Source organism: Colius striatus, chromosome 17, assembly GCF_028858725.1.
Source record: "Colius striatus isolate bColStr4 chromosome 17, bColStr4.1.hap1, whole genome shotgun sequence".
Taxonomy (NCBI): domain Eukaryota; kingdom Metazoa; phylum Chordata; class Aves; order Coliiformes; family Coliidae; genus Colius; species Colius striatus.
This window is the reverse complement of record NC_084775.1, coordinates 16,967,434-17,039,155: the sequence shown is the minus strand read 5'-3', so window position 1 is coordinate 17,039,155 and position 71,722 is coordinate 16,967,434. Positions and strand designations below refer to the sequence as shown.

The following is a 71,722-nucleotide window of genomic DNA, read 5'->3' as shown; positions in this document are numbered from 1 at the left end:
AACCCTAACCCTAACCCTAACCCTAACCCTAACCCTAACCCTAACCCTAACCCTAACCCTAACCCTAACCCTAACCCTAACCCTAACCCTAACCCTAACCCTAACCCTAACCCTAACCCTAACCCTAACCCTAACCCTAACCCTAACCCTAACCCTAACCCTAACCCTAACCCTAACCCTAACCCTAACCCTAACCCTAACCCTAACCCTAACCCTAACCCTAACCCTAACCCTAACCCTAACCCTAACCCTAACCCTAACCCTAACCCTAACCCTAACCCTAACCCTAACCCTAACCCTAACCCTAACCCTAACCCTAACCCTAACCCTAACCCTAACCCTAACCCTAACCCTAACCCTAACCCTAACCCTAACCCTAACCCTAACCCTAACCCTAACCCTAACCCTAACCCTAACCCTAACCCTAACCCTAACCCTAACCCTAACCCTAACCCTAACCCTAACCCTAACCCTAACCCTAACCCTAACCCTAACCCTAACCCTAACCCTAACCCTAACCCTAACCCTAACCCTAACCCTAACCCTAACCCTAACCCTAACCCTAACCCTAACCCTAACCCTAACCCTAACCCTAACCCTAACCCTAACCCTAACCCTAACCCTAACCCTAACCCTAACCCTAACCCTAACCCTAACCCTAACCCTAACCCTAACCCTAACCCTAACCCTAACCCTAACCCTAACCCTAACCCTAACCCTAACCCTAACCCTAACCCTAACCCTAACCCTAACCCTAACCCTAATGACCCTAACCCTAACCCTAACCCTAACCCTAACCCTAACCCTAACCCTAACCCTAACCCTAACCCTAACCCTAACCCTAACCCTAACCCTAACCCTAACCCTAACCCTAACCCTAACCCTAACCCTAACCCTAACCCTAACCCTAACCCTAACCCTAACCCTAATGACCCTAACCCTAATGACCCTAACCCTAACCCTAACCCTAATGACCCTAACCCCTAACCCCAACCCCTAACCCTAACCCTAACCCCAACCCCTAACAGGGTCAAGGGGTCAAAAGGTCAAAGGTCGGGGTCAAGGGTCAAAAGGTCAAAGGTCGGGGTCAAGGGTCAAAAGGTCAAAGGTCGAGGTCAGGGGTCGAAAGGTCAAAGGTCGAGGTCCGGGGTCAAAAGGTCAAGGGTCGAGGTCAGGGGTCAGAAGGTCAAAGGTCGGGGTCAAGGGTCAAAAGGTCAAAGGTCGGGGTCAAGGGTCAAAAGGTCAAAGGTCGAGGTCAGGGGTCAAAGGTCGAGGTCAAGGGTCAAAAGGTCAAAGGTCGAGGTCAGGGGTCAAAAGGTCAAAGGTCGGGGTCAAGGGTCGAAAGGTCAAAGGTCGAGGTCCGGGGTCAAACGGTCAAAGGTCGAGGTCAGGGGTCAAACGGTCAAAGGTCGAGGTCAGGGGTCAGAAGGTCAAAGGTCGGGGTCAAGGGTCAAAAGGTCAAAGGTCGGGGTCAAGGGTCAAAAGGTCAAAGGTCGAGGTCAGGGGTCAAAGGTCGAGGTCAAGGGTCAAAAGGTCAAAGGTCGAGGTCAGGGGTCAAAAGGTCAAAGGTCGGGGTCAAGGGTCAAGAGGTCAAATGTCGGGGTCAAAGGTCAAAGGTCGGGGTCAGGGGTCAAAGGTCGAGGTCAAGGGTCAAAAGGTCAAAGGTCGAGGTCAAGGGTCAAAAGGTCAAAGGTCGAGGTCAGGGGTCAAAAGGTCAAAGGTCGGGGTCAAGGGTCAAGAGGTTAAAGGTCGAGGTCAGGGGTCAAAGGTCGGGGTCAGGGGTCAAAAGGGCAAAGGTCGAGGTCAGGGGTCAAAGGTCGGGGTCAAGGGTCAAAAGGTCAAAGGTCGAGGTCAAGGGTCAAAAGGTCAAAGGTCGAGGTCAGGGGTCAGAAGGTCAAAGGTCGAGGTCGGGGGTCAGAAGGTCAAAGGTCGGGGTCAAGGGTCAAAAGGTCAAAGGTCGAGGTGAGGGGTCAAAGGTCGAGGTTAAGGGTGAAAAGGTCAAAGGTCGAGGTCAGGGGTCAAAAGGTCAAAGGTCGGGGTCAAGGGTCAAAAGGTCAAAGGTCGGGGTCAGGGGTCAAAAGGTCAAAGGTTGGTGTCAAGGGTCAAGAGGTCAAAGGTCGAGGTCAGGGGTCAAAGGTCAAAGGTCGGGGTCAAGGGTCGAGGTCGGGGGTCAAAAGGTCAAAGGTCGGGTCAGGGGTGAAACGGTCAAGTGGTCAGAGGTTGAGGGGTTGGAGGCTAAGATGTCAAAGGTTGGGATCAAAGGTCATGTGGGTTTAAGGTCATGAGGTTGAAAGTTGGGGGTCAAAGTGTTGGGAGTGTGGTTGATGAGGGAGGTGGGGTTTGGGGTGTGGCATGGTTCCAGGGAGGGTGGGTGGGTGTGGTTTGGTCTGCGGGGGTGTGGTTGGAGGAGGTGTGGTGTTTGGGTGAGGGGCTGTGGCTAGGTCAGGGGGTGTGGCTGGTGCTGGGGGTGGAGTTTGGGGTTGTGTTGCAGATGGGAAGGGGGTGTGGTAGAATGAGGAGGGGGGTGGGGTTGCAGGTGTGGCCTGGTTGTGGGAGGGGGGGTGTGGTGTGTTAGTGGGTGGGGTTGGGAGGGTGGGTATGGTTAGGGGTTAGTAGTTAATTATTTATGTGGGTGGGTTAGTAATTGGGATCAGGTGTGGGGGTATATAGTATAGAAAAAGAAGAAAAATAATAAGTCTGGTGCAGCAGAAAATGGCCCAAAAAAATTCTCTGGGAGTAATTTTTTTTTTTTAATTTTTTTTATTTTTTTTTACTCCCAGAGAGGGGCCATTTTCTGCTGTTTTTAAATTAAGTGTAATTTTTAAATTTAAAAGCTCTGTTGAAATCAACAGAACAAAGTGAGAAACAGAAAAAAAAGAGAAGGGAAAGAAAAAAAAGGAAGGGAAAGAAAAAAAAGGAAGGGAAAGAAAAAAAAGGAAGGGAAAGAAAAAAAAGGAAGGGAAAGAAAAAAAAGGAAGGGAAAGAGAAAAAAGGAAGGGAAAGAGAAAAAAGGAAGGGAAAGAGAAAAAAGGAAGGGAAAGAAAAAAAAGGAAGGGAAAGAAAAAAGGAAGGGAAAGAGAAAAAAGGAAGGGAAAGAGAAAAAAGGAAGGGAAAGAGAAAAAAGGAAGGGAAAGAGAAAAAAGGAAGGGAAAGAGAAAAAAGGAAGGGAAAGAGAAAAAAGGAAGGGAAAGAGAAAAAAGGAAGGGAAAGAGAAAAAAGGAAGGGAAAGAGAAAAAAGGAAGGGAAAGAGAAAAAAGGAAGGGAAAGAGAAAAAAGGAAGGGAAAGAGAAAAAAGGAAGGGAAAGAGAAAAAAGGAAGGGAAAGAGAAAAAAGGAAGGGAAAGAGAAAAAAGGAAGGGAAAGAGAAAAAAGGAAGGGAAAGAGAAAAAAGGAAGGGAAAGAGAAAAAAGGAAGGGAAAGAGAAAAAAGGAAGGGAAAGAGAAAAAAGGAAGGGAAAGAGAAAAAAGGAAGGGAAAGAGAAAAAAGGAAGGGAAAGAGAAAAAAGGAAGGGAAAGAGAAAAAAGGAAGGGAAAGAGAAAAAAGGAAGGGAAAGAGAAAAAAGGAAGGGAAAGAGAAAAAAAGGAAGGGAAAGAGAAAAAAAGGAAGGGAAAGAGAAAAAAAGGAAGAGAAACAAAGAGAAACAGAAAACAGATTGAGACAGAAAGAGAGAGAAAAGAGACTAAGTCAGATAAACTGAGGAAAGAGTAAGAGACTGGGATGGAAAAAAAAGAGAAAAGAGATTAAGTGACACAGAAATATAGAAAATATACTAAGATAGAGAGGGAGAGAAAAGAGACTACAGTCAGACAGGGAGAGAGAGAAAGAGAAAAGACTAAGACAAACAGAAAAGGAAATAAGAGACCAGGACAGACAGAGTGACAGAAAGACAGAGACAAACACAAAACCACATTGGACGATACACAGACACAATAGGTCTCTCAGACACCACAAAAACACAGATGGCACATTGCAAAGGGGAACATTTCAAATAAGAGACTCAGACACCAATAAAAGACTCAGACGCCAATAAACATGGCACACGACAGAGCAAAACCACCTTTATTCCCGCTGCCCCGAGCCATCTTTATTGAAGCTTTTATTATAGCCAGTTCCTTTTACCAAGACCAATACAAAGGCTGCAAATGCAATACAGGGGGCACAAATCTCGTTACAGGGAGCGCAAATCCAGAACTGCATCTACATTTTTAAAAGGTTACAGACAGTTTTCATGTATCTATCAACAGTCCATTGTAAAACTGCCTCCCTAGCAATTGGCAACACGTGCCGTCTTTATATTACCCTTGATGCTTCTTTCCTTCTTCAAAGACCATATCACCTGCAAATCCATCTCTGGGATGAAGATGCCCCATCGCCCCTGGACTCTGGAAGCTCTCCATTTCCATACTTCTGCAGGGAAACAAAAGTGGAGCGATATTACTACCTCAGAAGTGACAACATTCACAGCAAAAGCTTTTGGTTCCTAAAAATTGTGCCGACTCCCTTCAATATCTGCTCCTGCTCAATTCTACGTCTTGCTACCAACGCCCACAGCCATTTCCTCCAGATGGCCTCCCGAGTCGGCTTCCCTCTAAAAATACACCTGCCAGGAAAATGCTCCTCGGGAACGGCGTTCCCGGAGGAGTGGAGAATCCATGGCCCTGCCTGACGAAAACCCCGGCCCCTGGTCGCTCCGAGCCCAAACTTTGGCAATGATCGTCGCCTCGCAGAGCGACCGGGACCGAGGAAAAAAAACCCCAGCCGGAGGGAAAAAAAAAAAACCCCCCGGCTGGGGATTTTTTATTCTATTAAAAATGTAGAAATTGAAAAACCTGAAAGAGAAACAATTTCAAATTGCAATTCAAACCCCATAACCCCCTCCCCTCCACCCCACCGAACCCTGCCTCCACTCCACCATCCTCCTGCCCACCCGCAACGATGGCACCTCAAAGCTACGTCGCTCCCCAGAAACACCCTTTGCGAGGGCCTCGAAGGGGGCCCTGCCTGCCAAAGCTTGGCTGCAAACATCACCTCAAGTGAGCCACAACTAAGACAACTACATACAGGGTAAGAGAAAACAAACCCCAACCAACAGCAGCCTCATTACTATAGGTTTCATCGTACACACCCTAAAGGCAAAAACAAGGCACAGTTCTGCCACACCAACACCTAAACATTCTACCAACTAGACCCTTCTCCCACAGCCTTGATGATAGACAGCTCCATCTGAGGCCAAAGTGTCACGCTTCAAAGTAATAACCAAGTGACACGCTGCTTCACATCAACCCCCGGAACCCTTGGCTTTCCTTCGATTCTGAGAAACTTGACACGAGCGATCTCCCCGGGAATCCCAACCGGCCCCTGACACTGACCTCGCTCTCTGCTTTACCCTACACGCTCGGGCAGAGTGGCTCCACCCCACACCCGTGGGCAAACACCGACACCACGTGAAAGAACACATAGACAACATAAAGACAACAGGGAATTCGGCTCAGAGACGCCCTGGCCACAGATGATGTTGACTGGAAAGACCTACAGGATGCTACATTGAAGGGAGAAGGCTCTATAGTGGTCTGCCTGAAGAGGGCAGATGTAACAGACCGGGCCTGCGCCAGAGGAACGCCCCAGACCTGAGATCGTGAGGACATGAGGAAGAAGTCTGGGTCTGTGCAAAGGGATGGCTGAAGAGCAGAGCCGCCGATGCGGCCAGAAGTGGTACCGCAGAACAATACGGTCAGGAATCTTCCAAGGTGCGAGATGGATCTACGCTTAAGGATGGCTACGCAAGAAGAGCTTGATTCACACTGCATCACTGCATACAGTGTTCAAGACAGTGAGGATGCTGCCTGAGATCCAGACCTTGCCGCCAAAGAGCAAAGAGCGATGAATGAGGAAGCCCGAGTAAGTGGACGTGGAGAACACAGACAACACAAGACAACACAGAGGCTGGAGTCACTCTGCCCGGTACATGCTACCAAAAAAGAACTAACTGCCTCCCTTTCCTTAACTGGTGGGGACTGGCTATGGAACATTACTCTCCTCTACACGACCTTTGAAACACTTCACTGTGACTTGCAACCTTGTTCCCTCCTCCCTGCCCCAACACAGCATTGTCCCTGTATTTAACTAGCAAGCACAATAGAAACTTGAAAACACAGCAAAAAAAAAGTCGCTACTGAAGCCCAAGACCATACTCACTCCACAAAGCCCCAGGCACGCCCCAAAGCCAAAAGCCCCAGGCATGCCCCAAAGCCAAAAGCCCCAGGCACGCCCCAAAGCCAAAAGCCCTGAAAGACCAGGCACTGCACAAAACCCCTGAAAGCCAAAACTCCAAAGGTCCAGGCACTACACAAAACCCCTCCCTGTAACTCCTACCTTGGTCCCCTCCTCCCAGCCCCAGCACAACATGATCCCCGTACTTAACTTGCAGAGAGCCACAGGTCCAATTCAAAAAATGCTATCGGGTGCTACTGCAATACCACACTCTGTCCACATGACAACAGCACTGACGGGCTCTGCTTGCCCCTTGTGTTGTTATTTGGAGAACAGCTTCTGTCTCTGGAAATAGAACAAAACAAGTCACCCAGATGCAAAACCAAGTCACTGAGCAAAACCCCCAAAAGCTCACCTGCTATACAAAGCCCCAACACCTCACTCGGCAGCCAAAGCCCCAACTCCCACGTATCAAAAGCGAACTGACATACACTCAGTGCTCCTCCACCTGCCCTTGACTCTACATCCCCACGCAGAGCACCTCTACGATAAACACACACATATAAACACCAACACCACACAGAACACAGACAACACAACACAGAAGTGAGGAGACTCGGTCACACGATGCCGGGACTGGAGATGCCCTAAAGACCTACGGGGCTGTGACAAAGAAGCGAGGCTCCATGGCAGCCACGCAAAGAGGCTAAGGGAACAGCCCAGGATCAGGACTGGGATGATGGATGTGCAAGAATCCTGACCGTGAGTCCCAGAGAATGTAGCAATGAAGGGAATGAGAACAAATCTCAGAACAGGGATGCCTACTGAGAAGAGCTGCTGATGCAGCCTGGAACGCTGCACTGTGGAAAACGACTGACAAAGAATTTCAAGATCTAAAGATGATCCACAGTTTAAGCTTCTTATGAAAGAAAAGTGGCACTGATGGGCACCGGAATGAGGAGGTTTGTTCTTTGAGATCTCAAGGAAAGTGGCCGAGTCATGTGCCGTGTGCCTCAAGTGCAAAAAAAGACTTTGGGACTCGAGGAAATCCTGAGATGTGAAGGACAGACAACACAACAACCCACACAGACACTGGAGCCACTCTGCCTGCCACACATTGCCCTTGTCCTGAGAAGTAACTTCCTTTCCTTGCCTAATGGGGACTCGCTACGGAACATTCCTCTACACAACCTTTGTAATTCCTCCCTGTGACTCCCGACCTTATCCCCTCCTCCCAGCCCCAACACAGAATTATCCTTAACTGCCAAAGCCCAAAGGCAAACTGACTGAGCCAAAGCCCAAAGTCACACTTACAAAATAGAACCCCAAAAGTCCAGTCCCTACACAAAAACCTTAAGTCAAAACCACACTCGCATAACAAACCCACTAAGTCAAAAACCACACTCGCTCAACAAAATACCACAGCCAAAACCCAAAAGGTCCATTCACCAAAGAGAACCCCAAAGCCAAAAGCCGACTCCCTCAACAAAACACCAAAGGAAAAACCACATTATTGTAACAAAACCCCTAAGCCAAAACCCAAAAAGTCCACTCAACTAAACACAATCCCAAAGCCCAAGGTCAAAACCACACTCACTACACAAAATCCCGGAAAGTCAAAACCACTGACAGCCCAGGCACTACACAAAACCCCTGACAGCCCAGGCACTACACAAAACCCCTGACAGCCAAAACCACTGACAGCCCAGACACTACACAAAACCCCTGACAGCCAAAACTCCAAAACCCATGAGCTACACAAAACCTCTGAAAGCCACAACTCCAAAGCCCAGTCACTACACAAAACCCCTGAAAGCCAAAACCCAAAAGCCCAGGCACTACACAAAACCCCTCCCTGTAACTCCTAACTTTATCCCCTCCCCCCGGCCCCAGTATGGCATTATCCCGGTACTTATCTTGTGCAGAGCCACAGGTCTGATTCCAAAAGCTGTGTCGGGTGCTGCTGCGATGCGCTGCTCCTGAGCTGCAGTACTGCACTGTGTCCACATGACGGCAGCACCGAGGCGCTTTGCTTGCCCCTCGTGTTGTTATTCTGAACACAGCTTCTGTCTCGGGAAATAGAACAGAACAAGTCACCCAGATGCAAAGCCCAGCCACACCCCAAAAAGGCCACACCCCAAAAAGGCCACTCACTCCACAAAACCCAAAAACCAAAAACCCCACTCGGTAAACAAAACCCCAAAGCCCATGTGCCAAAAGTAAAGTGACATACACTCAGTGCTCCTCCATCTGCTCTTGACTCTACACCCCCGGGCAGAGGGGCTCTAAGGTAAACACACACACAAACACCGACACCACATAGAACACAGACGACATGACACAGAAGTGAGAAGACTCGGCGACACGATGCCTGGACAGAGAATACCCTCAAGCACAGAGACCTACGGGGCTGTGACAAAGAAGCGAGGCTCCACGCCAGCCACGCAAAGAGGCTGAGGGAACAGCCCGGGATGAGAAGTAACTGTGAAGACTGGGATGATGGATGCGCAAGAAGCCTGATTGTGAGTCCTAGAGAATGCAGTGATGGAGAGAGTGAGACCAAATCTCAGAACAGGGATGCCTACTGAGAAGAGCTGCTGATGCAGCCTGGAACATCGTACTGGAGAAAACAACTGACGGAGAACTTCAAGATGTGAAGCCGATCCACAGTTTAAGTTCCTTATGCAAGAAAAGCGGCACCTGACCGGCACTGAATCATGAGGTTTGTTCTTCGAGACCTCAGGGAAGGTGCTCAAGTCACGTGCTGTGGTCCTCAAGTGCAAAGAAGACTTTGAGATTCGAAGAAATCCTGAGATGGAAAGGACAGACAACACGACAACCCACACAGAAGCTGGAACCGCCCTGCCCGGCACATCCTGACTGCCTCTTAAAACCTAACCCTAACTATTTCCTTGCCTAAAGGAGGGGGTTCCCAAACAACCTCTCTCCACTGCTACCCTAAAAACCCCATCCTGCAATTCTCAACATCACCTCCCCCTCCTTGCCCCTCCCCGACCCTTTCGCTCAACTTAACTTGCGTGATGCTCTGAAGTCCATCTCTGTGGAAATTACGTCGCTCCCTGAGGCCTTTCTTCGGGTGCCACGTTCTTCCTGGGGGTAGGCAACCTGATCAAAAGAAATCCCACGAATGGGGCAAATGGTGAGCATTGCATCAGGCTACACCGATCTCCGCTCTGACAACCACTCCCTCCAAAGGCAGAGGTGTTCCGCTCACCCTGCTCCTTCCGGAGTCCGACACGGCTGTCGTCATCCCTTAGGCGCCAGAGATTCAAAGACAGAAAATAACTGTGGCGCTTCTTCGAATGCACCGGCCCTCACACCCTCATCGCTACCGGCCCGGCTCACTGCTAATGCTCCAAAGGCTGCCCTCATGGCCCCTGAAAAACAAGAAAAACAATTCACTGCCTTGCAGCAAGACAGCTTTAAACACCATCGGGGATCACACTTGCCTCACCTTTTCAGCCTCCTCCTCAGTGTGTGGCTTCACCCTTCCAGGCATCTTATGGCACCTGCGAAAAGATACAAACAAGAAACTAAAACACATGATGAGATACTGAACAAACCCACAGGGATCCCCATCTCTGGCTCCTTTACCTTGGCCTCTAGCCCTCCACTGGGGTCATTCCATCCTGCTGCGTCAGGCTGAGGGTCCTCCAGTGAGACACAAACGAGGAAATCTGGTAACTTCATCACCGATGGCCCCTAAAAACAGCTGCTTTAGCCCCCGATCTCTGCTGACCTGGCCGAGTCCTCTCCGATGCCCGTGTCCTGCCTCCCTCGTGCCTTCGAACCCTCAAAACAGAATGCAAAACACAGTATCATGCAGCGGTACATCTGCCCATCACACTCTTGTCTCTCACCTCACATCATCGCTAACCTTCTCTTGGCGATCCGGTCCGTCCTCAGGTCGCTATCTGGGATGCGGCTTGTGTCCCCTGCGTCTGCGAAGACAGATAGAAAACAAATCACCCAAGAGCCCAACCACAGACAAACAGTTCCAAAGCTCGACACTCTACAAAGCTGTTCAAAATTCAACTCCAGGCTGGCATTACAGCAAATCCCTAACGCTGGGCCTCACATCCCCCGGGCAGAGCGGCTCCGAGCCCGACGCCCACGTGCTGAGACCGACACTGCAGGGAACATGGACACTGACATACAAATAGGAGACGAGTCCCAGTGACAGAACGGCAAAATTGAAATGTCATTGAGCAAAAAGGCTCGTGGGGCTAAGATGCTGAAGCCAGGGGACCCTGGAGCAGCCCCACACACGGGCAAAGGTAATGGCCTGGGATGAGAAGTTCCTGTCCAGACAGATGATGGATGCATGAGAAGCCTGGCTTCAAGGCTGAGAAAGCCACAGATGAAGGGAACTAGACTCTGTCTGAAAAAGGATGACTCGAGAACGCAGCGGCTGATGTCATGGAACGGGACCGATAGAAAACTTCAAGATGTGAAACCGATCCATGGTTTCTGATGCCAGAAAAGCAGTGGCCGATCGCCACAGGAATGGTGAGAATGACGATGAGAGACGCCCGAGTCACGTGCCATGCTCCTTGAACACAAGGAGGATTTCAGGACCTGAAGAAGCTCTGAGACACAGAAAACAGACTACAGGACAACACACACAGAGGCTGCAGCCGCCCTGCCCGGCCTATGTTAGCTGTCTCCTAAAAGCTCACCCTAGCCCTTCCCTTTCCCAAAGCAGATGGTTCCCAAAGAGCCTCTCTCCTCTGCTCCCCTAGAACCCCCACCTTACGATGCCCGACATGGTCTGCCCCTCGTCTCCCCCTCCCCGATCCCGTCCCTCAACTTAACTCTCGTATAGTCTAAAGCCCATCTCCGCTAAAACCAGGGTCTGCCTGCGGGCGCCACGCTCCTCTTGGGCATCTGCAAAGATATAAAAAGAAACCCCACAAATCGGGCAAGTGGCTAGCATTGGAAGTGACAGATGTCAACCTCCGCTCTGACAGTCATCCCCGATAGCCCAGAGGTTTGCTTACCTGTTTGTTCCACAGTCCAATGCTGCTGCTGTCATACCTTAGGCGTCTGAGACTCAAAGAAAATAACTCTGGCGCTTCTTCAAAAGCACCGGCCCCGACACCCTCCTTGCAACCGGCCTGGCTCATCTCAAAAGCTCTGGAGGCTGTCCTCACGGCCCCTGAAAAACAAGGAAAATGCTTCACTGCTTTACAGCAGGAGAGTTTTAAACACCAACGGGGATCACATCTGCCTCACCTTTTCAGCCTCCTCCTCAGTGTGTGGCTTCACCTCTCCGAGGCATCTTATAGCATCTGCAAGAAACACAAATAAGAAACTAAAACACATAACGAGATACTGAACCAACCCACAGGGATCCCCATCTCTGCCTCCTTTACCTTGGCCTCTAGCCCTCCACGTGGATCATTCCATCCTGCTGCGTCAGGCTCGGGGACCTCCTGCGAGATACAAATGAGGAAATCTTGTAACTTCATCACCAATGGCCCCTGAAAACAGCTGCTTTAGACCCCTGGTCTCTGCTCACCTGGCCGAGTCCTCTCCGGTGCCAATTACCTGGCTGCCTCGTGCCTTCGAACCTTCAAAACAGAACACAAACAGAGCATTATGTAGCAGTACATCTGCCCATCCCCATTTTCTTGCTCTCCCCACGCCATCGCCCACTTTCTCTCGGCGATCCGCTCGATCCCCAGGTCACTCTCTGGAGTACAGCTTTTTTCTCTGCGTCTGCGAAAACAGATAGAAAACAAATCACCTAAGAGCCCAACCACAGACAAGCAGTTCCAAAGCTCGACACTCTACAAAGCTGTTCAGAACTCAACTCCAGGCTGGCATTACAGCAAATCCCTAACGCTGGGCCTCACACCCCCCGGGCAGAGCGGCTCCGAGCCCGACGCCCAGGTGCTGAGACCGACACTGCAGGGAATGTGGATGCTGACACAGAAATAGGAGACGAGTCCCGGTGACAGAACACCGAAATGGAAATGCCATTGAGCAAAAAGGCCGGTGGGACTGCGACAGTAAAGTGAGGAGGCTCTAGGGCAGCCGCACGCAGAGGCAAAAGCAACGGCCGGGGATGACAAGTTCCTGTCCAGACAGACGATGAATGCACAAGAAGTGTGGCTTCGAGACTGAAGAACGAGAAGATGAAGGGAACTAGACTGAAAAAGGATGATTCGGAAGCGCAGTGGCTGATGCTGTGGAACGGGACCAAAAGAAAACTTCAAGAGACAAAAATCAACCCGAAGTTTAAGCTTCTAATGCAAGAAAAGCAGCTCCATATCGGCACCAGAATGCTGAGAATCATCCTTTGAGACAGTAGCGATGATATCTGAGCCTTGAGCACAAAAAGGATTAGGGGACTCGAGAAAGTCCCAAGACACAGAAGACAAAATCTGGTATATGACACACAGAGGCTGGACCCACCTGGCCCGGTGTACACTGGCTGCCTGCTAAAAGTTGACCCTCTCCCCTTCCTTGCCCATAGGAGATGGCTCCCAAATGGCCACTCCCCTCTGCTCCCTTTAAACCCCAAACCTGCAATCCCCGACCCCATCTCCCCCTCCCTATACTTTGCTTTCACAGGGCCAAAGAGTCGATTCTGACCACGTCAGCTGACGTGTTCCTGCAGTCACCGGCTCCCTCTTTGACATCTAAAAAAAGACACAAACCGCAGACAGAACCCATTGGCCGCATCTCTGGCGCCGGTCCCTCCTACCGCACATCCTCTGGCAATGGCTGTGGCAGTCCATTCACCTCCTTCCACACCCAGACCCTGTGACCTCCCTTCCCTTGCTGCACTTGGGCCCCCACACTTGAAAAGCTTTTTTCCTCCTCTGATCTCTCAGGAAAAAAAAACCACTCCTGCCTGACACCCCTGTCCTTGGAAGTCACGGCCCGGAACTCTGTTATTCTGACTGGAGTCTGTGGGTGCTTCTCATCTTCCATCTTCCCCTGAACTCTGAGTCTTGCTCAGAAGGCACTAAGTAAATGAATTTCTGACATCGATTCATCTCTGAGGAGTCTTCTGCAAGCTGCTGAAGAAGTTCTGAGTGTGACAGAGGGTTCTGGGCAATGTGAAAAAGACAAGAGCTGTTCTCCTGTATACTGACAGCTGCTCTACGTTCCCTGCTGGCTGCTTTCACAGAATCATGAGAAAGAAAGGTCGGAGAGACCTCAAAAAATCACGTAGTCCGGCTCCCTGACAGAGCGGGAACTCCTACAGTAGGTCACAAAAACGCAGACACGTGCATAGAAGATACATACCATAAACCTGTTGAGATTATTTTACCTTCCGTCCCGCTAAAGAGATTGATATCAGCAACTTCCACATCTTAAAACAAAAGGGTTGAAAAGGATAAAGTATTGCATTCAGTCACGTCAGAATCTTTGAGAAAATGGGACACGCCTGAAAAAAAAGAGAAAGCATTTTGTTAAATTCTCTCAATACCTCCAAATGGGAAATGCAAAATTACTGACCTGAAAAACATCCATTGAATTGTACATTCTAATAAACGCTTGACTTCGAGCAGTCCTGAAGGTTGGCTCTCAGTCAGTCATCTTTGCTCATTTTAAGAGCAAAATGCATCTGCTCTGAATAGCTTAACCTCACTTTGGATTCTGAGAAACTAGCAGATAATTTACTCTATAGCAGCCCAAGAGCCCAATGAGCTCTCTTGCCAGGGCCTGTGGCTCTTATACACCAGGTCCCTCCCACTGCTCTCAGTGCTGACACCTGGGAAAGGGGAGGGGAGACTGCAGGGAGTCATAAAAGCTTCCAGGTGAAGAAGGCCTAGGTTTCTAGTGTGTAGAATGCTGGATAGAAGAAGCTGTTCTGCCTGAAAATTATGATAGTATTTTTATAGCACCAATATGCCTCCACTGTCGGCGCTGTGACCGGGTAAGGACTGAAACTTAGCTGTCTAGGAGTAGCTGTCAAGGTAGAAAAGAAACAGCTGTTATACTAAACTGTAGGGAAGTAGGTTGTTTTGGTTTATTACAATTAAAAATTAACATAGAAAACTGAAGTGCTAGAGGCCACAAAAGAGGAAGGAAGCCTTACTGCACACCAGATTGCCATGATGTTCTTTCTGGGCTCTGTAGAGCCTGGTAGGATCTCTCTGCCTTTCATGGTGCCTTGTGGCTTTTTCTGAGAATACTGTGCTGCAAGCCTGATTTGGGCCACAAAGCCCCATCAGTTCCCCCAAACCTCAGTGAGGATGTTGAAAATTGAATGGAGACTGTGAGACACCAATTTGCACCACAGAAACTACAATAGGGGCAAGAAACAAATGAAATGGAGACATAAAAATCTCCACTGGAGATAGCACCGAGCTGTTACAAACATTTAAAAACAGATAGTAAAAAAAAGGGTTAGCATAAAAATTGCAAAACAACAAGACAGAGAAGTTCATGGGAAAACATAAAATAAAAGAACAGCAGCCAAATGAACAATGATATTCTAACAGAATTCTAAACTGCCCAGCCAAAGCAGCAATAGACTCTGCCCTGCAGCATGGACCTGTTCGGGCAGTGGGAGGGGCTGAGGGGGAGCTGGGGTTGGGATTTGTTTCCTTTTTCTTTTCTTTTTTTTTTTTTTTTTTTTTTAAATTTTTTGCTCCTTTTTTCCTACTTTGGTAGGAACTGTCCTTGTAGCGCGTGTTCTGGGGGGCTGACGAGCACTAGTGGTCCTTGGAGGACTTCCGGCGCATGGAGTGCACCTGCTGGAAAACTGATAGTCGCTTCCGGGGTCTGGAGGACTTCCGCAACGTAAACCGTCACTTCCGGAGGACGGAGGGTCGCTTCCGGGCTCTGGGGGGGGGTCTTTCGGCCCGTAGAGTGTGACTTCCGGAGGACTGACAGTCGCTTACACGCTCCGGAGGACTTCCGGACCATACAATGGTGGTTCGGAGGACTGAGCTATCTCTCTAAATTGTACTCAAATTCGCTCCTTTTAACCCTAAATTTACGCTCTGTCTGCTAGTGCGTATACAATTAAACCAAATGCCATTGCTAATAGAGCTGTAACCCTAATAATTTACGAAATATAGCTGAAAAGATCCCCGCCGCTGGTGTTACAGGCGCCGCTGCGCATGCGCAGCAGCAGTGCTGTCACGGGCGTCACTGCGCATGCGCGTGTCTAGGGTCGCAGGACCGCAGTTTGTCCACATGGCGGCGGTACCGAGCACCAGCTATTACCGGGCGCGGCCGTTCCGGCTCTTCGCCACGGGATGGCGCTACCGGCTATCGGCCATCGACAGGGGCTGCGGTACCGGCTTTTCGCCACGGAGCGAAGGCACCGGGTAAATTGTCAGGGTCGACGCTGCAGCGCGCGGCTGCGGAGCTGCACTAACGGGCCGTAAGGCGGGCACTCTGTCAAAGCCCTGGAGGTGGTGGGGCGGTGCATCTTCAGTTACATTACCCACAATAATTGTTAGAAGGCAAGGCAATTTTGGTAGAAAATAAGTCCCCCTGTGTTCCAGCTTGTCATTGGGTGTCAGAGGGGCCGGGGGCCGCTGGGCTTAGACTCTGAGTGATATCCACATCAATCTTGACAATCGATACTGCAGGACAACTATAATCCAGTGAACAGAACACGAGTAGTCAAAAGCCAAATTACAACTAACGTTAACATACCAAAGACAGTTCTGTATACTGCAGAACTCACCGGCTGATACTAGAGCTGCCAGAATGTTCTGAACTTAGCAGCCAGCTTATTGTAAAAGGGATTCAAATTCCTGTTGTATGGAACCAAGTATATTCCCAAATGCCAATACCAAATAAAGACTCGGTAACAACAGAGCTGTTATGAAGCAGGTATTCTTTAATGTGGCGCCGGATGCTCGGAGGATCCTTCCGCCAAATGTGCGTGCGGAAAGACTGAAGTATGCTTCTTTTATATGTCAAAACGTGAACGTTCGACACTTTTCAAGGGGTTATTTGCTATAAACGTGCCTATTTAAACATCTTTACAGTTCATCACTTCACAGGAATTGCGTCTATTTCACATTTTTGCAGTCGCTGCGGTGGTCACTTGCTTCCTCTAGGGGGTCTTTCTGATGGTCTTCCTCAGTTATCTGCTGGATGAACTCCTGGATTCTGCTCGCTTCGGCACAGGCACTCCTTTTGTTATCATCGCTCGGTTATCTTTCTCTTCCCCTTGCTGGTGGCTGTCTCTGCAAAAATGCCTCGTGGTCCATCACTATTTACAACTTCTTAGATTAGGGAAGAAAGAGTTAGTTTGGAGAAGTATCTGAGGCTCAGTAGATGCATTTGTTTTTCACCTTGATTCTTCTACAGACTGACCATATGGTTGCCATGAAAGTCAGTAGTTTTAAACATTTGTTCACTTGGTAACGCTCATTTAGCAGCTTCAATATAAATAATGAAAAAAATTAGGAGTGGCAAATGGAACAAAAGCAGGCACAGAAGGAACAAATAAAATCAGTGGATATTAGGCAAATAAAGGGAAAAGGTTACGAAATGGGATCAGAAACTAAAATGGATCTAGAAAGAAAAAAAAACAAGGAAAGGCAAGGGAAAAGGAAAACAAATAGAGCAAAGACAGCAAATGGATACAAGGCAACAGACAAATTTAAAGGCAAAGATGACTAAGGAAATAATAAAACCATTGAAAATTAGAATCGGTGAACTACAATGGATACACAGAACAGAAATCTAAGCAGCCCGGGTTCCGTTCTTTGGGAACAGAAGGCCGGGGCTTCAGCCCCGCAGCACTTCACCCTCTCGCCCAGACCCAACCGCAGCCGCTCACCCCGAGCCTGGCAGCTGGAAACGTGGCCCGAGGCACAAAGGAGATGGTGAATGGTTGTGCCTTTACGTCCGGCAGAAATGCCAGCGGTGAGTCTGCTCTGAGGCCCCGTGCCCTTTATATATAAAATAAATTGAGAGATTTGTCTATTCCAACACTTCGCACCCTTGTCTATAGTTTAAGTAATTCTTTTCAACTCCCCCTGCATAACATGCTTTAGTTTCCGTGCTTTTAGTCTGTACCACCTGTGTTGCAGTGGAGCTATGTCCCAAAGAGGATAGAATGACAGAACAGAATTAGGCCCTGCGAGAATCCCTTCTCAAAAATGTCTCTGGTCACAAAGCAAATTGTTTACTGTAAGCTCCTGAAAAGTTGGTTGGGGGGTCGAGTGCTGAATTACTTTATTTTCCCCACAACAATCAACAATAGAAAGTGGGAGAAGCAAAGAAAAGAATGAGAGGGAGACAAAGAGGGAAAAGGTACGATAGTCACCACCATGTCCTGTCCCGGTGCCACCCGCAGCTCTGGCCCCTCATTGTCCCTGTGCCCACACCGTGTCCCCCCACCATCCCTGTGCCAACACCATGTCCCACACCATCCCTGTGCCCACGCTGTGTCCCTCACCATCCCTGTGCCCACACCATGTCCCCACACCGTCCCTGTGCCCACACCATGTCCCACACTATCCCTGTGCCCACACCGTGTCCCCTCATTGTCCCTGTGCCGACACCGTGCCCTCACCATCCCTGTGCCCACACTATGTCCCCCCTACTATCCCTGTGCCCACACCATGTGCCCTCACCATCCCTTTGCCCATACCGTGTCCCACACCATCCCTGTGCCCACACCGTGTCCCCTCACCATCCCTGTGACCACACCATGTCCCCTCATTGTCCCTGGGCCCACACTGTGCCCTCACCATCCCTGTGACCACACCATGTCCCCTCATTGTCCCTGGGCCCACACCGTGCCCTCACCATCCCTGTGCCCACACTGTGTCCCCCTACTATCCCTGTGCCCACACCATGTCCCCTCATTGTCCCTGTGCCCACACCATGTCCCACACCATCCCTGTGCCCACACTGTGTCCCCTCACCATCCCTGTGCCCACACTGCGTCCCCTCACCATCCCTGTGCCCACCCCCGTGTCCCCTCACCATCCCCTTCTCCCCTCACCACCCCCTTGACCCCTAACCAGCCCCTTCTCACCTCACCCCCCCCGTGTCCCCTCACCCCCCCCCGTGTCCGCTCATCCCCCCGGGTCTGCTCACCAGCCCCATGTCCCCTCAGCAACCTCTTCTCCCCTCACCATCCCCGTGTCCCCTCACCGTCCCCGTGTCCCCTCACCAGCCGCATGTCCCGTCACCACCCCCGTGTCCCCTCACCGTCCCCGTGTCCCCTCACCGTTCTGTGTCCCCTCACCGTCCCCGTGTCCCCTCACCATCCCCGTGTCCCCTAACCACCCCCTTGTCCCCTCACCACCCCCGTGTCCCCTCACCACCCCCTTCTCCCCTCACCACCCCCGTGTCCCCTCACCACCCCCGTGTCCCCTCACCCCCCTCTTGTCCCCTCACCTCCCCCATGTCCCCTCACACCCCCCGTGTACCCTCACCATCCCTGTGCCCACACTGTGCCCCTCACCATCCCTGTGCCCACACCGTGCCCCACACAATCCCTGTGCCCACACCGTTTCCCCTCATTGTCCCTGTGCCCACACCGTGCCCTCACCGTCACTGTGCCCATAGCGAGTCCCACACCATCATTATGCCCACACCATGTTCCCTCACCATCCCTGTGCCCAAACTGTGTCCCCACACCGTCCCTGTTCCGACACCATGTCCCCTCACCATCCCTGTGCCCACACTATGTCCCCTCATTGTCCCTGTGCCCACACCGTGCCCCCACAATCGCTGTGCCCACACCATGTCCCCTCACCATCCCTGTGCCCACACCATGTCCCACACCATCCCTGTGCCCACACTGTGTTCCCTCACCATCCCTGTGCCCAAACTGTGTCCCCACACCGTCCCTTTGCTGACACCATATCTCCTCACCATCCCTGTGCCCACACCATGTGCCCTCATTGTCCCTGTGCCCACACCATGTTCCTTCACTATCCCTGTGCCCACACCATGTCTCACACCATCCCTGTGCCCACACCGTGTCCCCTAATTGTCCCTGTGCCGACACCAAGACCCCACCATCGCTGTGCCCACACTGTGTCCCACACCATCCCTGTGCCTACACCATGTCCCCTCATTGTCCCTGTGCCCACACCATGTCCCACACCATCCTTGTGCCCACACAGTGTACCCTCACAATCCCTCTGCCCACACTGTGTCCCCCCACAATTCCTGTGCCCACACTGTGTGCCCTCACCATCCCTGTGCCCACACCATTTCCCACACCATCCCTGTGCCCACTCCGTGTCCCCTCACCACCCGCTGTGTCCCCTCACCAGTCCCATGTCCCCTCGCCATCCCCATCTCCCCTCACCATCCCTGTGCCCACACTGTACCCGTCACCATCCCCTTGTCCCCTCACCACTCCCGTGGCCCCTCACCTGCTCCATGTCCCCTCACCACCCCCTTTTCCCCTAAACCTCCCCTTCTCCCCTCACCATCCCCAACTACCCTCACCCCCCCAATGTCCTCTCACCATCCCCTTCTCCCCTCACCATCCCCATGTCCCCTCACCCCACACTTGTCCCCTCACCATCCCCGTGTCCCCTCACCTGCCCAATGTCCCCTCACCATGCCCTTGTCCCCTCACCCTCCCCTTCTCCACTCACCATCCCCCTTATCCCCTCACCATCCCCATGTCCCCTCACGATCCCTGTGCCCACACTGTGCCCCTCACCATCCCCTTGTCCCCTCTCCACCCCCGTGTCCCCTCACCACCCCCATGTCCCCTCACCACGCCCCGTGTCCCATCACCAGCCCCTTCTCCCCTCACCATCCTCATGTCCCCTCACCATCCCCTTCTCCCCTCACCACCCCCTTCTCCCCTTACCATCCCCTTCTCCCCTTACCAGCCCCTTCTACCCTCACCACACCCGTGTCCCCTCACCTACCCAATGTCCCCTCACCACCCCCTTGTCCCCTCACCCCCCCTACTCCCCCCACCCACCCTTCTCCCCTCACCCCCCCCCAGTGTCCCCTCACCACCCCCTTGTCCCCTCACCATCCCCATGTCCCCTCACCATCCCTGTGCCCACACCGTGCCCCTCACCATCCCCTTGTACCCTCACCCTCCCCTTCTCCCCTTGCCATCCCCTTGTCCCCTCACCATCCCCTTCTCCCCTCACCATCCCCTTCTCCCTTCACCATCCCCTTCTCACCTCACCTTCCCCTTCTCCCCTCACCATCCCCATGTCCCCTCACCATTCCCTTCTCCCCTCACCATCCCTCTGTCCCCTCACCATCCCCGTCTCCCCTCACCATCCCCTTGTCCCCTCACCCCACCCGTGTCCCCTCACCAGCCCCGTGACCCGTCACCAGCCCAATGTCCCCTCACCAACCCCTTGTACCCTGACCCCTCCGTGTCCCCTCACCATCCCCTTCTCCCCTCACCATCCCCGTGTCCCCTCACCACCCCCGTGTCCCCTCATAATCCCTTTCTTCCCTCAGCACGCCCTTGTCCCCTCACCATCCCCTTGTCCCCTCACCACCCCCGTTTCCCCTCACCAGCCCCATGTCCCCTCAACCCCCACTTGTCCCCTCACCATCCCCGTGTCCCCTCACCAGCCCCTTCTCCCCTCACTATCCTCTTCTCCCCTCACCACCCCCGTGTCCCCTCACAATCCCCGTGTCCCCTCAACATGCCCTTATCCCCTCACCACCCCCATGTCCTCTCACCTTCCCCTTCTCCCATCACCACCCCCGTGTCCCCTCACCAGCCGCATGTCCCCTCACCCCCCCCGTGTACCATCACCATCCCTGTGCTCACACTGTGCCCCTCACCACCCCCTTCTCCCGTCACCATCCCCGTGTCCCCCCCCATCGTGTCCGCAGCCCCCCGTCACCCTCCATCATGCCATGCCAATGCCCTCAGACAATCCTGAAGCTGCTGGTGACGGGCTCGGCGCCCTCTCGCACGCGGGTGCTGATGCCCATCCTGCAGTACCCGCTGTACTCGGCCACCATCACCGAGCTGGGGGCCGTGCAGCTCGGCTACTACCTGGACGACGAACGGTGCTGGGCACTGGCGCTGAGTGAGCTGCGGCGGGCGCTGGCCGAGGGCCGCCGGCACTGCTGCCCACGGGTGCTGTGCATAATCAACCCTGGCAACCTTACCGGTACCCTGCGGCACCAAGAGCTGGGACGGCACCCCAGGGGTGGGACGGGACCCCAGGGGTGGGACGGGACCCCAGGGGTGGGATTGCATGGGACTGCATAGGACCCCAGGGTTGGGATGGGATGGGACCCCAGGGGTGGGGTGGGATGGGATGAGATGGGACTCCAGGGGTGGGATGAGTCCCCAGCGGTGGGATGGGATGGGACCCCAGGGTTGGGATTGGATGGGACTGGATAGGACCCCAGGGTTGGGATGGGATGATACCCCAGGAGTGGGATGGGATGGGACTCCAGGGGTAGGATGAGTCCCCAGGGGTGGGATGGGATGGGACCCCAGGAGTGGGATGAGTCCCCAGGGGTTGGATGGGATGGGACTCCAGGGGTGGGATGGGACCCCAGGGATGGGATGGGATGGGATGGGATGGTACTGGATGGGACACCAGGGTTGGGATGGGATGGGACCCCAGGGGTGGGACCTCAGGGGTGGGATGGAATAGGACTGGGATGGGACTCCAGGGGTGCGATGAGACTGGGACAGAACCCCAGGGGTGGGATGCGACCCCAGGGGTGGGACCCCAGAGGTGGGATGGGACCCTGAGGTTGGGATGGGACCCCAGGGATGGGAATTCAGGGCTGGGATGGGACCCCAGGGTTGGGATGGGAATGGATGGGACGGGTTGGGACCCCAGGGGTGGAATGGGATGGGACCCCAGGGTTGAGATGGGACGGGATGGGAACCCAGGGTTGGGATGGGATGGGTCCCCAGGGGTGGGATGGGATTGGATGGGTTGGGATGGGACCCCAGGGGTGGGATGAGTCCCCAGGGGTGGGATGGGATGGGACCCCAGGGTTGGGATGGGACCCTCAGGTTGGGATGGGACCCCAGGGATGGGACTTCAGGGGTGGGATGGGATGGGACCCCAGGGGTGGGATGGGATGGGACCCCAGGGGTGGGATCGGATGGGATACGACTGGATGGGACCCCAGGGGTGGGATGGGATGGGACCCCAAGGGTAGGATGAGTGTTCAGGGGTGGGATGGGACCCAAGGAGTGGGATGGGACTCCAGGGGTGGGATGGAATGGGATCCCAGGGGTGGGATGGGACCCCAGGGGTGGGATGGGACTGGATGGGACCCCAAGGGTGGGATGGGACCGCAGGGGTGGGATGGGACCTTAGGGCTGGGATGGGACTGGATGGGACACCAGGGTTGGATAGGTCCCCAGGGGTGGGATGGGATGGGACCCCAGGGGTGGGATGGGACGGGACCCCAGGGGTGAGATGGGACGGGTCCCCAGGGGTGGGATGAGTCCTCAGGGGGTGATGGGATGGGACCCCAGGGGTGGGATGGGACCCCAGGGGTGGGATGGGATGCGACTGGATGGGACCCCAGGGTTGGGATGGGATGGGACCCCAGGGGTGGGATGGGTCCCCAGGCGTGGGATGAGTCCCCAGGGGTGGGATGGAATGGGACCCCAGGAGTGGGATGGGACCCCAGGGGTGGGATGGGATGGGACTGGATTGGACCCCAGGGTTGGGATGGGTCCCCAGGGGTGGGATGGGATGGGATGGGACCCCAGGGGTGGGATGGGACCCCAGGGGTGGGATGGGATGGGATGGAACTGGATGGGACCCTAGGGTTGGGATGGGATGGGACCTTAGGGGTGGGACCTAAGGGGTGGGATGGGATAGGACTGGGATGGGACTCCAGGGGTGGGATGAGACTGGGATGGGACCCCAGGGGTGGGATGCGACCCCAGGGGTGGGACCCCAAGGGTGGGATGGGACCTTGAGGTTGGAATGGGACCCCAGGGATGGGACTTCAGGGGTGGGATGGGACTGGATGGGACCTCAGGGTTGGGATGGGACCCCAGGGGTGGGATGGGATGGGAAGAGATGGGACTCCAGGGGTGGGATGAGTCCCCAGGGGTGGGATGGGATGGGACCCCAGGAGTGGGATGAGTCCCCAGGGGTTGGATGGGATGGGACACCAGGGGTGGGATGGGACCCCAGGGATGGGATGGGATGGGATGGTACTGGATGGGACCCCAGGGTTGGGATGGGATGGGACCCCAGGGGTGGGACCTCAGGGGTGGGATGGGATAGGACTGGGATGGGACTCCAGGGGTGCGATGAGACTGGGACAGGACCCCAGGGGTGGGATGCGACCCCAGGGGTGGGACCCCAGAGGTGGGATGGGACCCTGAGGTTGGGATGGGACCCCAGGGATGGGAATTCAGGGCTGGGATGGGACCCCAGGGTTGGGATGGGAATGGATGGGACGGGTTGGGACCCCAGGGGTGGAATGGGAAGGGACCCCAGGGTTGGGATGGGACCCCAGGGTTGGGATGGGACGGGATGGGAACCCAGGGTTGGGATGGGATGGGTCCCCAGTGGTGGGATGGGATTGGATGGGTTGGGATGGGACCCCAGGGGTGGGATGAGTTCCCAGGGGTGGGATGGGATGGGATGGGACCCCAGGGTTGGGATGGTACCCTGAGGTTGGGATGGGACCCCAGGGATGGGACTTCAGGGGTGGGATGGGATGGGACCCCAGGAGTGGGATGGGATGGGATGGGACTGGATGGGACCCCAGGGGTGGGATGGGATGGGACCCCAGGGGTGGGATGGGATGGGACCCCGGGGGTGGGATGAGTGTTCAGGGGTGGGATGGGACCCCAGGAGTGGGATGGGACTCCAGGGGTGGGATGGAATGGGATCCCAGGGGTGGGATGGGACCCCAGGGGTGGGATGGGACTGGATGGGACCCCAGGGGTGGGACGGTACCCCAGGGGTGGGATGGGATGGGACCCCAGGGGTGGGATGGGACGCGACTGGATGGGACCCCAGGGTTAGGATGGGATGGGATGGGACCCCAGGGGTGGGATGGGTCCCCAGGGGTGGGATGGGTCCCCAGGGGTGGGATGGAATCGGACCCCAGGGGTGGGATGGGATGGGACCCCAGGGGTGGGATGGGATGGGAACCTAGGGGTGGGATGGGACGACAGGGGTGGGATGGGATGGGATGGGACCCCAGGGGTGGGATGGGTACCCAGGGGTGGGATGGGATGGGACCCCAGGGGTGGGATGGGATGGGATGAGATGGGACTCCAGGGGTGGGATGAGTCCCCAGGGGTGGGATGGAATGGGACCCCAGGAGTGGGATGGGACTGGATGGGTCCCCAGGGGTGGGATGAGTCCCCAGGAGTGGGATGGGATGGGATGGGACCCCAGGGGTGGGATGGAATGGGATGGGATGGGACTGGATGGGACCCTAGGGTTGGGATGGGATGGGACCTTAGGGGTGGGACCTCAAGGGTGGGATGGGATAGGACTGGGATGGGACTCCAGGGGTGGGACGAGAGTGGGATGGGACCCCAGGGGTGGGATGTGACCCCAGGGGTGGGACGGGACCCTGAGTTTGGAATGGGACCCCAGGGATGGGACTTCAGGGGTGGGATGGGATCCCAGGGTTGGGATGGGACTGGATGGGACCCCAGGGTTGGGATGGGATGGGACCCTAGGGGTGGGATGAGTCCCCAGGGGTGGGATGGGATGGGACTGGATGGGACCCCAGGGTTGGGATGGGTCCCCAGGGGTGGTATGGGACCCCCGGGGTGGGATGGGACTGGATGGGACCCCAGGATTGGGATGGGATGGGACCCAGGGGTGGGACGGGATGTAATGGGATGGGATCCCAGGGGTGATATGGGATGGGACCCCAGGGGTGGGATGGGATGGAATGTGATGGGATAGGACTGGGATGGGACTCCAGGGGTGGGATCAGACTAGGATGGGACCCCAAGGGTGGGATGCGACCACAGGGGTGGGATGGGATGGGACCTCAATGGTGGGATGGGATGGGACCCCAGGGGTGAGATGGGACGGGTCCCCAGGGGTGGGATGGGACCCCAGGGGTGGGATGGGATGCGACTGGATGGGACCCCAGGGTTGGGATGGGATGGGACCCCAGGGGTGGGATGGGTCCCCAGGCGTGGGATGGGACCCCAGGGGTGGGATGGAATGGGACCCCAGGGGTGGGATGGGATGGGAACCTAGGGGTGCGATGAGTCCCCAGGGGTGGGATGGGACCGCAGGGGTGGGATGCGACCTCAGAGGTGGGATGGGACCCCAGGGTTGGGATGGGATGGGACCCCAGGGGTGGGATGGGACCCCAGGGGTGGGATGGGATGGGATTGGATGGGACCCCAGGGTTGGGATGGGACCCCAGGGGTGGGATGGGATGGGATGGGAACCCAGGGGTGTGGTGGGATGGGATGGGACCCCAGGGGTGGGATGGGATGGGATGGGAACCCAGGGGTGTGGTGGGATGGGATGGGACCCCAGGGGTGGGATGAGTCTTCAGGGGTGGGATGGGATGGGACCCCAGGCGTGGCATGGGACCTCAGGGGTGGTATGGGACCCCAGGGTTGGGATTGGATGCGACCCCAGGTTTGGGGTGGGATGGGACCCCAGGGTTGGGATGGGATGGAATGGGACCCCAGGGGTGGGATGAGTCCCCAGGGGTGGGATGGGACTGGATGCGACCCCAGGGCTGGGATGGGTCCCTAGGGGTGGGATGGGACCCCAGGGTGGGATGGAATGGGATGGGATGGGACTGGATGGGACCCTAGGGTTGGGATGGGATAGGACCCCAGGGGTGGGACCTCAGGGGTGGGATGGGATAGGACTGGGATGGGACTGCAGGGGTGGGATGAGACTGGGATGGGACCCTCATTGTTCCTGTGCCCACATTGTCTCCCCTTATTTTCCCTGTGCCCACACTGTGCCCCTCACCATCCCTGTTCCCACACTGTGTCTCACACCATCCCTGTGCCGACAGCGTGTCCCCTCATTGTCACTGTGCCCACACCGTGTCCCACACCATCCTTGTACCGACATCATGTCCCACACCATCGCTGTGCCCACACCTTGTCCCACACCATCCTTATGCCCACACCATGTCCCACACCATCCTTGTGACCACACCATGTCCGACACAATCCCTGTGCCCACACCATGTCCCCTCATTGTCCCTGTGCCCACACTGTGCCCTCACCATGTCCCCTCACCATCCCTGTACCCACACCATGTCCCACACCATCCCTATGACCACACTGTGCCCCTCCCAATCCCTGTGCCCACAGTGTCCCCCCACCATCCCTGAGCCCCGACACCATGTCCCCTCACCATCCCTGTACCCACACCGTGTCCCCTCATTGTCCCTGTGCCCACACCGTGTCCCCCCACCTTACCTATGCCCACACTGTGTCCCCTCACTATCAATGTGCCCACACCATGACCCATAACATCCCTGTGCCGACACCATGTCCCTCACCATCCCTGTGCCCACACTGTGCCCCCACACCGTCCCTGTGCCCACACAATGTCCCCTCATTGTCCATGTACAGTGTCCCACACCATCCCTGTGCCCACACCGTGCTCCACACCATCCCTGTGCCCATACCATGTCCCCTCACCATCCCCGTGTCCCCTCACCAACCCCATGTCCCCGCACCTGCCCCGCGCCCCGTCACCACCCCCTTGTCCCCTCACCACCCCCTTGTCCCCTCACCACCCCCTTGTCCCCTCAACCTTCCCTTCTCCCCTCACCATCCCCATCTCCCCTCACCACCCACTGTGTCCCCTCACCAGTCCCATGTCCCCTCGCCATCCCCATCTGCCCTCACCATCCCCATCTCCCCTCGCCATCTCCCCTCACCATCCCTGTGCCCAAACTGTACCCGTCACCATCCCCTTGTCCCCTCACCATCCCCGTGTCCATTCACCATACCGTTCTCCCCTCACCACTCCCTTGTCCCCTCACTATCCCAGTGTCCCCTCACCACTCCCGTGGCCCCTCACCTGCCCCATGTCCCCTCACCACCCCCTTTTCCCCTCAACCTCCCCGTCTCCCCTCACCATCCCCTTGTCCCCTCACCCCACCCGTGTCCCCTCACCTGCCCAATGTCCCCTCACCAGCCCCTTCTCCCCTCACTATCCCCTTCTCCCCTCACCAGCCCCATGTCCCCTCAACCCCCACTTGTCCCCTCACCATCCCCGTGTCCCCTCACCAGCCCCTTCTCCCCTCACTATCCTCTTCTCCCCTCACCACCCCCGTGTCCCCTCACAATCCCCGTGTCCCCTCAACATGCCCTTATCCCCTCACCACCCCCATGTCCTCTCACCTTCCCCTTCTCCCATCACCACCCCCGTGTCCCCTCACCAGCCGCATGTCCCCTCACCCCCCCCGTGTACCATCACCATCCCTGTGCTCACACTGTGCCCCTCACCACCCCCTTCTCCCGTCACCATCCCCGTGTCCCCTCACCATCCCCGTGTCCCCCCCCATCGTGTCCGCAGCCCCCCGTCACCCTCCATCATGCCATGCCAATGCCCTCAGACAATCCTGAAGCTGCTGGTGACGGGCTCGGCGCCCTCTCGCACGCGGGTGCTGATGCCCATCCTGCAGTACCCGCTGTACTCGGCCACCATCGCCGAGCTGGGGGCCGTGCAGCTCGGCTACTACCTGGACGACGAACGGTGCTGGGCACTGGCGCTGAGTGAGCTGCGGCGGGCGCTGGCCGAGGGCCGCCGGCACTGCTGCCCACGGGTGCTGTGCATAATCAACCCTGGCAACCTTACCGGTACCCTGCGGCACCAAGAGCTGGGACGGCACCCCAGGGGTGGGACGGGACCCCAGGGGTGGGACGGGACCCCAGGGGTGGGATTGCATGGGACTGCATAGGACCCCAGGGTTGGGATGGGATGGGACCCCAGGGGTGGGGTGGGATGGGATGAGATGGGACTCCAGGGGTGGGATGAGTCCCCAGCGGTGGGATGGGATGGGACCCCAGGGTTGGGATTGGATGGGACTGGATAGGACCCCAGGGTTGGGATGGGATGATACCCCAGGAGTGGGATGGGATGGGATGAGATGGGACTCCAGGGGTAGGATGAGTCCCCAGGGGTGGGATGGGATGGGACCCCAGGAGTGGGATGAGTCCCCAGGGGTTGGATGGGATGGGACTCCAGGGGTGGGATGGGACCCCAGGGATGGGATGGGATGGGATGGGATGGTACTGGATGGGACACCAGGGTTGGGATGGGATGGGACCCCAGGGGTGGGACCTCAGGGGTGGGATGGAATAGGACTGGGATGGGACTCCAGGGGTGCGATGAGACTGGGACAGAACCCCAGGGGTGGGATGCGACCCCAGGGGTGGGACCCCAGAGGTGGGATGGGACCCTGAGGTTGGGATGGGACCCCAGGGATGGGAATTCAGGGCTGGGATGGGACCCCAGGGTTGGGATGGGAATGGATGGGACGGGTTGGGACCCCAGGGGTGGAATGGGATGGGACCCCAGGGTTGAGATGGGACGGGATGGGAACCCAGGGTTGGGATGGGATGGGTCCCCAGGGGTGGGATGGGATTGGATGGGTTGGGATGGGACCCCAGGGGTGGGATGAGTCCCCAGGGGTGGGATGGGATGGGACCCCAGGGTTGGGATGGGACCCTCAGGTTGGGATGGGACCCCAGGGATGGGACTTCAGGGGTGGGATGGGATGGGACCCCAGGGGTGGGATGGGATGGGACCCCAGACGTGGGATCGGATGGGATACGACTGGATGGGACCCCAGGGGTGGGATGGGATGGGACCCCAAGGGTAGGATGAGTGTTCAGGGGTGGGATGGGACCCAAGGAGTGGGATGGGACTCCAGGGGTGGGATGGAATGGGATCCCAGGGGTGGGATGGGACCCCAGGGGTGGGATGGGACTGGATGGGACCCCAAGGGTGGGATGGGACCGCAGGGGTGGGATGGGACCTTAGGGCTGGGATGGGACTGGATGGGACACCAGGGTTGGATAGGTCCCCAGGGGTGGGATGGGATGGGACCCCAGGGGTGGGATGGGACGGGACCCCAGGGGTGAGATGGGACGGGTCCCCAGGGGTGGGATGAGTCCTCAGGGGGTGATGGGATGGGACCCCAGGGGTGGGATGGGACCCCAGGGGTGGGATGGGATGCGACTGGATGGGACCCCAGGGTTGGGATGGGATGGGACCCCAGGGGTGGGATGGGTCCCCAGGCGTGGGATGAGTCCCCAGGGGTGGGATGGAATGGGACCCCAGGAGTGGGATGGGACCCCAGGGGTGGGATGGGATGGGACTGGATTGGACCCCAGGGTTGGGATGGGTCCCCAGGGGTGGGATGGGATGGGATGGGACCCCAGGGGTGGGATGGGACCCCAGGGGTGGGATGGGATGGGATGGAACTGGATGGGACCCTAGGGTTGGGATGGGATGGGACCTTAGGGGTGGGACCTAAGGGGTGGGATGGGATAGGACTGGGATGGGACTCCAGGGGTGGGATGAGACTGGGATGGGACCCCAGGGGTGGGATGCGACCCCAGGGGTGGGACCCCAAGGGTGGGATGGGACCTTGAGGTTGGAATGGGACCCCAGGGATGGGACTTCAGGGGTGGGATGGGACTGGATGGGACCTCAGGGTTGGGATGGGACCCCAGGGGTGGGATGGGATGGGAAGAGATGGGACTCCAGGGGTGGGATGAGTCCCCAGGGGTGGGATGGGATGGGACCCCAGGAGTGGGATGAGTCCCCAGGGGTTGGATGGGATGGGACACCAGGGGTGGGATGGGACCCCAGGGATGGGATGGGATGGGATGGTACTGGATGGGACCCCAGGGTTGGGATGGGATGGGACCCCAGGGGTGGGACCTCAGGGGTGGGATGGGATAGGACTGGGATGGGACTCCAGGGGTGCGATGAGACTGGGACAGGACCCCAGGGGTGGGATGCGACCCCAGGGGTGGGACCCCAGAGGTGGGATGGGACCCTGAGGTTGGGATGGGACCCCAGGGATGGGAATTCAGGGCTGGGATGGGACCCCAGGGTTGGGATGGGAATGGATGGGACGGGTTGGGACCCCAGGGGTGGAATGGGAAGGGACCCCAGGGTTGGGATGGGACCCCAGGGTTGGGATGGGACGGGATGGGAACCCAGGGTTGGGATGGGATGGGTCCCCAGTGGTGGGATGGGATTGGATGGGTTGGGATGGGACCCCAGGGGTGGGATGAGTTCCCAGGGGTGGGATGGGATGGGATGGGACCCCAGGGTTGGGATGGTACCCTGAGGTTGGGATGGGACCCCAGGGATGGGACTTCAGGGGTGGGATGGGATGGGACCCCAGGAGTGGGATGGGATGGGATGGGACTGGATGGGACCCCAGGGGTGGGATGGGATGGGACCCCAGGGGTGGGATGGGATGGGACCCCGGGGGTGGGATGAGTGTTCAGGGGTGGGATGGGACCCCAGGAGTGGGATGGGACTCCAGGGGTGGGATGGAATGGGATCCCAGGGGTGGGATGGGACCCCAGGGGTGGGATGGGACTGGATGGGACCCCAGGGGTGGGACGGTACCCCAGGGGTGGGATGGGATGGGACCCCAGGGGTGGGATGGGACGCGACTGGATGGGACCCCAGGGTTAGGATGGGATGGGATGGGACCCCAGGGGTGGGATGGGTCCCCAGGGGTGGGATGGGTCCCCAGGGGTGGGATGGAATCGGACCCCAGGGGTGGGATGGGATGGGACCCCAGGGGTGGGATGGGATGGGAACCTAGGGGTGGGATGGGACGACAGGGGTGGGATGGGATGGGATGGGACCCCAGGGGTGGGATGGGTACCCAGGGGTGGGATGGGATGGGACCCCAGGGGTGGGATGGGATGGGATGAGATGGGACTCCAGGGGTGGGATGAGTCCCCAGGGGTGGGATGGAATGGGACCCCAGGAGTGGGATGGGACTGGATGGGTCCCCAGGGGTGGGATGAGTCCCCAGGAGTGGGATGGGATGGGATGGGACCCCAGGGGTGGGATGGAATGGGATGGGATGGGACTGGATGGGACCCTAGGGTTGGGATGGGATGGGACCTTAGGGGTGGGACCTCAAGGGTGGGATGGGATAGGACTGGGATGGGACTCCAGGGGTGGGACGAGAGTGGGATGGGACCCCAGGGGTGGGATGTGACCCCAGGGGTGGGACGGGACCCTGAGTTTGGAATGGGACCCCAGGGATGGGACTTCAGGGGTGGGATGGGATCCCAGGGTTGGGATGGGACTGGATGGGACCCCAGGGTTGGGATGGGATGGGACCCTAGGGGTGGGATGAGTCCCCAGGGGTGGGATGGGATGGGACTGGATGGGACCCCAGGGTTGGGATGGGTCCCCAGGGGTGGTATGGGACCCCCGGGGTGGGATGGGACTGGATGGGACCCCAGGATTGGGATGGGATGGGACCCAGGGGTGGGACGGGATGTAATGGGATGGGATCCCAGGGGTGATATGGGATGGGACCCCAGGGGTGGGATGGGACGGAATGTGATGGGATAGGACTGGGATGGGACTCCAGGGGTGGGATCAGACTAGGATGGGACCCCAAGGGTGGGATGCGACCACAGGGGTGGGATGGGATGGGACCTCAATGGTGGGATGGGATGGGACCCCAGGGGTGAGATGGGACGGGTCCCCAGGGGTGGGATGGGACCCCAGGGGTGGGATGGGATGCGACTGGATGGGACCCCAGGGTTGGGATGGGATGGGACCCCAGGGGTGGGATGGGTCCCCAGGCGTGGGATGGGACCCCAGGGGTGGGATGGAATGGGACCCCAGGGGTGGGATGGGATGGGAACCTAGGGGTGCGACGAGTCCCCAGGGGTGGGATGGGACCGCAGGGGTGGGATGCGACCTCAGAGGTGGGATGGGACCCCAGGGTTGGGATGGGATGGGACCCCAGGGGTGGGATGGGACCCCAGGGGTGGGATGGGATGGGATTGGATGGGACCCCAGGGTTGGGATGGGACCCCAGGGGTGGGATGGGATGGGATGGGAACCCAGGGGTGTGGTGGGATGGGATGGGACCCCAGGGGTGGGATGAGTCTTCAGGGGTGGGATGGGATGGGACCCCAGGCGTGGCATGGGACCTCAGGGGTGGTATGGGACCCCAGGGTTGGGATTGGATGCGACCCCAGGTTTGGGGTGGGATGGGACCCCAGGGTTGGGATGGGATGGAATGGGACCCCAGGGGTGGGATGAGTCCCCAGGGGTGGGATGGGACTGGATGCGACCCCAGGGCTGGGATGGGTCCCTAGGGGTGGGATGGGACCCCAGGGTGGGATGGAATGGGATGGGATGGGACTGGATGGGACCCTAGGGTTGGGATGGGATAGGACCCCAGGGGTGGGACCTCAGGGGTGGGATGGGATAGGACTGGGATGGGACTGCAGGGGTGGGATGAGACTGGGATGGGACCCTCATTGTTCCTGTGCCCACATTGTCTCCCCTTATTTTCCCTGTGCCCACACTGTGCCCCTCACCATCCCTGTTCCCACACTGTGTCTCACACCATCCCTGTGCCGACAGCGTGTCCCCTCATTGTCACTGTGCCCACACCGTGTCCCACACCATCCTTGTACCGACATCATGTCCCACACCATCGCTGTGCCCACACCTTGTCCCACACCATCCTTATGCCCACACCATGTCCCACACCATCCTTGTGACCACACCATGTCCGACACAATCCCTGTGCCCACACCATGTCCCCTCATTGTCCCTGTGCCCACACTGTGCCCTCACCATGTCCCCTCACCATCCCTGTACCCACACCATGTCCCACACCATCCCTATGACCACACTGTGCCCCTCCCAATCCCTGTGCCCACAGTGTCCCCCCACCATCCCTGAGCCCCGACACCATGTCCCCTCACCATCCCTGTACCCACACCGTGTCCCCTCATTGTCCCTGTGCCCACACCGTGTCCCCCCACCTTACCTATGCCCACACTGTGTCCCCTCACTATCAATGTGCCCACACCATGACCCATAACATCCCTGTGCCGACACCATGTCCCTCACCATCCCTGTGCCCACACTGTGCCCCCACACCGTCCCTGTGCCCACACAATGTCCCCTCATTGTCCATGTACAGTGTCCCACACCATCCCTGTGCCCACACCGTGCTCCACACCATCCCTGTGCCCATACCATGTCCCCTCACCATCCCCGTGTCCCCTCACCAACCCCATGTCCCCGCACCTGCCCCGCGCCCCGTCACCACCCCCTTGTCCCCTCACCACCCCCTTGTCCCCTCACCACCCCCTTGTCCCCTCAACCTTCCCTTCTCCCCTCACCATCCCCATCTCCCCTCACCACCCACTGTGTCCCCTCACCAGTCCCATGTCCCCTCGCCATCCCCATCTGCCCTCACCATCCCCATCTCCCCTCGCCATCTCCCCTCACCATCCCTGTGCCCAAACTGTACCCGTCACCATCCCCTTGTCCCCTCACCATCCCCGTGTCCATTCACCATACCGTTCTCCCCTCACCACTCCCTTGTCCCCTCACTATCCCAGTGTCCCCTCACCACTCCCGTGGCCCCTCACCTGCCCCATGTCCCCTCACCACCCCCTTTTCCCCTCAACCTCCCCGTCTCCCCTCACCATCCCCTTGTCCCCTCACCCCACCCGTGTCCCCTCACCTGCCCAATGTCCCCTCACCAGCCCCTTCTCCCCTCACTATCCCCTTCTCCCCTCACCAGCCCCATGTCCCCTCAACCCCCACTTGTCCCCTCACCATCCCCGTGTCCCCTCACCAGCCCCTTCTCCCCTCACTATCCTCTTCTCCCCTCACCACCCCCGTGTCCCCTCACAATCCCCGTGTCCCCTCAACATGCCCTTATCCCCTCACCACCCCCATGTCCTCTCACCTTCCCCTTCTCCCATCACCACCCCCGTGTCCCCTCACCAGCCGCATGTCCCCTCACCCCCCCCGTGTACCATCACCATCCCTGTGCTCACACTGTGCCCCTCACCACCCCCTTCTCCCGTCACCATCCCCGTGTCCCCTCACCATCCCCGTGTCCCCCCCCATCGTGTCCGCAGCCCCCCGTCACCCTCCATCATGCCATGCCAATGCCCTCAGACAATCCTGAAGCTGCTGGTGACGGGCTCGGCGCCCTCTCGCACGCGGGTGCTGATGCCCATCCTGCAGTACCCGCTGTACTCGGCCACCATCGCCGAGCTGGGGGCCGTGCAGCTCGGCTACTACCTGGACGACGAACGGTGCTGGGCACTGGCGCTGAGTGAGCTGCGGCGGGCGCTGGCCGAGGGCCGCCGGCACTGCTGCCCACGGGTGCTGTGCATAATCAACCCTGGCAACCTTACCGGTACCCTGCGGCACCAAGAGCTGGGACGGCACCCCAGGGGTGGGACGGGACCCCAGGGGTGGGACGGGACCCCAGGGGTGGGATTGCATGGGACTGCATAGGACCCCAGGGTTGGGATGGGATGGGACCCCAGGGGTGGGGTGGGATGGGATGAGATGGGACTCCAGGGGTGGGATGAGTCCCCAGCGGTGGGATGGGATGGGACCCCAGGGTTGGGATTGGATGGGACTGGATAGGACCCCAGGGTTGGGATGGGATGATACCCCAGGAGTGGGATGGGATGGGATGAGATGGGACTCCAGGGGTAGGATGAGTCCCCAGGGGTGGGATGGGATGGGACCCCAGGAGTGGGATGAGTCCCCAGGGGTTGGATGGGATGGGACTCCAGGGGTGGGATGGGACCCCAGGGATGGGATGGGATGGGATGGGATGGTACTGGATGGGACACCAGGGTTGGGATGGGATGGGACCCCAGGGGTGGGACCTCAGGGGTGGGATGGAATAGGACTGGGATGGGACTCCAGGGGTGCGATGAGACTGGGACAGAACCCCAGGGGTGGGATGCGACCCCAGGGGTGGGACCCCAGAGGTGGGATGGGACCCTGAGGTTGGGATGGGACCCCAGGGATGGGAATTCAGGGCTGGGATGGGACCCCAGGGTTGGGATGGGACTGGATGGGACGGGTTGGGACCCCAGGGGTCGAATGGGATGGGACCCCAGGGTTGGGATGGGACGGGATGGGAACCCAGGGTTGGGATGGGATGGGTCCCCAGGGGTGGGATGGGATTGGATGGGTTGGGATGGGACCCCAGGGGTGGGATGAGTCCCCAGGGGTGGGATGGGATGGGACCCCAGGGTTGGGATTGGACCCTCAGGTTGGGATGGGACCCCAGGGATGGGACTTCAGGGGTGGGATGGGATGGGATGGGACTGGATGGGACCCCAGGGGTGGGATGGGATGGGACTCCAGGGGTAGGATGAGTGTTCAGGGGTGGGATGGGACCCAAGGAGTGGGATGGGACTCCAGGGGTGGGATGGAATGGGATCCCAGGGGTGGGATGGGACCCCAGGGGTAGGATGGGACTGGATGGGACCCCAAGGGTGGGATGGGACCCGAGGGGTGGGATGGGAACTTAGGGCTGGGATGGGACTGGATGGGACACCAGGGTTGGATAGGTCCCCAGGGGTGGGATGGGACGGGACCCCAGGGGTGGGATGGGACGGGTCCCCAGGGGTGGGATGAGTCCTCAGGGGGTGATGGGATGGGACCCCAGGGGTGGGATGGGACCCCAGGGCTGGGATGGGATGGGACCCCAGGAGTGGGACCTCAGGGGTGGGATGGGATAGGACTGGGATGGGACTCCAGGGGTGGGATGACACTGGGATGGGACCCCAGGGGTGGGACCCCAGGGTGGGATGGGACCCCAGGGGTGGGATGGGACTGGATGGGACCCCAGGGGAGGGATGGGATGGGATGGGATGGGATGGGAGCCCAGTGGTGGGATGGGACCCCAGGGGTGGGACGGGATGGGAGCCCAGGGGTGGGACCTCAGGACTGGGATGGGTCCCATCGAGTCCCATCCCACCCCTGGGGTCCCATCCCACCCCTGGGGTCGCATCCCATCCCACCCCTGGGGACTCACCCCACCCCTGGGGTCCCATCCCACCCCTGAGGTCCCATCCCACCCCATCCCACCCCTGGAGACTCATCCCACCCCTGGGGTCCCATCCCATCCCACCCCTGGGGTCCCATCCAGTCCCATCCCATCCCAAACCTGGGGTCCCATCCCACCCCTGGGGTCCCATCCAGTCCCATTCCGCCCCTGGGGTCCCATCCAGGGATGGGATGCGACCCCAGGGGTGGGACCCCAGGGGTGGGACCCCAGGGGTGGGATGGGACCCTGAGGTTTGGATGGGACCCCAAGGATGGGAGTTCAGGGGTGGGATGGGACCCCAGGATTGAGATGGGACTGGATGGGACCCCAGGGGTGGGATGGGATGGAACCCCAGGGGTGGGATGGGATGGAACCCCAGGGGTGGGATGGGATGGAATGGGATGGGACACCAGGGGTGGGATGGGATGGGACCCCACGTTTGGGATGGGATGGGACTGGTTGGGACCCAAGGGGTGGGATGGGATGGGATGGGACACCAGGGATGGGATGAGTCTCCAGGGGTGGGATGGGACCCCAGGGGTGGGATGGGTCCCCAGGGGTGGGATGAGTCGCCAGGGGTGGGATGGGATGCGACCCCAGGGGTGGGATGGGACCCCAGGGGTGGGATGGGACTCGATGGGACCCCAGGGTTGGGATGGGATAGGACCCCAGGGCTGGGACCTCAGGGGTCGTATGGGATAGGACTGGGATGGGACCCCAGGGATGGGACCCCAGGGATGGGACTTCAGGGGTGGGATGGGATGGGACCCCAGGGTTCGGGATGGGACTGGATGGGACCCCAGGGGTGGGACGGGTCCTCAGGGGTGTAATAGGATGGGACCCCAGGGGTGGGATGGGACCCAAGGGGTGGGATGGGACCCCAGGGGTGGGATGGCGTGGGATGGGATGGGACCCAAGGGGTGGGATGGGACCCCAGGGGTGGGATGGGATGGGGCCCCAGGGGTGGGATGGGACCCAAGGGGTGGGATGGGACCCCAGGGGTGGGATGGGATAGGGCCCCAGGGGTGGGATGGGACCCCAGAGTTGGGATAGGACCCCAGGGTTGGGATGGGATGGGAACCCAGGGGTGGGATGGGATGGGATGGGACCCCAGGGCTGGGATGGGACCCAGGGATGGGATGGGATGGGACCCCAGGGGTGGGATGGGGTGAGTCCGCAGGGGTGGGATGGGACCCAAGGGGTGGGATGAGATGGGACCCCAGGAGTGGGATGGGATGGGACCCCACAGGGTGGGATGGGATGGGACCCCAGGGCTGGGATGGGACTGGATGGGACCCCAGTGGTGGGACCTCAGGGGTGGGATGGGATAGGACTGGGATGGGACTCCAGGGGTGGGATGACACTGGGATGGGACCCCAGGGGAGGGACTCCAGGGGTGGGATGGGACCCCAGGGGTGGGACGGGATGGGAGCCCAGGGGTGGGACCTCAGGACTGGGATGGGTCCCATTGAGTCCCATCCCACCCCTGGGGTCCCATCCCACCCCTGGGGTCCCATCCCATCCCACCCCTGGGGACTCACCCCACCCCTGGGGTCCCATCCCACCCCTGGGGTCCCATCCCACCCCATCCCACCCCTGGAGACTCATCCCACCCCTGGGGTCCCATCCCACCCCAAACCTGGGGTCCCATCCCACCCCTGGGGTCCCATCCAGTCCCATTCCGCCCCTGGGGTCCCATCCAGGGATGGGATGCGACCCCAGGGGTGGGACCCCAGGGGTGGGACCCCAGGGGTGGGATGGGACCCTGAGGTTTGGATGGGACCCCAAGGATGGGAGTTCAGGGGTGGGATGGGACCCCAGGATTGGGATGGGACTGGATGGGACCCCAGGGGTGGGATGGGATGGAACCCCAGGGGTGGGATGGGATGGGACCCCAGGGGTGGGATGGGATGGGACCCCAGGGGTGGGATGGGATGGAATGGGATGGGACCCCAGGGGTGGGATGGGAGGGGACCCCACGTTTGGGATGGGATGGGACTGGTTGGGACCCAAGGGGTGGGATGGGATGGGACACCAGGGATGGGATGAGTCTCCAGGGGTGGGATGGGACCCCAGGGGTGGGATGGGTCCCCAGGGGTGGGATGGGATAGGACCCCAGGGGTGGGACCTCAGGGGTGGTATGGGATAGGACTGGGATGGGACTGGGATGGGACCCCAGGGATGGGACCCCAGGGATGGGACTTCAGGGGTGGGATGGGATGGGACCCCAGGGTTCGGGATGGGATTGGATGGGACCCCAGGGGTAGGACGGGATGGGACCCCAGGGGTGGGATGAGACTGGATGTGACCCCAGGGGTGAGATGGGACTGGATGGGACCCCAGGGGTTGGGTGGGATGGGACTGGATGGGACCCCAGGGGTGGGACGGGATAGAAGTGGGATGGGACTCCAGGGTTGGGATGAGACTGGGATGGGACCCCAGGGGTGGGATGGGACCCTGAGGTTTGGATGGGACACTGAGGTTTGGATGGGACCCCAGGGATGGAACTTCAGGGGTGGGATGGGATGGGACCCCAGGGGTGGGATGGGATGGGACCCCAGGGGTGGGATGGGATGGGATGGGTTGGGATGGGATGGGACCCTAGGGTTGGGATGGGTCCCAAGGGGTGGGATGGGATGGGACCCCAGGGGTGGGATGGGACTGGATGGAACCCCAGGGTAGGGATGGGACCCCAGGGCTGGGATGGGATGGGACCCCAGGGCTGGGACCTCAGGGGTGGGATGGGATTGGATTGGACCCCAGGGGTGGGATGAGTCCACAGGGGTGAGATAGGATGGGACCCCAGGGGTGGGATGGGATGGGACCCCAGGGGTGGGATGGGATGGGAACCCAGGGGTGGGATGAGTATCCAGGGGTGTGGTGGGATCGGACCCCAGGGGTGAGATGGGATGGGACCCCAGGGGTGGGATGGCATGGGATGGAATGGGACTGGATGAGATCCCAGGGCTGGGATGGGATGGGACCACAGGGGTTGGACCTTAGGGGTGGGATGGTATAGGACTGGGGTGGGACTCCAGGGGTGAGATGACACTGGGATGGGACCCCAGGGGTGGGATGCGACCGCAGGGGTGGGACCCCAGGGGTGGGATGGGACCCTGAGGTTGGGATGGGACCCTGAGGTTGGGATGGGACTTCAGGGGTGTGATGGGACCCCAGGGTTTGGATGGGACTGGATGGGCCCCCAGGGGTGGTATGGGACTGGATGGGACCCCAGGGGTGTGATGAGTCGCCAGGGGTGGGGTGGGATGGGTCCCCAGGGGTGGGGTGGGACCTGATGGGACCCCAGGTGTGGGGTGGGACTGGATGGGACCCCAGGGGTGGGATGGGACTGGATGGGACCCCAGGGGTGGGACCTCAGGGGTCGGATGGTATAGGACTGGGATGGGACTCCAGGGGTGGGATGAGACTGGGATGGGACCCCAGGGGTGGGATGCGTCCCCAGGGGTGGGACGGGACCCTGAGGTTGGGATGGGACCCCAGGGATGGGACTTCAGGGGTGGGATGGGATGGGACCCCAGGGATGGGATGGGACTCCAGGGATGGGATCTCAGGGGTGGGATGGGACCCTGAGGTTAGGATAGGACCCCAGGGATGGGATGGGATCGGACTGCGATGGGACCTCAGGGATGGGATGGGACCCCAGGGGTGGGATGGGACCCCAGGGGTGGGATCTCAGGGATGGGATGGGATCCTGGGACTGGGATGGGACCCTGGGGATAGGACCCTGGGGCTGGGATGGGACCCTGTGGTTGGGATGGGACCCCAGTAATGCGATGGAATTAGATTCCATCCTTGAGATTGGAATGGGACTCTGGGGATGAGATGGGACTGGGAAGGGATCAGACTCCAGGGATAGGACCCTTGGAATAAGATGGGACTCTGAGGCTGGGATGGGACTCTGGGGTGGGATGGGACTGAGAAAGGACTGGACTCCAGGGATAGGACCCTGGGAGTGTGATGGGACATCAGGGTTGGTCTGGGACCCCAGGGCTGATCTGGAGACCCCTGATCTGAGCCCCCAAATTTGGAGCTGAGACCTTGAGTTTGAAGCTGGGATCCCTGGGCTGGGACTCCACCTGAACCGGGACCCCAAAACTGTTTTTGTGGCACCATCACTGCTCTGGGACCTCAGGGCTGGGACCCCTGGACTGGGACCTCAAGTTTGAAGTTTGAGATCCCACGACTGAGACATAGGGCTGGACTGGGAGCCCCCAGTACCCTTCTGGTACCAGGGCTGTGAGCTCCCAGTGCCTTCCCAGTCCCATTCTGAGACCCCCAGTGCTTTACTGGTCCTACTAAGACCTCCAAAACATACCCAAGAACTGGGTCGAGACCCTCCAAAAGCCATAGGAAGTGGGACTGAGTCCCCTGAAATCCATTAGGAGTGGGGTGAAGGCCCCAAAACCCATCAGGAGCAGGGGCTAAGCCCCCCCAAACCCATCAGGAGTGGGGATGACTCTCCTCCCAAATCTATAGGGAGGCAGTTTGGGTCCCCCAAACCTATCAGGAGAGGGGGTCTAAGCCCCCCCATACCCATGGGAAACTAGACTGAGCCCCCTAAAACCCATCAGGAGTGGGGCTGAGCCCATACCCCAAACCCATAGGGAGCAAGACTGGGCCCCCAAACCTATCAGGAAAAGGGATTGAGCCCCCCAAAACCCATCAGGAGCAGGACTGGGCCCCCCAAACCCATGGTGGGAGTGGGGCTGGACCCCCCCACTCCGCTATGCCAACCTCCCCCCTTCTCCCCCCTCCCAGGGCAGGTCCAGAGCCGTCAGTGCATTGAGGCCGTCATCAAATTCGCCTTCGAGGAGAGGCTCTTCCTCATGGCTGATGAGGTGAGTGGGACCCTCAGACTCGGGGGGTATGTGAGGTGGACCCCAACATCTAGGTAACCCCACCAGTTTCCCCCCTCCTCCAGGTGTACCAGGACAACGTGTATGCTGAGGGTTCGGCCTTCCACTCCTTCAGGAAGGTGCTGACAGAGATGGGGCCGCCCTACCTGGACTCGGTGGAACTCGCCTCCTTCCACTCCATCTCCAAAGGCTTCACGGGCGAGTGAGTGACCTCCCACGGCCACCCCCACCCCGAGGTGGCCACCACAGGTCCTGGGGAGCCACAGAGTGGGGATGAGGATGGTGGAACCCCATGGGCCTCAAGGGTGGTGATGGAAAGAGGCTGGAGGTCCCGTGGGGTGGGGATGGTGATGCCATGGTCCTCTGGAGCCCGTGGGGTGGAGATGGTGATGTCATGGTCCTCTGGAGCCTGTGGGGTGGGGATGGTGATGCCATGGTCCTGTGGAGCCCACGGGGTGCGGATGGTGATGCCATGGTCCTCTGGAGCCTATGGGATGGGGATGGTGATGCACAAAGAGGCCCCGTGGGGATGTTTATTAGGGTGGTTCTGACGACAGGGAGCCTCCAGGGGCATCTGATGTCAGAGGGTCCTGGTGCCAGGGGGGAAACTCCTCACCTTGTCCCCCTTAAAAGCCCCTCATGGCTCGGGGTGGACAGTGTAGACCTCGACCTCACAGAGAGTGAACTGCTCCTCCCGGCCCAGGATGGTGACGGTGACGTAGCGGCCGCGGAGGCCGTGGCAGCAGATGGTGCTGAGCGACCCAGGACTGGCATCTGTGATGATGCCACAGCTGCAGGGAGCAAACCACAGAATCATTTGGGTTAGAAAAGCCCTTTGAGCTGCTGGAGCCCAGCCCTGAGCCCTCACCCTGCCACGGCTACCACTGACCCACAGCCCTCAGCACCTCAGCTCCAGGGCTTCGGGGTCCCTCCAGGGCTGGGCACTCCCCCAGCTTCCCGGGCAGCCTGGCACAGGGGCTGACACCCCTCTCAGGGAAACAGTTCTGCCTCAGCTCCAGCCTCAACCTCCCCTGGGGCACCCTGAGCCCCTTTCCTCTTGGCCCGTCACTCACTAGTTGGGAGCAGAGACCGACCTCCAGCTCACTGCAGCCTCCTGGTAGAGATTTCACCACCAAAACCCCAATATTCTATCTTTTTGTCCAAATACCACCACAAAAACACTACTTTTTTTTCCCTCAAATCACCTCCCCAATTTTCCCCTCAGAACTCCACCAAAATCCCACTTTTTCCCCCTTAAAACTCCACCAAACCCCAACATTTCCCTTCAAAACTCACAAAAAGCTCACTTTTCCCCTCAAAACTACACCAAAGCCCAACTTTTTTGTCAGAACCCCACCAAAGCACCACTTTTCCCCTCAACACTCCACAAAAACCCATCTTCCCCTCAGAACCCCATCAAAAACCCACTTTTGCCCTCAAATATCCACCAACCCCCCACTTTTTCACTCCAAACTCCACTAAAACCACACTTGTCATCTGAAAACACCAACAAAACTCCACTTTTCCCCTCAAAGCTCCCCCAAAATCCCACTGGTGCCTCAGAACCCCACCAATCTGCATCTTTTCCAACTCAGCAGAACTCCAACGCCCCTCTTTTCTCCTTAAAACTCTACAAAAAACCCTTTTTCTCCTCAGAATCCCACAAAAAACCCACTTTTGCCCTCAAAAATCCACCAAATCTCCACTTTTTCACTCCAAGGTCCACTAAAACCACACTTTTCCCCTCAACACTCCACCAAAACTCCACTTTTCATCTGAAAACTCCACCAAAACTGCATTTTTCATCTTAAAACCCCACCAAAACCCCACTTTTCCCCTTAAAACTCCACAAAAACTCATTTTCCTTTCAGTGGACCACCAAACCCTCTCTTTTTTCCCTCAGAACCACAAGACACCCCGCTTTTGCCCCAAATATCCACCAAACCCACACTTTACCACTCCAAAGTCCACAAAATCCCACATTTGCCCTTAAAAATACACCAAACCCACACTTTTAATCTAAAAACCCCACCAAAACTCCACTTTTCCCCTCAAAGCTCCTCCAAAATCCCACTTGTTCCTCTTAAGTCCACCAAATCCCCACTTTTCTTCTCAAACCTCCACTTTTCCACTCCAGACTCCACCAAGCCCGCACTTTTCCCCTCAGAACCCCACCAATCTCCACTGTTCCCCCTCACCAGACAACCAACCCCACTCTTTTCTTCTTAAAACTCCACCAAAACCCATTTTTCCCCTCAGAACCACACCAAAAACCTTTTACCCTCAAAAATTCACCAAATCGCCACTTTTTCACTCCAAACTCCACTAACACCCCACTTTTCCCCTCAACGCTCCACCAAAACCCCACTTTTCCCCTCAGAACCCCATCAAAAACCCACTTTCGCTCTGAAAACCCACTGAACCTCCACCTTTCCACTCCAGACTCCACCAAACCCCCACTTTTCCCCTCAGAACCCCACAAATCTCCACTTTTCCCCCTCAGCAGACAACCAACCCCACTCTTTTCTCCTTAAAGCTCTACAAAAACCTTTATTCCCCTCAGAACCCCACAAAAAAACACTTTTCCCCTCAACACTCCACCAAACCCCCACTTTTCCCCTCAGAACCCCACCAATCTCCACTTTTCCCCCTCAGCAGACAACCAACCCCACTCTTTTCTCCTTAAAGCTCTACAAAAACCTTTATTCCCCTCAGAACCCCACAAAATCCCCACTTTTCCCCTCAACACTCCACCAAACCCCCACTTTTCCCCTCCAAGCTCCTCCAAATTCCCACTTGTTCCTCAGAAATTCACAAAACCCCCCACTTTTCCTCTCAAAACTCCACCAAAACTCCACTTTTCCCCTCAGAACCCCATTAAAAACCCACTTTGCCCTCAAAAACCCACTGAATCTCCACCTTTCCACTCCAGACTCCACCAAATCCCCACTTTTCCCCTCAGAACCCCACCAGTCTCCACTGTTCCCCCTCAGCAGACCACCAACCCCACTCTTTTCTCCTTAAAGCTCTACAAAAACCTTTATTCCCCTCAGAACCACACCAAAAAAACACTTTTCTTCTCAACACTCCATCAAACCCCCTCTTTCCCCCTCAAAACTGCACCAAACCCCCACTTTTCCCCTCAAAACTCCAGTAAAACCCACTGTTCTTCTCAACACTCCACCAAAACCCCACTTTTCCCCTCAGAACCCCACAAATCTCCACTTTTCCCCCTCAGCAGACAACCAACCCCACTCTTTTCTCCTTAAAGCTCTACAAAAACCTTTATTCCCCTCAGAACCCCACAAAATCCCCACTTTTCCCCTCAACACTCCACCAAAACCCCACTTTTCCCCTCCAAGCTCCTCCAAATTCCCACTTGTTCCTCAGAAATTCACAAACCCCCCACTTTTCCTCTCAAAACTCCACTTTTCCCCTCAGAACCCCATCAAAACCCCACTTTCGCCCTCAAAACCCCACCGAACCTCCACTTTTCCACTGCAGACTCCGCCAAGCCCGCGCTTTTCCCCTCAGAACCCCGCCAGTCTCCAGTTCCCCCTCAGCAGACCACGCCCCCACTATTCCCCCCCCCCCCCCCAACCTGCAGAGAGGCCAGTGCAGGGCTGCCAACGCGCTGAGCCTCAGATCGAACTTCCCGCTGCCGCCGCCCTTCAGCCAATAAGAAGGGAGGAAGCGATGACAGACACGGCGCAGCCAATGGGCGGGCGAGGATCGCAGGCGGCACCTAGTAACGACGCCGGGCCCGCCTTCCGTGGTGAAACTCTCGCTCTGATTGGCGGAGGGGCGGTGCCGGGGTGCAGTGCGCATGCCTGGAAGCGCGGCCGTGAGTGGCCCGGCGGGAGCGGGAGGTGAGCTGAGGGGGACCCCGGGGATTGGGGGGGGTGAGGGCAGCTGAGGGGTCCCCGGGGACTGGGGGGGGTGAGGGCAGCTGAGGGGGACCCCGGGGACTGGGGGGCGTGAGGGTAGCTGAGGGGTCCTCGGGGATTGGGGGGGCGTGAGGGTAGCTGAGGGGGACCCCGGGGATTGGGGGTGTGAGGGCAGCTGAGGGGGGCCTCAGGGATTGGGGGGGTGAGGGCAGCTGAGGGGGACCCCGGGGATTGGGGGGGCGTGAGGGTAGCTGAGGGGTCCTCGGGGATTGGGGGGGCGTGAGGGTAGCTGAGGGGGACCCCGGGGATTGGGGGTGTGAGGGCAGCTGAGGGGGGCCTCAGGGATTGGGGGGGTGAGGGCAGCTGAGGGGGACCCCGGGGATTGGGGGGGCGTGAGGGTAGCTGAGGGGTCCCCGGGGATTGGGGGGGCGTGAGGGCAGCTGAGGGGTCCCCGGGGATTGAGGGGGGTGAGGGCAGCTGAGGGGTCCCCAGGGACTGGGGGGCGTGAGGGCAGCTGAAGGGGACCCCGGAGATTGGGGGGGCGTGAGGGCAGCTGAGGGGGGCCTCGGAGATTAGGGGGGCGTGAGGGCAGCTGAGGGGGGCCTCGGGGATTGGGGGACGTGAGGGCAGCTGAGGGGGACCCCGGGGATTGGGGGGCGTGAGGGCAGCTGAGGGGGACGCCGGGGATTGGTGGGGGTGAGGGCAGCTGAGGGGGGCCTCAGGGATTGGGGGGCGTGAGGGCAGCTGAGGGGGGCCCCGGAGATTGGGGGGGCATGAGGGCAGCTGAGGGGTCCCCGGGGATTGGGCGCGGGTGAGGGCAGCTGAGGGGGCGCCGGGGATTGGGGGGGGGAGGGCAGCTGAGGGGGGCCTCGGGGATTGGGGGGAGTCAGGGCAACTGAGGGGTCCCCGGGGACTGGGGAGGCGTGAGGGCAGCTGAAGGGGACCTCGGGGATTGGGGGGTTGAGGGCAGATGAAGGGGACCTCGGGGATTGGGGGATGTGAGGGCAGCTGAGGGAGACCCCAGGGATTAGGGGGTTGAGGGCAGATGAAGGGGACCCCGGGGATTGGGGGGGGTGAGGGCAGCTGAAGGGGACCCCGGGGATTGGGGGGAGTGAGGGCAGCTGAAGGGGACCCCGGGGATTGGGGGGAGTGAGGGCAGCTGAGGGGGGTCGAGGGGTGTGAGGGCAGCACAGGGGGGCCCAGGGAGGGAAGGGGGGTGTTGGAGATCCTGCTGTAGGGTTCCTTTATGGGGTGCTGGGGGTACCCCTCATTAAGAGGGGTGGGTCATGGGTCCTGCCCTGGGGTTCCCTATTGATGGGGAGCTGGGTTAGGAGTGCTATAGGGTGCCCTATTAATGGGGGATAGGGTTAGGAGTGCTATGGGATGTCCTATTGAGAGAGGGCTGGGTTAGGGGTACCCTATTGATGAGGTGCAGATCTAGGGGTGCTGTGGGGTGCCCTATTGATGGGGGGCTGGATTAGAGGTGCTATAGGATGCCCTATAGATAGAGGGCTGGGTTAGGGGTGCTCTAAGATGCCCTATTGATGGGGGCTGGCTTAGGGGTGCTATAGGATGCCCTATTGATGGGGGCTGGCTTAGGGGTGCCCTATTGCTGCGCGCCGCCCTCCGCTCGCCCTGCGCCCCCCTGCGCCTGCTCTGCCGCGACTTCCACGCCGAGGAGCTCTCCGTCTCCACCGTTGTCTCCCTGCTGGACTCCCTGGAGCCTGCCGCCGTCCGCAGAGTTGTTTTACGCTTCAACAACCTGGGGCTGGCGGGGCTGTGCGCAGTGCTGCCTCACCTCGGCCGCTTCCCCGCACTGCGCAGCCTCAAGCTGCCCTACAGCAACCTGGACGTGCGCCGCACGGCCCCCGGCACAGACGCCGGCATCCGCTGCTTGGCCGCTCACCTCCGGGCCCTGCCTGCCCTCAAGGAACTCGATTTGTACTCCTCCAGGCTTTCTGGGAGACTCAGGCAGCTCCTGGGGTAAGCTGCCCGCTGGGGGAGGGACCCCAAAACCTTCACACGCTGCAGCGGGAGCTGTGCCGGCTGCTGGCGAGCGCGGGTAGAGCAGACGCCGTGTGGGCGACCAGCCTCCAGCGCTACGGAGCCATCGACTAGTTCAGCTTGTAGCATCCCCCCCCCAGGGAAGCTTCACCTCGGGGCGCTGTGCCGGGCTCTGGGCTGTGCCACTCGGTTATTGTGAGTTCATTAAAGCCAACCCCACCTTGCCCGATTAACCCAAGTCCTCCTGGGATGCTTGGCAGGAGGAAGTGGCAGAGCTCAGCGGAGGGGATGGAGCTCTTCTGCTTTTAATGGACCAAGGAGAGAGCTGGCTGCTGTTCTGGCACACAGGGCACTGACCAGAGAATCATTACAGATGGAAAAGCCCTTTGAGCTGCTGGAGTCCAACCCTGACCCCACAGTGCCACAGCCACCACTGAGCCACGGCCCTCAAGCACCTCAGCCCCATGGCTCTGGGACCCCTCCAGGGCTGGGCACTCCCCCAGCTCCCTGGGCAGCCTGGCACAGGGGCTGACACCCCTCTCAGGGAAACAGTTCTGCCTCAGCTCCAGCCTCAACCTCCCCTGGGGCACCCTGAGCCCCTTTCCTCTTGGCCTGTAGCTTTTAACTTGGCAGCAGAGACCGACCCTCTCAGCCACAGCCAGGGAGTCAGAGTGATCAGATCTCCTCTGAGCCTCGTTCTCTGCAGACTGAACCTTTGCCTCAGGTACCCTCATTTAGCCCAGAGCTTCCCAGTGCATCTTCTCTCCCTGCAGCCCCTCAGTGTCCCTGTGGCAGTGAGTGAGGGGGCCCAGCACTGAGCACAGCCCTGGAGCTGCAGCCCCTCAGTGTCCCTGTGGCAGTGAGTGAGGGGCCAGCACTGAGCACAGCCCTGGAGCTGCAGCCCTTCAGTGTCCCTGTGGCAGTAAGGGGCCCAGCACTGACACAGCCCTGGAGCTGCAGCCTCCCCAGGGCCCAGCACAGGGGACAATCCCTGCCCTGGGGCTGCTGCCACCCCACTGCTGAGCCCAGCCAGGCTGCCACTGGCCTTCTTGCCCCCTTGGGCACTCTGCTGGCTCCTTGCCCTCAGGCAACCTCAGCCCATGGCCACATCCCTCTGAAGAACCTCCCTTCCCTCTACACACCAGCCAACATCACCACAGTGGCACCCACAGTGTGGCAGCAACACTGTCACCGTGGCAGCACCCATGGGGACACCCACACTGTGGCAGTAGCACCGTGTCACCCACCACAGCTGCACCAACCTCACCATAGCAGCACCAACCTCTCCACAGCTGCACCCACACTGCTGCAGTGGCACCCATCACCTCTAGGCTCATTTCAATTGCCAGAGACCTTTAATATCACAGTGGGGGGACCCACACACAACACCCACATCCCTGGCACCGGCACAGGTGCTGTGGCACCTCACCACAGCATCAGCCACACGGTGTGGCTGAGCACCAGCTCTGCCTCCTCCTCCTCCTCGCCCGGGGCTATGCAATGCCCCTTCCCACCCCCTCCAAGCCTCACCCCCGCCCCGCGGCCCCGCCGCTCTCCGCCTCCCCCGCCCCTTCCCCTCCCCGCAGCAGCTCCACCAGCTCCCCCGTGAGCCGATACCTCTTCCCCTCCCACCAAAAGTGAGTCGGGGGCTGCTCCGGCCCCTGCTCGTACTCCAAGCGGGACCCCCCACTCCAGAGCCAGCGCCGAGCGCACCGGCCCCGCGCCCCCCGCCCGGCCCGGCGCCGGGTGGTACAAGCGCCCGTTCTCCGGCAGCATCACCAGCGCCTCGGGCCGGAACGGCACGGCCAGCCGCTCCCCGCCGCCGCAGAACGACAGCACGGCGCGGCGGGAGCAGGAGGAGGCTGAGGAGGAGGCGTCCGGGGGCAGGAGGCGGGTGAAGACGATGGGTCTGTGCTCGCAGCGCAGGAAGTTGCGCTCCGCGCCGCAGCGGGACACGAACGGGAATTCGCGCTCGTAGCGGCCGCTGCGGTTCGGCTCCAGCCGCGTGAAGAAGAACGTGAGGAAGGTCACGTCTGCCGGGATGGACCCTCATTAACCCGCGCCTCTCCTTAATTAACAGCCCCCCCTTTTAATTAAGCCGCATCGCCGCTCGTGGTTAGCCCGCTGGGAACGGCCGCTGCGGTGCTGCGAAGGGAGGGTGAGGAAGAAGAGGAGGAGGAAGGCAACGTCTGCTGGGATAAACCATCATTAACCCCTTCCCACAATTAACCTCCAGCGCTCCTAATTAACCTAACCCTCCTAATTAACCTCCAGCCCCCTAACTAACCCTCAGTCCCCCCATGATTAACCCACTTGGAACTGCTGCAGTGCTGCGAAGGGAGGGTGAGGAAGAAGAAGATGAGGAAGGCAACGTCTGCTGGGATAAACCATCATTAACCCCTTCCCACAATTAACTCCGTGTGCTCCTAATTAACCTCCAACCCTCCTAATTAACCTCCAGCCCCCCTAACTAACCCCCAGTGTCCCCATGATTAACCCACTTGGAACAACTGCGGTTCTAAGGGAGGGTGAGGAAGAAGAAGATGAGGAGGAGGAAGGCAACGTCTGCTGGGATAAACCATCATTAACCCCTTCCCTGAATTAACTCCCTGTGCTCCTAATTAACCTCCAATCCCCCTAATTAACCTCCAACGCCCCTAACTAACCCCCAGTCCCCCCATGGTTAACCCCCTCAAAACAACCACTGCGATTCTAAGGGAGGGTGAGGAAGAAGAAGATGAGAAAGGCAACGTCTGCTGGGATAACCCCTTCCCACAATTAACCCCCAGTGCTCTTAATTAACCTCCAACCCTCCTAATTTAACCTCCAACCCTCCTAATTAACCTCCAACCCTCCTAATTAACCTCCAACCCTCAGTCCTCTCATGATTAAACCTGCTCAGAACAACCACTGCTAAGGGAGTGAGGAAGAGGAAGGTGATACCTGCCAGGATGGACCCTAAGTAACCCCACTAATCAACCCCTAAACCTCCTAATTAACTTCCACCCTCCTAATTAACCCCCAACTCTCCATAATTAACCCCAACCCTCCTAACTAACCCCCAATTCTCCATAATGAACCCTCCCATAGAGGCTGCCAGGGTTCAGCTCCAGGTGAGTGAGGAAGGCAACTTTAATTAATCTCACACCCTCCCCTAATTAACACTGGAGAAAGGGGGGTGTTCCTTAATGGGAAAGCGATTTGAAGGGGCTGAGGGAGGTTTGGGGGGGAGTAGGGATCAGTGTTACCAAGTGCCTGGGAGCAATTAAGGGCAGGAAGTGGTTAATTAAGGTGGTGATTAATATGCAAATTAGGTTGAGAGGAGGATGTTTTGGCACCTACGAAGGCCATGAAGGGGATGAGAGTATCTTCTCCCCACCCCACAGCCCCCCAATACAGATCAGACCCCAAATAAAGATGAGTCTCTAATTAAAGACCCTAATTAAGGCTAAAACGCTACTGAATGGTGATGGGGAGGAGGGATTTTGGGGTGATTTGGTTTTTTTGGAGGGGTTCTGAGGAGATTTGGGGGGGTTGGGGGGATTTTGATTGTTTTTGGAGAGAGTTGGAGGGGATTTGGGGTTTTTTGGGGATTTGGGGGCTTTTGGGATTTTTGGGGGATTTATTTTGGGGGGACTGGAGAGGATTTGGGGGTTTCTGGGGGGCTTTTGTGTTTTTTGGGGTGATTTGAGGGGATTTGGAGACTTTGGGGATTGTTTGGGGGGATATTTTGGGGGGTTTGGGTGGATTTGACATTTTTGGGGGGGTTGGAGAGAATTTGGGGGCTTTTTGGGGGGGATTTGGGAGGTTTTGGGATGCTCTGGGGGGATTTGAGGGGGATTGTTGGGATTTGGGGGCTTTTGAGGTCGGGGGGAGTTGGGGTTTGGTTTTTTGGGGGGATTTGGGAGGCTTATTTGTGGGGGTTTTAGGGTGGGATTTGGGTCTTTGGAAGGGGTCAGAGAGGATCTGGGGGATAATTTGGGGAGGATTTTGGTTTTTGGGGGCATTTTGAGGGGTCATTTTTGAGGGGGAGGATTTGGGGGGATCCCAGTACCTTTGAAGCAAGTGATGAAGTTCTTCACTTTGGTGTCATCCAGGAAAAGCTGCAGAAAAAAAGGGGAAAAGCCTCAAAATCCCAAAGCAGGTGCAAGGGCCAAATGGGATCTGGCTGGGATCCATCCAGGGGCCATCCAGGCTCTGCCCTGGGTCCATTTACAGTCTTTTTATGGGGGTTTTGTCCAGGATCCGTTTTGTCTCTGAGCTGGGATCCATCCAGGTTGTGTCCTGGGTCCATTTAGAGCCTTTTGGGGAGGGGGGGGTTTGTCTGGGATCCATCCAGGCTCTGCCCTGGGTCCATTTAGGGTCTTTTGGGGGGCGGGGGTTGTCCAGGATCTGTTTTGTCTCTGGGCTGGGATCCATCCAGGTTGTGTCCTGGGTCCATTTAGGGTCTTTTTGGGGAGGGGTTATCAAGGATCTGTTTTGTCTCTGGGCTGGGATCCATCCAGGCTGTATCCTGGGTCTATTCAGAGCCTTTTGGGGAGGGGGAGGTTGCCTGGGATCCATTTGGGATCCATCCAGCCTCTGCTCTGGGTCCATTTAGGTCTTTTTGGGGGAGACTGTCCAGGATCTGTTTGGGTTCTGTGCTGGGATCCGTTTGGGATCCATCTGGCATCCATCCAGCCTCTATCCTGGGTCCGTTGAGGTCTTTTTTTTGGGGGGTTCTGCCCAGGATCCATTGGGGATCCTCTCTGATCCTTACAGACACCCCTTTAACTCTATAGACACCCACATATATCCCTAGAGACATCCCATAACCCTACTGACACTCATACAGACACCCCCTTAACCCTATAGACACCCACATAGATCCCTACAGACACCCCCATAACCATATAGGCACCCACATATATCCCTATAGACACCCCCATAACCCTACTGACACACACACATGTATCCCTATAGACACACACATGACCATACAGACACCCCCATAAGTCTGTAGGCACCCACATATATCCCTATAGGCATCCCCGAAGCCTATAGACACCATATATATCTCCCCATAGCCTTCTCATAGCCCCTATAGCCCCCTATAGCCTCCTCATAGCCCCCCATAGCCTTCTCATAGTCCCTATAGCCCCTTCATAGCCCCCCATAGCCTTCTCATAGTCCCTATAGCCCCTTCATAGCCCCCCATAGCCTCCTCAGAGCCCCTATAGCCCCTTCATAGCCCCCCATAGCCCTCATAGCCCCCATAGCCTCCTCATAGCCCCCATAGTATCTTGGTAGCCCCCCATAGCCTCAGCATAGCCCCTACAGCCCCCCATAGCCCCCCATAGCCCCCTTATAGCCCATATAGCCCCCCCATAGCCCATATAGCCCCCCGCAGCCCCCCACTGACGGGCTCCAGAGGGAACGAGCAGCACCGGCCAGACGCTTTTTATTCACACGCCGTGGGAGGAGGGGCGGGGGGTGGTGCCTCCGGACCCCTCCCCCCAATCTGGATTCCCCACGCCCCCGGCCCACGCGCGGGGAGGGTCCCACAGCCGCGGGGGTGGGGGGGCTCGGGGAGATGCTCGGAGTCGGCTTCATAATAAATAAAAGGCTGAAACGGAAAAAAAGGGGGGAAAAGGGGAAAAAGAGAGAGGGGAAATACAAAAGCTGAGGGGGGGAAGGGTTAAATGGGAACAGAGGAAGTGGGGACCCCTCCCGGCCCTGGGGGACCCCCCCCACACACCGGTGTCACCCCCCACTCTCCCCCTGTGCCCCCTCCCCCCCACGCCTGGCAGTGAGCAGAGCTGGGAGGTAGCGCTGGGGGTCCCCCCACCCCGGGACCCCCCTCACCCTGTGACATCCACCTCGGGGACCCCCTGCGCCTTGGGGACCCCCCCACCTCGGTGACCCACCTTGAGGACCTCCCCCTGGGGACACCCATCTTGGGGATCCCCTCTCACCCTGGGGACCCTCCCTCCCTACTTTGGGGACACCCCCACCTTAGTGACACCCACCTTGGGGACCCCCCCCACCTTAAGGACTCCCACTTTGGGGACGCCTCCCTTCAGTTTGGGGACCCCTCACCTTAAGGACACCCTCCCATTCAGTGACACCCCCCCCCCCCCTTCCACCTTGGAGACATCCCCCTCAACTTTGGGGACCCCTCCCACCTTAAGGACTCCCACTTTGGGGACCCCTCCCCTGGGGACACCCACCACTTTGGGCCCCCCTTCCTTGTGACACCCACCTTGAAGACCCTCCACTTTGGGGACCCCCCCCTTCCCCTCCATGGCCCCCCCAACCCCGAGATGAAATCAGCATCTGGGTTGATAATTAGGGGCTTCTAATTAATAACTCTCTTTATACATCTCTGGACTCTGATGGGTGTCCTGTCCCACCCCACCCCCTCCCCACCCATGGGTGCTCCTGGGGTGCCCCCTCCCCTGTGGGTGCCCCCCGCCCTCACCATCCCATGTCACCCGAAGGCACTTGGGGGTGGCTTTGGGGGGCTTGGGGGGCACCTCCCGGTGCCAGGTGGGTGGGGATGGGGGAGATGAGGGCACTGGGGGGTCCAGGAGGGGGTGTTGGGTGCCACTGGGGGTGAGTGGGTGCTGGAGGAGGTGATGGGCACCAAGGTGGGTGCAAGAGGAGCAGGAGGAGATGATGGGTGCCAAGATGGGTCCAGGAAGACCAGGACAAGATGAGGGGAGCACCAAGATGGGTTGGGCAGGGGGAGGTGATGGGCACCAGAACGGGTCCAGGAGAAGCAAGATGGTGCCAAGATGGGATGGGCAGGAGCAGGAGGAGATGGTGGGCACCAAGATGGGTCAAGCTGGGCAAAGAGATGAGGGGCACCAGGACTGGTTGGTCAGAACCAGAAGGAGATTGAGGGTGCCAAGGTGCATCCAGGAGAAGCAAGAGGTGATGGGGGCCAAGATGAGCTGAGCAGGGCCTGGAGAAGGTGATGGGAGCCAAGATGAGCTGAGCAGGGCCTGGAGAAGGTGATGGGAGCCAAGATGGGCTGGGCAGGACCTGGAGAAGGTGATGGGTGCCAAGATGAGCTGAGCAGGGCCTGGAGAAGGTGATGGGAGCCAAGATGGGCTGGGCAGGACCTGGAGAAGGTGATGGGTGCCAAGATGGGCTGGGCAGGACCTGGAGAAGGTGATGGGAGTCAAGATGGGCTGGGCAGGACCTGGAGAAGGTGATGGGGGCCAAGATGGGCTGGGCAGGACCTGGAGAAGGTGATGGGTGCCAAGATGGGCTGGGCAGGACCTGGAGAAGGTGATGGGGGCCAAGATGGGCTGGGCAGGAGGAGATGAGGGGCACCAAAAATAGGTCCAGGAGGACCAGAAAGTGATGGGTGCCAAGTTGGGTTGGGCAGGACCAGGAAGAGATGATGGGCACCAAGATGGGTCAAGCTGGGCCAAGAAGAGATAAGGGACACCAGGAGTGGTTGGTCAGCACAGGAAGGAGATTGTGGGTGCCAAGGTGGGTCCAAGAGGACCAGAAGATGATGGGTGCCAAGATGGGCTGAGCAGGAGATAAGGGGCACCAAGATGGGTTGGGCAGGAGATGATGGGCACCAAAATGGGTCCAGGAGGACCAGGAGGAGATGATGGGTGACAAGGTGGGTCAGGTAGAGCCAAGAAGAGATGAAAGGTGCCAAGGTGGGTTGATCAGGACCAGGAGGAGATGATGGGCACCAAAGATGGGTCCAGCAGGGCCAAGCAGATGTGAGGGGCATCGAGATGGTTCCAGGAGAAGTGGAGGGCATCATGAGTGGCAAAACATTCCCAGCAGGACCAGAAGGACAGGACAGATGCCAAGATGTGTCTGGCAGGACCGAGCAGAGATGGCAGGATGCCAAGATGAGTTGGGAAGGACCAGGAGGAGACAATGGGCACTGAGTCCAGCAGGGCCAAGCAGAGATGACAGGATGCCAAGATGGGTTGGTCAGGAGCAGGAGGAGGTGATGGGCACCAAGATGGTTTGGTCAGGAGCAGGAAGAGGTGATGGGCACCAAGATGGGTCCAGTAGGAGCAGGAGGAGGTGATGGGCACCAAGATGAGTCAGTCAGGAGGAGGTGATGGGCACCAAGATGGGTCCATCAGGAGCAGGAGGAGGTGATGGGTACGAAGACGAGTCAGTTGGGAGCAGGAGGAGCTGATGGGCACCAAGAGGAGTTGGTTGGGATCAGGAGGAGATGATGGGCACCAAAACCAAGCAGCGATTCCAGATGCCAAGATGAGCTGGGCTGGACCAGAAGAGATGATGAGTGTCAAGATGTGTCTTTCAAAGCTGAGATGATGGGTCCTGTGGTGGGTCCAGCAGGGCCAAGCAGACATGGTGGTGCTGAGACAGGTCCTCTGGGGCCAGGGTCAGGTGAGATGGGTACAACGCTGCCAGGGATGGCCACCGTGACCTCCCCAGCTCCTCCAGCACCCCAAGGGTGGGCCACTGGCCACCACCAGCCACCCAGGGCACGGGGGGCATCCCCAGCACCCACTCCTGGGCCAATCCAGCTCCACCATGAGCCCCCACGGGCTGGGCCTCTCCTGGCACAGGGCCACTTGTCCCTCTGGTCCCCTGATGGACCTTCCCTGGGTGCTCCACTCCCGCACCAGCGGCTTCTCCCACCCCTGCGGGTGCCCACAGCTCCCAGCACCCTCCCCCGAGGCTGTCACCCACTCCCCAGCACACCAGGGCTGGAGGTGCCACTCGTCCCCCTCAGAGAGGTGGGCAGTGAGATGGCCAGAAGGTCGTGGGGTGGGGGCACGGAGGACAGTCCCGTGGGGCCACTGGGGCTGGGTGAGCGGGCCACGAGCCGCCCAGCACCCTCCTCCCGCGGGGGTCCAGGCTGGTGCTGGAGGGGAGGGGGCTGAGGTGGGGCTATAGGACACCCTCCATGAAGCTGGTGTCCAGGTGCTGGATGAGCACCCGCAGGAAGGACATCTCCTCCGGGTGTTCTCGAAGATGATCTGCGGGTCGTCCGACTGGCAGCGCAGGCAGTTGGGGGCCATCACCGTGGCCAGGTTATTCACGTCCATCTTGGTGACGGCCACGTTGGCCAGCTGCACGAACACCTGGAGGAGCAGGAGCAGGGTGGGGATAGGGGAGCAACAGCTTGGACCTCCTGGTTCTCTGATGGAGGGTCACCATAGGGTCACCCCATATCAATGTGGGGAAACCCAGGTTACCTCAAGAGAGGAAACCAGGCTGGGAGGTCACTCTGTGGTGGGAGGAGGAAGGTGGTGATGGGTGAGGACCACATGGACCTTCTGGTTCTCAGATGAAGGGTCACCAGAAAGTCACCCCACATCAACATGGGGAACCCCAAGTTACCTCAAGAGAGGAAACCAGGGTGGGAGGTCATTCTGTGGTGGGAGGGGGAAGGTGATGATGGGGGAAAATCATGCTGGACCTCCTGGTTGCCAGATGAAGGGTCACCATGGGCTCACCCCACATCAATGTGGGGAACCTCAAGTTGTCTCAAGAGAGGAAACCCGGCTGGGAGGGCACTCTGGGATGGGAGGAGGAAGGTGGTGATTGGGGAGGACCACATGGACCTCCTGGTTCCTAGATGAGCTGAGGAACAATGTGGTGTTGCCTCAAAGACACTGACTTGGTGTTCTGGTTTAGCAAGGAGCAGCTTTTGGCTTAGTAACAGGGGGAGCGGGTTGCAGTGAAGACCCGAGAAAGAGTTTGCGGACTCTCCCCCAGCTCCTGGGTTCACACCCACCTCCGGCCTGGCTGGGCCAATCTGGCGCCTCTGCGATCACTATTTAGGGGACGGGAATTCGGAATGCGAGGCAGGAGGTGTAAGAGTGACAGGAGATGGAGGCGACCACGCGGCCCCTTCAGCCAGAGAAGGAGGAAGGAAGGAGAAGCAACAGACCAGAGACCCCTCTGCAAGCCGTGGCGAGAATGCAGCTGTGCCCCTGCAGCCTATGGAGACCCATGGCAGGAGCGAGAGTTCCCAGCAGCTCCATGTGAGTGAGCCCGGACGGGAGAGGGACTGTGTGGGGAGGGGCCATGGCCCAGGCCGTGCTGGAGAGCCTGCACGCCGCAGAGCAGCCCCACACGAGAGGCAGAGACGAGCTGCAGCCTTTGGAGTCAGTGGGCATCGGAGCAGCCCGTGCAGGGCTGCCATGCGTGTGAGTTACCCCACGGACTCGCAGGGAGGACTGGTGTGGAGTTCACCCGTCCTGAGGAGGGACAAACGGCAGAAGCTACTGGGAACAGACTAACTGAAACCCCCACTGCCTGCCCCCCTGAACCGTTCAGGGGGGGACAAGGTAAAAACCCCGGGATCAGGGCTCTGAGCCCGGGAAGAGGGGAGGGGTGGCAAGAAGGTGTTCTTAAAAAGGCTGGTTGGACTCTTCATTGATGTATTACTCTGTGTTGTTTCATTTTGGTTATGTTTTGGGTTTTTGGGGGTATGTTTTAGTTGATGTTGCATTAAATTATTTTCTGTTTTCTTCCCCAAACCGAGTAGCCTGGTCTGCTTTGTCCTGAACCTTAAGCGGCAATTAAGCTCTCCCTGCCCTTGAGCAATTCTCAGCCTCTTCAGTACTCCAGGCTAATCGTGGTCTTTGTTCCCTGATGGGCCTAAACCACGACACACAGACACAATAGATCACAAAGACACCACAAAAACTCAGACAGCACATTGCAAAGGGGATCATTTCAATGGAGCAATATTACTACCCTTGTGCAAACACCGACACCAGGTGAAAGAACACATGGACAACAGAAAGACAACAGGGAACTGGGCTCAGAGATGCCCCGGCCACAGATGATGTTGACTGGAAAGACCTAGAGGATGCTACATTGAAAGGAGAAGGCTCTATAGCAGCCTCCCCAAAGAGGGTAGATGAAATGGACCAGGCCTGCACCAGAGGACCGCCCCGGACCAGAGATCCTGAGGACATGAGGAAGAAGTCTGGGTCCATGCAAAGGGATGGCTGAAGCGCGGAGCCGCCAATGCGGCCAGAAGCGGTACTGCAGAAGAGTACGGTCTGGAATCTTCCAAGATGTGAGATGGATCTACGCTTAAGGATGGCTACGCAAGAAGAGCTTGACTCACACTGCATCAGTGATTAGTGTTCAAGACCCTGAGGATGCTGCCCGAGATCCGGACCTTGCCGCTGAAGAGCAAAGAGTGAAGAATAAGGAGGCCCGAGGAAGCTGACATGGGGAAGTCAGACGACATGAGACATACACAGAGGCTGGAGCCGCTCTGCCTGGGACATGCTGCCATTGTCCTGAGAAGTAACTGCCTCCCTCTCCTTAACTTGTGGGGACTGGCTATGGAACATTGCTCTCCTCTACACAACCTTTGAAACACCTCCCTCTGACTCCCAACCTTGTTCCCTCCTCCCTGCCCCAACACAGCATTGTCCCTGTATTTAACTGGCAAGCACAATAGAAACTTGAAAACACAGCAAAAGTCAAGTCACTACTGAAGCCCAAAACCATACTCACTCCACAAAGCCCCAGGCACGCCCCAAAGCCAAAAGCCCCAGGCATGCCCCAAAGCCCCTGAAAACCAAAACTCCAAAGTCCAGGCTCTACACAAAAACCCTCTCTGTAACTCCTACCCTTGTCCCCTCCTCCCAGCCCCAACACAGCATTATCCCGGTACTTAATTTGCAAAGAATCACAGATCTGATTCCAAAAGTTGGCGGGTGCCACTGTGATGCGCTGCTCCTGAGCTTCAGTACCCCACTGTGTCCACATGACAGCAGCACTGACACACTCTGCTTGCCCCTTGTATTCTTATTCAGAGCACAGCCTCAGTCTCTGGAAACAGAGCAAAACAAGTGACTCAGATGCAAAACCTCGTCACTCGGCAGCCAAAGCCCCAACTCCCACGTATCAAAAGCGAACTGACATACACTCAGTGCTCCTCCACCTGCCCTTGACTCTACATCCCCACGCAGAGTGGCTCTAAGGTAAACACACACATATAAACACCAACACCACACAGAACACAGACAACACAACACAGAAGTGAGGAGACTCGGTCACACGATGCCGGGACTGGAGATGCCCTAAAGGCAAGGCCTGTGGGGCTGTGACAAAGAAGCGAGGCTCCACGGCAGCCACGCAAAGAGGCTAAGGGAACAGCCCAGGATCAGGACTGGGATGATGGATGTGCAAGAAGCCTGACTGTGAGTCCCAGAGAATGTAGCAATGAAGGGAATGAGACCAAATCTCAGAACAGGGATGCCTACCGAGAAGAGCTGCTGACGCAGCCTGGAACGCTGCACCGTGGAAAACGACCGACAAAGAATTTCAAGATGTGAAGATGATCCACAGTTTAAGCTTCTTATGCAAGAAAAGTGGCACTGATGGGCACCAGAACAAGGAGGTTTGTTCTTTGAGACCTCAGGGAAAGTGGCTATGTGCCGTGTGCCTCAAGTGCAAAAATCCCCTCACCATTGCAGTGCCCACAGCGTGTCCCCTCATTGTCCCTGTGCCCACACCATGTCCCCTCACCATCCCTATGCCCACACTGTGTGCCGTCACCATCCATGTGCTCACACCTTGTCCCACACTATCCTTGTGCCCACAGCGTGTTCCCTCATTGTTCCTGTGCCCACACCATGTCCCCTCACCATCCCTGTGCCCACACTGTGTCCCCTCACCATCCCTGTGCCCACACCGTGTCCCCCCACACTATCCCTGTACCCACACTGTGTCCCCCCACCATCCCTGTGCCCCCACACCAAGTGCACTCACAATTCCTGTGCCCACACTTTGCCGCACACCATCCCTGTACCCACACCATGTCCCACATCATCCCTATGCCCACACTGTGCCCCTCACCATCCCTGTGCCCACACCATGTCCCCTCACCATCCCTGTGCCCACACCATGTCCACCCACCATCCCTGTGCCCACACCATGTCCCCTCATTGTCCCTGTGCCCACACCATGTCCCACACCATCCCTGTGCCCACACCATGTACAAAACCATCCATGTGCCCACACCGTGTCCCCTCACCATCCCTGTGCCCACACCGTGTCCCCCCACCATCCCTGTGCCCACACTGTCTCTCCTCATTGTCCCTGTACCCACACTGTGCCCCTCACCATACCTGTGCCCAAACCGTGTCCCTCACCATCCCTGTGCCCACAGCGTACTCTCACCATCCCTGTGCCCACACCATGTCCCCTCACCATTCCTGTACCCACACCATGTCCCCTCACCATTCCTGTACCCACACCGTGTCCCCACAACGTCCTGGTGCCCACACCGTGTCCCCACACCATCACTATGCCGACACCATGTCCCCTCACCATCCCTGTGCCCACAGTGTCCCTCACCCTCCCTATGCCCACACCATGTCCCCTCACCATCTCTGTACCCACATTTGGCCCCACACCATCCCTGTGCCCACACCGTGCCCCTCACCATCCCTGTGCCCACACTGTGTCCCCTCATTGTGCTTATGCCCACACTGTGCCCCACACCATTCCTATGCCCACACTGTGTCCACTTAACATCCCTGTGCCCACACCGTGTCCCCTCATTGTCCCTGTGCCCACAGCGTGTCCCCCCACCTTACCTATGCCCACAGTGTCGCCTCACCATCCATGTGCCCACACCTTGTCCCACACTATCCCTTTGCCCACACTGTGTCCCCACACCATCCCTGTGCCCACACTGTGTCCCCTCACCATCCCTGTGCCCACACCATGTCCCCTCATTGTCCCTCTGCCCACACCATGCCCTCACCATCCCTGTGCCCACACCGTGTACCCTCATTGTCCCTGTGCCCACACCGTGTCCCAAACCATCCCTGTGCCCACACTCTGCCCCGCAACATCCTTGTGCCCACACCGTGTCCCCTCACCATCCCTATGCCCACATTGTGTCCCACACCATCGCTGTGCCCACACCTTGTCCCACACCATCCTTATGCCCACACCATGTCCCCTCATTGTCCCTGTGCCCACACCATGTCCTCACCATCCCTGTGCCCGCACCGTGTCCCACACCATCCTTGTGCCCGCAGCGTGTCCCCTCATTGTCCCTATGCCCACACTATGTTCCCTAACCATCGCTGTGCCCACACCATGTCCCCTCACCATCCCTGTGCCCACACCGTGTCCCCTCATTGTCCCTGTGCCCACAGCGTGTCCCCCCACCTTACCTATGCCCACACTGTGTCGCCTCACCATCCATGTGCCCACACCTTGTCCCACACTATCCCTTTGCCCGCACTGTGTCCCCACACCATCCTTGTGTCCACACTGTGTCCCCTCACCATCCATGTGCCCACACCGTGTCCCACACCATCCTTGTGCCCACACCGTGTCCCCTCATTGTCCCTGTGCCCACACTATGTCCCCTCATCATCCCTATGCCCACACTATGCCCCTCACCATCCCCGTGTCCCCTCACCACCCCCGTGTCCCTTCACCACCCCCGTGTCCCCTCACGATCCCCATATCTCCTCACCATCCCAGTGTCCCGTCATGATCCCCTTCTCCTCTCACCACCCCCTTCTCCTCTCACCACCCCCGTGTCCCCTCACCATCCCCTTCTAACCTCACCATCCCTGTGTCTCCTCACCATCGCCTTCTCCCTTCACCACCACCCCATGTCCCCTCACCATCCCCTTCTCCTCTCACCATACCCATGTCCCCTCACCATCCCCTTCTCCTTTCACCATCCCCGTGTCCCCTCAACATCCCCGTGTCCCCTCACCACCCCCGTGTCCCCTTACCATCCCTTTCTCCCCTCACCATCCCCTTCTCTCCTCACCATACCCGTGTCCCCTCACCCCCCCCCCGTCCCCTCACTATCCACTTCTCCCCTCACCGTCCCCTTCTCGCCTCACCGTCCCCCTGTCCCCTCACCACACCCTTGTCCCCTTACCATCCCGTTCTCCCCTCACCGACCCTTCTCCCCTCACCGTCCCCTTCTCCCGTCACCACCATCGTGTCCCCTCACCATCCCCTTCTCCGCTCACAATCCCTTTGACCACACTGTGCCCCACACCATGCCTGTACCCACACCGTGTCCCCTTACCATCCCTGTGCTCACACCATTGTGTCCTCTCACCATCCCCTTCTCCCCGAACCATCCCCGTGTCCCTTCACGAACCCCTTGTTCCCTCACCAACCCCTTCTCCCCTCCCCACCCCATTCTCCCCTCACCAGCCCCGTGTCCCCCCACCATCCCCATGTCCCCTCACCATCCTCTTCTCCTCACAGCATTCCCTTCTCCCCTCACCATCACCTTCTCCCCTCACCACCCCCTTCTCCCCTCACCACCCCCTTCTCCGCTCACCACCCCCGTGTCCCCTCACCACCCCCGTGTCCCCTCACCACCCCCGTGTCCCCTCTCCACCCCCTTCTCCCCCCACAATCCCCGTGTCCCCTAACCCACCCCATGTCCCCTCACCCCCCCCGTATCCGCTCACCGTCCCCGTGGCCCCTCAGCAACCCCTTCTCCCCTCACCACCCCCATGTCCACTCACCACCCCCATGTCCCCTAACAAACCCCCGTGTCCCCTCACCACCCCCCTTCTCCCCTCACCCCCCCCGTGTCCCCTGAGCAACCCCTTCTCCCCTCACCACCCCCTTCTCGCCTCACCACCCCCATGTCCCCTCACCCCCCCGTGTCCCCTCACCCTCCCGAATCCACTCACCGTCCCCCGTGTCCCCTCACCTTCCCCTTCTCCCCTCACCATCCCCTTCTCCCCTCACCACCCCCATCTCCCGTCAAAATCTCCTTCTCCCGTCACCACCCCGGTGTCCCCTCCCCAGCCCCGTGTCCCCTGACCATCCCTGTGCCCACACTGTGCCCCTCACCATCTCTGTGTCCCCTCACCATCCCCTTCTCCCCTCCCAACCCCCGTGTCCCCTCACGACCCCCGGGTCCACTCTCCACCACCTTCCCCCCTCACAACCCCCGTGTCCCCTCATCCCCCCCGTGTCCCCTCACCACCCCCTTCTCCCCTCACCACCCCCGTCTCCCCTCACCAGCCCAATGTCCCCTCAGCAACTCCTTCTCCCATCACCACGCCCTTCTCCCCTCACCACCCCCGTGTCCCCTCACCACCCTCGTGTCCCCTCACCATCCCCGTGTCCCCTCAACATCCCCTTCTCCCCTCACCACTCCCGTCTCCCCTCACACCCCTCGTGTCCCCTCACCAACCCCATGTTCCCTCACCGCCCCCGTGTACCCTCAGAAACCCCGTCTCCCCTAACCACCCCCGTGTCCCCTCACCACCCTCGTGTCCCCTCACCACCCCCCGTGTCCCCTCACCATCCCCTTCTCTCCTCACCATCCTGGTGTCCCCTCACCACCCCCGTCTCCCCTCACCCCCCCATGTCCCCTCACCATTCCCTTCTCTCCTCACCATCCCCTTCTCCCCTCACCATCCCCGTGTCCCCTCACTGTCCCCGTGCCACGTAACGACACCCGTGTCCCCTCACCCGCCCCGTGTCCCCTCACCAGCTCCGTTTCCCCTCACCATCCCCTTCTCCCCTCACCAGCCCCGTGTTCCCTCACCAGCCCCATTTCCCCTCACCACCCCTTTCTCCCCTCACCATCCCAATGTCACCTCACGCCCGCCGTGTCCCCTCATCATCCCCGTGTCCCCTCACCGTCCCTTTCTCCCCTCAACATCCCTTTCTCCCCTCACCGTCCCCGTGTACTCTCACCGTCGCCGTGCCCCCTCTCTGTCCCCTTGTACCCTCACCGTCCCCGTGTCCCCTCACCAGACCCATGTCCCCTCACCATCCCCTTCTCCTCTCACCAGCCCCGTGTCCCCTCACCACCCCCGTGTCCCCTCACCAGCCCCATGTCCCCTCAGAAACCCTTTCTCCCCTCACCACCCCCTTCTCCCCTCAGCATCCCCTTCTCCCATCACCACCCCCGTGTCCCCCCACCACACCCTTCTCCCCCCACCACCCCCACTCTCCTCACCACCCCCTTCTCCCCTCACCACACCCGGGTGCCCTAACCCACCCGTGTCCCCTCACCACCCCCGTGTCCCCTCACCATCCCCATGTCCCCTTTCCGTCCCCTTCTCCCCTCACCATCGCCCTGTCCTCTCACCGTCGCCGTGCCCCCTCACCGTCCCCCGTGTCCCCTCACCTCCCCCATGTCACCTCACAGCGACCATGTCCCCTGACCCCCCCATGTATCCCCTCAGAAACCCCTTCTCCCATCACCACCCCTTTCTCCCCTCACCATCCCCTTCTCTCGTCACCACCCCCGTGTCCCCTCACCCCCCCCATGTCCCCTCACCACCCCCTTCTCCCGTCACCACCCCCTTCTGCCCTCACCACCCCCGTATCCAATCATCCTCCCCGTGTCCCCTCAGCCCCCCCGTGTCCCCTCACCAGCCCCATGTCCCCTCAGCAACTCCTTCTCCCCTCACCACTACCGTGTCCCCTCACCACCCCCGTCTCCCCTCACCACCCGCTTCTCCCCTCACAACCCCCGTGTCCACTCACTGTCCCCGTGTCCCCACACCACCCCTTCTCCCCTCACAACCCCTGTGTCCCCTAACAACCCCCGTGTCCCCTAACCACCCCCTTCTCACCTCACCATCCCAATGTCACCTCACCCTCGCTGTGTCACCTCACCCCCGCCGTGTCCCCTCACCATCGCCTTCTCCCCTCACACCCCCGTGTCCACTCACCAATCCCTTGTCGCCTCACCTTCCCCTTCTCCCCTCACCATCCCGTTCTCCCCTCATCACCCAGGTCTCCCCTCACAACCCCCGTGTCCCCTCACCCCCCCCGTGTCCCCTCACGCGCCTCGTGTCCCCTCACCACCCCTTTCTCCCCTCACAACCCCCGTGTCCCCTAAACACCCTTGTCTCCCCTCACCACCCCCGTGTCCCCTCACCCCCCCCGTCTCCCCTCACCCCCCCGGGTCCCCTCACCATCCCCTTCTCTCCTCACCATCCCCTTCTCCCCTCACCGTCCCCGTGTCCCCTCACCATCCCCTTCTCCCCTCACCACCCCCGTGTCCCCTCACCCCCCCCCCCGTCCCCTCACCACCCCCGTGTCCCCTCAGCAACCACTTCTCCCCTCACCACCCCCGTGTCCCATCACCACCCCCTTCTCCCCCACCACCCCCTTCTCCCCCCATCACCCCCACTCTCCTCACCACCCCCTTCTCCCCTCACCCCCCCCGTGTCCCCTCACCCCCCCCATGTCCCCTCAGCAACCCCTTCTCCCCCCACCACCCCCTTCTCCCCCCACCACCCCCGTGTCCCCTCACCCCCCCCTGTCCCCACCACCCCCTTCACCCTTCACCATCCCAATATCACCTCACCCAACCCCTGTCCCCTCATCATCCCTGTGTCCCCTCACCGTCCCTTTCTCCCCTCACAGTCACCGTGTCCTCTCACCACCCCCATGTCCCCTCACCGTCCCCGTGTCCTCTCACCACCCCCGTGTCCCCTCACCCCCCCCTTCTCCCCTCACCACCCCCGTGTCCCCTCAGCAACCCCTCTCCCATCATCACCCTCTTCTCCCCCTACCACCCCCACTCTCCTAACCACCCCCTTCTCTCCTCACCACACCCGGGTCCCCTAACCCCCCCGTGTCCCCTCACCACCCCCGTGTCCCCTTTCCGTCCCCTTCTCCCCTCACCATCGCCGTGTCCTCTCACCGTCGCCATGTCCTCTCACCGTCGCCATGTCCCCTCACCATCCCCGTGTCCCCTCACCTCCCCCATGTCCCCTCACCGCCCCCGTGTCCCTGACCAGTCCCATGTCCCCTCAGAAACCCCTTCTCCCATCACCACCCCCGTGTCCCCTCACCACCCCCGTGTCCCCTCACCATCCCCGTGTCCCCAATACGCCCTTCTCCCCTCACAATCCCAATACCACTTCACCCCCCCCATTTCCCCTCACCATCCCCGTGTCCCCTCACCGTCCCTTTCTCCCCTCACTGTCCCCGTATCCTGTCACCGTCACCGTGCCCCCTCACCGTCCCCTTGTACCCTCACCATCCCTGTGTGCCCTCACCATCGCCATGTCCCCTTACCAGCCCCTTCTCCCCTCAACCCCCCTTCTCCCCTCACCACCCCCGTGTCCCCTCAGCAACCCCTTCTCCCATCACCACCCCCTTCTCCCCCCACCACCCCCACTCTCCTCACCACCACCTTCTCTCCTCACCACACCCGGGTCCCCTAACCCCCCCATGTCCCCTCACCACCCCCGTGTCCCCTCACCATCCCCGTGTCCCCTCACCATCCCCTTCTCCCCTCACCATCCCCGTGTCCCCTTTCCGTCCCCTTCTCCCCTCACCATCGTTGTGTCCTCTCACCGTCGCCGTGTCCTCTCACCGTCGCCATGTCCTCTCACCGTCGCCGTGCCCCCTCACCGTCCCCGTGTCCCCTCACCACCCCCCATGTCCCCTCACCGCCCCCCGTGTCCCCTGACCAGTCCCATGTTTCCTCAGAAACCCTTTCTCCCCTCACCACCCCCGTGTCCCCTCACCACCCCCTTCTACCTCACCCCCCCCGTGTCCCCTCAGCATCCCCTTCTCCCCTCAACATCCCCTTCTCCGCTCACCACCCCCAGGTCCCCTCTCCACCCCCTTCACCCCTCACAATCCCCGTGTCCCCTAACCCACCCCGTGTCCCCTCACCCCCCCCCATATCCGCTCACCGTCCCCGTGGCCCCTCAGCAACCCCTTCTCCCCTCACCACCCCCATGTCCACTCACCACCCCCATATCCCCTAACAAACCCCCGTGTCCCCTCACCACCCCCTTCTCCCCTCACCCCCCCCCCGTGTCCCCTCACCCCCCCCGTGTCCCCTGAGCAACCCCTTCTCCCCTCACCACCCCCTTCTCGCCTCACCACCCCCATGTCCCCTCATCATGCCCATGTCCCCTCACGACCCCCTTCTCCCCTCACCACCCCCATGTCCCCTCACCCCCCCATGTCCCCTCACCCTCCCGAATCCACTCACCGTCCCCGTGTCCCCTCACCTTCCCCTTCTCCCCTCACTATCCCCTTCTCCCCTCACCACCCCCATCTCCCGTCACAATCTCCTTCTCCCGTCACCACCCCGGTGTCCCCTCCCCAGCCCCGTGTCCCCTGACCATCCCTGTGCCCACACTGTGCCCCTCACCATCTCTGTGTCCCCTCACCATCCCCTTCTCCCCTCCCAACCCCCGTGTCCCCTCACGACCCCCGGGTCCACTCTCCACCACCTTCCCCCCTCACAACCCCCATGTCCCCTCATCCCCCCCGTGTCCCCTCACCACCCCCTTCTCCCATCACCACCCCCTTCTCCCCTCACCACCCCCGTCTCCCCTCACCAGACCAATGTCCCCTCAGCAACTCCTTCTCCCATCCCCACGCCCTTCTCCCCTCACCACCCCCGTGTCCCCTCACCACCCTCGTGTCCCCTCACCATCCCCTTCTCCCCTCACCATCCTGGTGTCCCCTCACCACTCCCGTCTCCCCTCACACCCCCCGTGTCCCCTCACCAACCCCATGTCCCCTCACCATGCCCTTCTCTCCTCACCATCCTGGTGTCCCCTCACCACCCCCGTCTCCCCTCACCAGCCCAATGTCCCCTCAGCAACTCCTTCTCCCATCACCACGCCCTTCTCTCCTCACCACCCCCGTGTCCCCTCACCACCCTCGTGTCCCCTGACCATCCCCGTGTCCCCTCAACATCCCCTTCTCCCCTCACCACTCCCGTCTCCCCTCACACCCCCCGTGTCCCCTCACCAACCCCATGTCCCCTCACCGCCCCCGTGTCCCCTCAGAAACCCCGTCTCCCCTAACCACCCCCGTGTCCCCTCACCACCCTCGTGTCCCCTCACCACCCCCATCTCCCCTCACCCCCCCGTGTCCCCTCAGCATTCCCTTCTCCCCTCACCGTCCCCGTGTCCCCTCACTGTCCCCGTGCCACGTAACGACACCCGTGTCCCCTCACCCGCCCCGTGTCCCCTCACCAGCCCCGTTTCCCCTCACCATCCCCTTCTTCCCTCACCATCCCCTTCTTCCCTCACCAGCCCCATTTCCCCTCACCATCCCCGTGTCCCCTCACCCCCCCCCGTGTCCCCTCACCCCCCCCCCGTGTCCCTTCACCACCCCCTTCTCCCCTCACCATCTCTTTCTCCCCTCACCGTCCCCATGTACTCTCACCGTCGCCTTGCCCCCTCTCTGTCCCCTTGTACCTTCACCGTCCCCGTGTCCCCTCACCAGCCCCATGTCCCATCACCAGCCCCATGTCCCCTCACCACCCCCGTATCCCCTCATCAGCCCCGTATCCCCTCACCAGCCCCGTGTCCCCTCACCACAACAATGTCCCCTCACCAGCTCCATGTCCCCTCACCATCCCCTTCTCCCCCCACCACCCCCACTCTCCTCACCACCCCCTTCTCCCCCCACCACCCCCACTCTCCTCACCACCCCCTTCTCCCCTCACCACACCCAGGTCCCCTCACCCCCTGTGTCCCCTCACCCCCAGTGTCCCCTCACCATCCCCGTGTCCCCTTTCCGTCCCGTTCTCCCCTCACCATCGTTGTGTCCTCTCACCGTCTCCGTGCTCCCTCACCGTCCCCGTGTCCCCTCACCTCCCCATGTATCCCCTCAGAAACCCCTTCTCCCATCACCACCCCCTTCTCCACTCACCCTCCCCGTGTCCCCTCACCTTCCCCCCTCATCATCCCCTTCTCCCCTCACCACCCTTTTCTCCCCTCACCACCTCTTCTCCCCTCACCATCCCCTTCTTCCCTCACCAGCCCCGTTTCCCCTCACAACCCCTTTCTCCCCTCACCATCCCCGTGTCCCCTCACCCCCCCCGTGTCACCCTCACCGCCCCCTTCTCCCCTCACCATCCCAATGTCACCTCACCCCGCCCCGTGTCCCCTCATCATCCCCATGTCCCCTCATCGTCCCTTTCTCCCCTCACCGTCCCCGTGTCCTCTCACCGTCACCGTGCCCTCTCTGTCCCCTTGTACCCTCACCAGCCCCGTGTCCCCTCACCACCCCCGTGTCCCCTCACCAGCCCAATGTCCCCTCAGAAACCCTTTCTCCCCTCACCACCCCCTTCTCCCCTCAGCAACCCCTTTTCCCATCACCACCCCCTTCTCCCCCCACCACTCCCTTCTCCCCCCACCACCCCCTTCTCCCCTCACCACACCCAGGTGCCCTAACCCACCCGTATCCCCTCACCATTGCCGTGTCCTCTCACCGTTGCCGTGTCCTCTCACCTCCCCCATGTCCCCTCACAGCCCCCGTGTCCCCTGACCCCCCCATGTATCCCCTCAGAAACCCCTTCTCCCCTCATCATCCACTTCTCCCGTCAACATCTGCTTCTCCCCTCACCATCCCCTTCTCTCGTCACCACCCCCGTGTCCCCTCACCCCCCCCATGTCCCCTCACCACCCCCTTCTCCCATCACCACCCCCTTCTGCCCTCACCACCCCCTTCTCCAATCATCCTCCCCGTGTCCCCTCAGCCCCCCCGTGTCCCCTCACCAGCCCCATGTCCCCTCAGCAACTCCTTCTCCCCTCACCACTACCGTGTCCCCTCACCACCCCCGTCTCCCCTCACCACCCGCTTCTCCCCTCACAACCCCCGTGTCCACTCACCGTCCCCGTGTCCCCACACCACCCCCGTGTCCCCTCACAACCCCTGTGTCCTCTAACCACCCCCTTCTCACCTCACCATCCCAATGTCACCTCACCCCCGCCGTGTCCCCTCACCACCCCCGGGTCCCCTCACCATCGCCTTCTCCCCTCACCACCCTCGTGTCCCCTCACACCCCCGTGTCCACTCACCGTCCCGTGTCCCCACACCATCCCTGTGTCCCCTCACCACCCCCATGTCCCCTCAGAAACCCCTTCTCCCCTCACCACCCCCTTTTCCCCTCACCACCCCCATGTCCCCTCACCCGCCCCGTGTCCCCTCACCCGCCCCGTGTCCCCTCACCACCCCCGTATCCCCTCACGTTCCCCTTCTCCCCTCACCATCACCTTCTCTCCTCACCACCCCCGTCTCCCCTCAGAACCCCCGTGTCCCCTCACCGCCCCCGTGTCCCCTCAGAAACCCCGTCTCCCCTCACCACACCCGGGTCCCCTAACCCCCCCATGTCCCCTCACCATCCCCGTGTCCCCTTTCCGTCCCCTTCTCCCCTCACCATCGCTGTGTCCTCTCACCGTCGCCATGCCCCCTCACCGTCCCCGTGTCCCCTTACCACCCCCCATGTCCCCTCACCCCCCGCGTGTCCCCTAACCAGTCCCATGTTTCCTCAGAAACCCTTTCTGCCCTCACCACCCCCTTCTACCTCACCCCCCCCATGTCCCCTCAGCATCCCCTTCTCCCCTCACCATCCCCTTCTCCCCTCACCACCCCCGTGTCCCCTCACCACCCCCGTGTCCCCTCACCACACCCGTGTCCCCTCACCCGCGCCGTGCCGCCTCACCATCCCCGTGTCCCCACTACGCCCTTCTCCCCTCACAATCCCAATGTCACTTTACCCCCCCCGTTTCCCCTCACCATTCCCGTGTCCCCTCACCGTCCCTTTCTCCCCTCATCGTCCCCGTGTCCTGTCACCGTCACCGTGCCCCCTCACCGTCCCCTTGTACCCTCACCATCCCTGTGTGGCCTCACCCCCCATGTCCCCTAACCCCCACCGTGTCCCCTCACTAGCCCCATGTCCCCTCAGAAACCCCTTCTCCCCTCACCACCCCCTTCTCCCCCAACCACCCCCTTCTCTCCTCAGACCCCCTAACCCTAACCCTCACCCCCCCCGTGTCCCCTCACCCCCCCCGTGTCCCCTCACCGTCGCCGTGTCCTCTCACCGTTGCCGTGCCCCCTCACCATTCCCATGTCCCCTCACCCCCCCCGTATCCCCTCACCATCCCCTTCTCCCCTCACGACCCCCGTGTCCCCTCACCATCACCTTCTCCCCTCACCATCCCCGTGTCCCCTCACCAGCCCCTTCTCTCCTCACCAGCTCTGTGTCCCCTCACCATCCCTTTCTCCCCTCACCACCCCCGTGTTCCCTCACCTTCCCCATGTCCCCTCATCTGCCCCATGTCCCCTCATCCTCCTCTTCTCCCCTCACCATTCCCATCTCTCCTTACCATCCTCTTCTCCCCTCACCACCCCTGTCTCCCCTCAACAGCCCGGTGCCCACACCATGCCCCACACCATCCCTATGCCCACACTGTGCCCCACACCATCCCTGTGCCCACACCGTGTCCCCTCACCATCCCTGTGCCCTCACCATTCTGTCCTCTCACCATCCCCTTCTCCCCGAACCATCCCCGTGTCCCCTCACCATCCCCTTCTCCCCTCACGCTACCCTTCTCCTCTCACCATCCCCGTGTCCCCTCACCATCCCCGTGTCCCCTCACCATCCCCGTGTTCCCTCACCATCCCCTTCTCCCCTCACCATCCCTGTGTCCCCCCCCATCGTGTCCCTATCCCCCCGTCACCCCCCATCATGCCATGCCTGTGCCCTCAGACCATCCTGAAGCTGCTGGTGATGGGCTCGGCACCCTCTCGCACGCGGGTGCTGATCCCCATCCCACAGTACCCGCTGTACTCGGCCACCATCGCCGAGCTGGGGGCCGTGCAGCTCGGCTACTACCTGGAGGAGGAACGGTGCTGCGCAGTGGCACTCAGTGAGCTGCGGCGGGCGCTGGCCGAGGGCCGCCGGCACTGCTGCCCACGGGTGCTGTGCATCATCAACTCTGGCAGCCCCACCGGTACCCGGCCACACCACGGGCTGAGACGGGACACCATGAGTGGGATGGAT

At 59.5% G+C, this 71,722-nt stretch overlaps 1 protein-coding gene across 1 annotated transcript; it reads right to left on the bottom strand.

The window, feature by feature from the left end:
- Nucleotides 1-46,970: 46,970 nt before the first annotated feature.
- On the bottom strand, nt 46,971-71,520 carry LOC133627013 (UPF0598 protein C8orf82 homolog). The gene is made up of 5 exons (XM_062009657.1): nt 71,431-71,520; nt 55,888-56,033; nt 51,011-51,057; nt 48,628-48,989; nt 46,971-47,051 (listed from the first exon to the last, which is right to left on the bottom strand). Exons 1-5 carry the CDS (start codon nt 71,518-71,520, stop codon nt 46,971-46,973), a joined length of 726 nt encoding a protein of 241 aa, XP_061865641.1.
- Between the last annotated feature and the right edge of the window lie 202 nt (nt 71,521-71,722).

Bases quoted from the DNA above. Each gene is read 5' to 3' on its own strand.
- LOC133627013 (XM_062009657.1), bottom strand. From the start codon at position 71,520: ATGGTGGCCGAGTACAGCGGGTACTGTGGGATGGGGATCAGCACCCGC. The intron at 56,034-71,430 runs GTCTGAGGGCAC...CTGCTCCTCCAG, and splicing joins TCACCAGCAGCTTCAGGATG to GTGTTCGTGCAGCTGGCCAA. The intron at 48,990-51,010 runs GTACTGGGATCC...CCATCCCGGCAG, and splicing joins CTTCATCACTTGCTTCAAAG to ACGTGACCTTCCTCACGTTC.